Source organism: Theobroma cacao, chromosome 10, assembly GCF_053813885.1.
Source record: "Theobroma cacao isolate CCN51 chromosome 10, ASM5381388v1, whole genome shotgun sequence".
In the NCBI taxonomy this organism is placed as follows: domain Eukaryota; kingdom Viridiplantae; phylum Streptophyta; class Magnoliopsida; order Malvales; family Malvaceae; genus Theobroma; species Theobroma cacao.
In genome coordinates this window covers 26,217,610-26,278,412 of record NC_142648.1, presented here as the reverse complement: position 1 = coordinate 26,278,412, position 60,803 = coordinate 26,217,610, and the positions used below count along the sequence as shown (strand labels likewise).

Sequence of the window (60,803 nt, the reverse complement as noted above, 5' to 3'; positions counted from 1 at the left end):
ATTTTCCAAGCACCGAAAGGGGCTATCAACAAGCTTAAACAAGGAAAGCTTTTCTATGGGAAAGATCAGCTGAAAAAAAGGAAATTTTCGAAAGTTAAATGGAGTACGATATGTAAGCCCAAAAGATATAGTGGCTTGGAAATTTCTTGTCTTTCACATAAAAATTTGGCACTCGTTGCTAAATGGTGGTGGCAATATCGTACATACGATAAAGCACTATGGAGGTGTTTAGTTGCTAAAAAGTATGGGAATGGTACCCCTCACTAAATCCCCTCAACGACAAATATTGGGAGGATGTCAATGGTTTGGAGGTCCATTGTCAAACTACCATCTGAAAAGCATGTTAATAACCTAATTGGGGAGAGGGCTTGCTATTGGATGGTTGGGAATGGTGCTACTACCTTTTTTTGGCTCTACAAATGGCTTGGTGTTGTTCCACTTTCTATCCCTTATCCTCGTCTCTTCTCCATTGCTGTCTCAAAGGAATTGAAGCTTAAAGAGGCTTGAAACAATGGTGCTTAGTTTATTAATTTCAGGAGAAACCTTTACTCTTGGGAGGAGTCATATGAAGAGTTACTTCAAAAACTCTTGTAAGTATTTCTAGTTAATGGTAAGGGTGACAAACTTATTTGGTGCCATGACTCCAAAGGAATGTTCTCGGTCTATTATCAAAGGAATACGAGTTGTTTATTCTACTCCTTTGTTTAATGATTTTAATTGCTTGATCACCAATTGGATTTATTTGGATATCTAAATACAACTTGGTGAAAGAAGTTTAAATCAGGCCATGGATGAAATAGCATGTGTTCAAATTCACTTAGTTGATTAAATGATTTGATTTGCATATAGGATAGACATATACTTATGTGTCACATGTAGCCAAAGTTATAGTACAAACTTAATGAATCTTTCTTCAGTTGAATTTACATAAATATATAGTAAATTAATTGAGAGAGATATATTTATAAGAACCTCGATAGAGACTTATAAATAAATTGAGATTCTAAGTTAGTAACTCAATCCATTGAAGTAGGTTTAGAAAGACAAAAAGGATTCAGATGAAGTGTTGAGTGATATTGTAATCCTAAGCTTTTTATTAATTAAATTTCGCTAACAAAATTTTGCCCATTATCTTTTTAGATTTAATTTAGTTATTATTTAGTTTTAGTTTTGCTTTTATTTAATCACTTTAATTCAGTTGTTTGAATAAGATTAGATTGTGTTAATTTTAGTATTTAGCAAAAGTTGATATAATTCTCTATGGCATTTGACACATATACTTACTATTATATTGCTTGTTATGATATGTCAACTTGCATGATAAAATCGAAAACAAGCTTTTAGCATCGTTGTCAGGGAATTGTTTTCCTACTTTCTTGCTAAAATTAATACCAAGCAAACTAGTCTTTCTTTAAGCTTTGTTTTTTTTTTCTATTTCAAGTACTTTTGGTCATTGTATGTGAAGAGTGAGAAGTTTCGAGATTGTCCCTTATGATTCGAAAATTGAAAAGACCTTTTGAAGACTTCAAAGAGAAAATTCACAAGACTCTACTCATCTTGAAACAATGGCTAAATAACAAAGAGAGTAGCATATTCAAGGACAATTAGTGGAAGAAAAATAGGTCTTTGAAAGATTATGTTGTTACTTTGGTGCAAGGTCTTCACTCTAGCATTCGAAGGTCAACAATTCAAGTTAATATCTTTGAGATAAAGCTAGCGATTATTCAAATGATTCAGACCTCAGTCAAATTTGGAGGTTTACCAAATGATGATCTTAATGCTCACATCTCAAATTTTCTAGAGATTTGTGATGCATTCAAGCACAATGGAGTCACTAATGATGCAATTAGACTAAGACTTTTTCCTTTATCATTACGAGATAAGGCAAGAATTGATTGAATTCACTTCCCACTAGCTCTATTTGTCACGACCCGGAACTCCCATCGAGCCAGTGACAACAGCCGCGACGTCCCGATAAACACTCATTACCCCGAATGCCGATCGAAACCCCACAAGGCTTAGCATCAACTTCCGCATCTCCCCGGTGAGCGACAGTTATTAAATCTCGCATTTCAAGAAAACATAAGTTGGTTCCAACTCAAAACAATAAAATATTATTTTCTAGCTCACAGGGGCATTTTCGTCAATTTTTTTTTGAAATTTCAAAATCCGAAAAAATGTAATATGTAAGTGGAAACACATATTTCATGATTTAAATTAAATTTTGAAGTCTAAAACATTCGTTTAAAGTAAAATTATAGCTATTTGAATATAATAAAAACATTAAATAAAATATTCTATTTTCTTAAAACACAATATTTTCAAAGTCTTCCTAAAATAACTTTTGTAGCGTAAGAGTAAAATAAATTTATTCATATAGTAATAAAGATAATTAAAGTATGAAATTTTGTTTACAGTGACACGTGGGCCCCCAACTAACCAAGAAAGTGTAGAGCTACGAACCCTTACTTCCTATGATGCACCTTCGAGATTAATTCTCATCTTAATCAACTATCAACAAACTGTCCTGAGCCTAAAAAATGGATAGGAAGAGGGGTGAGATTAAATAATCCCAGTGAGTAAACAATTACCATCAAAAGCATATAAAGCCGAGTAGATGGAGATAATATAAAAACGTTATATCTCAATAATTTTCATAACACAAAATTCGTTTCAATCTATACCAAATAATTTATTTTCATCAAAATTTCCTGGCTTGTGAATTTCTTAAACTTGGCCCCTGCCAAAATCATTCTCGCGGGTACCTTCGTCAAGGTATCCCACTGAGACTGCCAAGGCTGTTCAATGACCCATACCCATAAACATGTTTTCACATCTGACACACAGCCGTTCCTTGGCGTTGGCTGAGTCTCACTCTCACGTGGTGGCCCGAACGTGAGGTGCACTCAAATCATACCTCAGGAGATACTTCACCCAACATCTCCCCCCGGAGGTAAGTATATAATTGAGTTACCGTGCCCTTCTCATAGGCAGTCCACGGAAACCCCCACCACTACAGTGACCGTGAAGTGCATTCAAATCTTACCTCAGGAGATACTTCATCCAACATCTCCCCCCGGAGGTAAATATATAATTGGGTTATCGTGCCCCTCTCATAGGCAGTCCACGGAAACCCCCACCACTGCAGTGACCGTTTAATATACCACCAGACCCATAAAAATTTCAGTAGCATAATATGGCGAATAAAATGTAATCCAGTCTACTGAGACCAATCCAAAACTATTCATATATTTCATGCCAACCTCAAAAATTTAGCCATCATGCTACCATAGTGTCATAAGCCCCAATTTCAATAACATATAAAATCATAAATTTCAACACAGTCTCCATATACTCAATTTTCCCAAAACAATATTTGATTTAAAAATCAGTATAAATCTCATTTTTATTAAAAAATATTTTAATTGGAAAACATAATATTTTATAATTTAAACTCACCATTCAATAAAAGCATCAAACAAGTATAATAACTCTAGATATTTAAGATGATAAGTTGTCCACTCATAGTTCTAGGAGTCGATGTACTCCTAATCCCAGTCTTCAAGCACAATTTTGGTACTTTTACCAATGTAATTTGCTCACCACCTATCCACAATGTACAATACATAATTCACCACATCAATGCTTGACCATTATAAAATCAATTCAGGCTCGGTATATATGCATGATATGACATGCAACTTATCCGACTACCGCTTAAATGCGGTGCTGACCTAATTCGGCCTATTACCCGATTAAATTACTAACGCGTCCAATTTAATCTCAAATTAATTTTTTTCAGTTTCTATACCTCAATTGCACCCAAATTGACTTAATGTCCCTCAGTGTGGTGCAAATTATCAGTCCCGATAGCAAATTACGAAAATACCCCTAATGGGTAAAAATTCATATTTTTTACTTCGAAAATTCCCATTATTTTTCTAGACTCATAATTCATCATTATTCATCATAATTCCTCAAATAAACATCAAGATCATCAGCCAATATTCCCCTAGAAAATTCGGCCAATAATGGTAATGGAGGAAAATAAATTCTTTTCTTGTTGTTTTGTTCCTAAATATGCTAAACTAACTTAAAACACTAACATAACTTAAAATCAAATTAATCTAACAAGTTTCTCTCTCCTAACCCATTTTTTCAGAATTGAATTCATCCTCAAATCACATGATTCAACCATGAAAAATGATGGGAAATGCATGGAAATGATAAATCTTAAGCTAAGCTTGAAAAATCATACCTTTAAACACTTGATTCCTTGAAAAATCACACTTTTTCTTTGAATTTTCTCACTCTAGGGTTTGTTCTTATTTCTCTCTCTCTCCTGCTGGTTTTGGCTGACCATCCCAATGAAGAATTCTGGAATTTTCAAGCCTTTTAATAAGCTTAATAAAATATTATTATTTTATTTACCTTTTGAATATTTTATTATTTTATTTTTTTCTAGCCATCTTTTTGACTTTCTTTTTCTACCACTCAATCGTCTTCACTTATCCATGTCTTCCATGAAATTTCTAGACTTTTTCAAAGTTTTGGTAGAGTAAATTTTTAAAAATTACACTTTTGCCCCCGTAAAGTGAAAAATTCTATTTTTACCCCAAAAACTGAAAAATTGACCATAGACATATTTTTCATCCCTTATACTCATACCATTCTGTAATTTGTCAAATGTGATCTAAATTCTCTCAAAATCTCAAATTTTATCCGCGAGTGGAAAAATTACAAATTTGCCCTTAGATAGTGAAAATTTCGGTTTGACTCTAAATTGATCCTCGAACTCCTAATTACCGTTTTGAGTCATCCCTAAACTGTGAAACTCTTAATTTCACCTTAAAATTCCTATTTGAACTAGTTCGAGGCTTAATCGACTTAATGATACCATTAGGGGCAATATCATCTTTTAACGATTTCTCGAACTTCCTAAATATACAAACATTCTATCGAGCATGTGAATGACATTATAATTATTTTACAAAGTAGGGTTTGACACTATTACTACTTGGGATGATCTAGCTCAAAAGTTTTTGCTAAGTTCTTTCCATTAGCCAAGACAGCAAAGATGAGGAATGACATCACATCATTCATGCAATTAGATTCAGAGTTACTATATGAGGCTTGGGAAAGGTACAAAGATTTACTCAAACACTGTCCTCATCATGAGTTATCTAAGTGCCTGTAGGTGCAAGCATTTTATAATGGGTTAATGAGTCCAATTAAAACAACCATTGATGCTATAACTGAAAGAGCACTCATGGCAAAATCTATTGATAAGGCATATGACTTATTGAAGAGATGACATCTAACAACTACCAATGGCCATCTAAGAGATCGGTGCCTAAGAGAGTAGTTGGTATTCATAAGATTGATGCTATCAATGCCTTGACTGCACAGGTAGTTGCTTTAACTAGGAAATTTGATATTCTGGGGTCATTTTATTCAAAGCCCATTTGTTACTTGTGAACTATGTGGAGAAAGACATTCTAGTTTTCTAGGTCTATCACTTTTAGGTGCCCTCTTCACTCTTGGGAAATGGAATCTTATCAAGAGATTCTTACCAAATTATCTTCGAGTGTTCTTATGGAAGAAAAATTAGATAAACTCATTTCGCATTTTGACCTGAAAGGTAAATTTTCAATCAAAACATTTTGCTCTATTCCTGACTCAAAATCATTTGAACAAGCTGTGTGGTTTCGCTGCATTTGGAAATTTTCTATTACGCCCAAAGTTCAACGTTTTTTATGGCTAACCATCCTTGACTCAATTCCTTCCAAATGATTTCTTGCCACTATAGGGGTTTTTTTATGAGCAGAAACTTTGTGCTTGGTGCGCTTTCACTGAAGAATCTCGTTATCATCTGTTCGTTTCTTATCCTTTCTCTTGGAAAATTTGGGGACTAGTTTTGTAATTGTGGGGACTTGTTTGGTGTGCACCTTGTATGGTTTCTCTTTTTATTCCATCTTGGGTGGAATGTCCATTCTAGGGTTCAGTTCGTAAACGATGGCTCTATGTTAGTGCTTCCATGCTTTGGTCCCCTTAGCTTGCTCATAATGAGATAATTTTTTCTAACAAATCTTAAGAAACTAACGAGATTTTTTATCTTATTAAAATGCACACTCTTCTTTAGATTTGAGTTAATGGGAGCAATTCTACTGTTAAGGACTTCATTTGGTGGATTGATCCTTGTGCCCTTATCTCTAAGAGTTTTTCTATCTTTTAATCTAATGTCTCGTGGCAACCTTTATTGGAAGGATTTCTTAAGTTCAACGTTGATGGATTAGCTTAAGGTAAACTAGGTCCTTCTAGTTGTGGTGGAGTTTTAAGAAGCTAAAAAAATTATGTGTTAAGTATTTTTTTTGGTCCCCTAAGCTGTCATGATTCCAATTTTGCTGAACGTATGGCTATCCTACATGTTTTGCCTTTTCTCATCTTCACATTTTATTGGCATGAAACTTATTATTGAATTCGTTTCTAAAGTTGCTCTTTCATGGGTTTCAGATGCCTCTCAAACGCCATGGACACTATGGCAGGTTTTCAACGAAATGGACTACCTTTCTCACTCTTTACCAAATATTTTGTTCGCTCATGTCTTATGAAAAGGTAATCCTTTTGCTAATTCTCTTGCCAAACTTGGAGTTGATCGAAGTTCTATGGTCATTGCATTGTGGTAATGATTTACCTTGTGGATTTATGTTTTGCATTGTTTTGATTATGTTACTGCCTCTTTTGCTATGATTCATGGCTTTGGTTTTCATCTCCTTTCGATATTTATGAGGCCTATTTTTTAACATAGATGTTACTTCCTCTAGTTCCTGGTGTTACTCTCCTCCTTCTATGCTCTCCAATTCAATCAGTCTCTAGATGACTTTCTTTTTTTTTTTTCCCTTTGAAAGATAATCCCAGTTTCTTGTTTATGACCCATATCTCCTCTGCATCCTTCTTCAACACACTTTATCTTTTTCTCATATCAACGTCATAAATAGAATCCTTTCCTTGGCCAATCTGCTCGGTAACCTTAACACCCATAACCTCTACCTCATGAAATTCACTCATCTTTTTTCTACCATTCATGCCACCCAACCTTGAAATGGACCTATCAGTATTCATTCTCCCTTTTCCTTGCTTAACTCTAACTTTCCCCTTTCCTTTGTCACTCAGGTTGGTTTTAGTTTTCTGAGAAAAGCTTTTCCTTGAACTTTTCCCCCCTTTTACTCCTTCGCAATATAGTTCCTCCCCACTACTTCGTCATTCTTCTCCTTTCTCTATGACATGCACACATTTTTTTACTGACCCATCTCTGTCTTTCCTCGCCTTTTTTTACCAAACCAACTTTTACCTTTATCGCTCTCTCTTGACCTCTGCAATTTATATACAATCTAGTTAGAAAAGACTCGTTTACTATTTTGTTGCAAGTGAGTTTTCCACCCTTCATTGCCTTTAATTCAAATTCTTCTACTCTATCAGACTTTTCTGTCACCCTGTCTTGTCGTTTGATGCCATATGTTGCTTCACTCTTCCCTCTTGATGGTTCTGTCATTCTTTCAGTTTTTGACGTAGAACGTCTAGCAGATACTTTCTTGGAGCAGGCTGAACGTCAAAAGCCAAAACGAAAAGCCCAAAAATCATAAATAGGCATATTTATAATTTTAATATTTTCATTATTTAATTAGGAGTCTTACGTAGGAATTATAGGTATAATAGAATTTTTTTTTATTTAATTTACTTGTATCAGGACTTTAGGATAGTCATGATATAATTAGGAATAGAACATTTATTTTATTTAAATCTCTGGTTAATTATTCTAGTTATTCTAGACAATCAGAGGTAGAATTCTATTAGGATTTGGGCCTAATACTATAAATAGAACCCTTAGACATAGTTTTTGAATCATCGAATAATATTCTAAGTTCTTTCCTAAACACTTGAGTTTAAAGTTTCAATATTTGAAACTTGGTTATTAACTTTAAAGGCATAATCAGGTGCTAGCCTTTACTTTCATGCTAACTCGCTGCGTCAGTTGGTATCAGAATGGGAAAAAGCTCGTCTAATCTAATGGCAAGTGACCCAGTTATGGTCGACAGCAGTTTTCATGGCGAAGATCGAGGAACTGAGATGCTGCGATCTACAATGCAAGATCAAGGGGTGGCATTGAGGGCTTTTGAGCAACGAATGGATCTCAAATTCTAACATTTGGAATGACGCTTTGAAGAAATTGCAGATCGACTTGACACTCTAGGCGTAAATGCCAACAGAAACTGGAATGACGAGAGGCCACGTAACGGAGATGATGTAGCTCTCAGACAACTTGTTGGCAAACCTGTTCTTACAAACGGGCATAGACAACAAGTCCACAAGGAAGATTTAGAAGAGGAAGATGATTATGTTGCAGAAAGATATGCTGGATAAGGAAAGAATAATTATGGTGACAGAGATACTCGCGATTTCAGATTAAAGGTAGATATTCCTTCCTTTAATGGGAGTTTGAATATTGAAGATTTTTTAGATTGGATTGCGGAAATAGAAAGATTTTTCGAATATATGGAAATTCCAGAAAGAAAAAGGGTAAAACTTGTCGCTTGTAGATTGAAAAGTGGGGCTTCTACATGGTGGGAAAGGTTGCAATCTAGAAGGAATTATGAGGGAAAAGTACTGGTTAGAACTTGGTATAGGATGAAACAATTGTTACAGAAAGATTTTCTTCCTCCTGGTTATGAGCAGATTTTATTCCAGCAATACCAAAGGTGCCATCGAGGTCAGAAAACTGTACATGAATATGTTGTAGAATTTATGAGACTAGCAGAGCAGAATGATCTGAGAGAGATTGAAGGACAATAGGTTGCCAAGTATCTAGATAGGTTAAAGCCAGTTATCAGGGACAAGATAGGGGTACAGGTATTACGAAATTTATCTGAAGCATGAAATATTGCTTTAAAGGTTGAATTGATGTTGCGAAAAAAAATAGACTTGATTATTCTCACAAAAGTTATAGAGGGGATAATTATAGAGCATCCAATGACAAGAATAAATTAGTTCATGATAGTTCGACACGCAATGACTGGTACAAGGAAGAGAAGGCAGATGGAAAGCAGAAAGTGACAGATGCTAAAGAAGGGCATAGAGCTGCAAATTCCTATGCTAAACCAAATATAGGGAAGTGTTTCAAATGCAATCAACCTGGTCTTAGATCTACTGACTGTCCTCTCAGGAAAGTAGTCCATGTGGTGGAACAAGAAGAAGAAGATGATGAAATTTGTTGTGGTCCAAATAGGGATAATGATGAGTATGGGGATGATGACGATGATGGCCAAAACTATGTGGTGAAAAGAATGATGTTGTCTCCAAAACAAGAGGATAATGCTCAACGACATCAATTATTTCGAACCAAGTGCACCATCACCAACCGTTTATTTGACGTGATAATTAATAGTGGTAGTTGCGAAAATATTATTGGTAAGAATGCTGTGGAAAGTTTGGGATTTAAAGCAGAGAAACACCTTAATCCATACACCATTGTTGGATTAAGACAGCAGAAAAGATTCATGTAACAGAACGGTGTAAGGTGCCTTTTTCCATTGGTAAATACATGGATGAGGTATATTTTGATATTGTAGATATGGATGCTTGTCACTTATTACTTGGTAGACCTTGGCAATTTGATGTTGCAGTGTATCATGATGGAAGAGAAAACACCTATAAATTGGAAAAAGATGGCATAAAGTTTACTTTATTCCCAATGAAAGGAATTGCCAAAACCAAAGCTTTTAAAGTGGAGGGGCGTACTTTCTTTACCCTTACTTATTTGGACAATGAGACAGAGACTGCTTTGAAGGAGTCAAAAGAGGTGCACGCTCTGATTGTGAAACATGTGTTGTCAATTGAAGAGGATCAGAAAATAGTAGAGCATCCAAACGCAGTCAAACCATTACTAGCAGAATTTATTGAGGTGATGCCAGAAGATTTACCGGATGGTTTACTGCCCATAAGATATATTCAGCACCATATTGATTTGATTCCTGGTGCTAGTTTGCCAAACTTGCCTCATTATCGGATGAGCCCAAAAGAGAGCGAGATTCTCAAGGAAAAAGTAGAGGAATTATTATTCAAAGGATATATCCAAGAGAGTATGAGTCCATGTGCAGTTCCCGCCTTATTAACCCCAAAAAAAGATAAGAGTTGGAGGATGTGTGTGGATAGCCAAGCCATCAACAAAATTACTATTGGATACAAGTTCCCAATTCTTAGGCTAGATGACATACTTGATAGGTTACATAGGGCTAAGGTGTTCACAAAAATTGATCTTCGTAGTGGATGCCACCAGATTCAAATTAGACTTGGGGATGAGTGGAAAATAGCTTTTAAGACAAATGAAAGGTTGTATAAGTGGCTCGTGATGCCATTTGGGTTGACCAACGCTCCTAGTACCTTTATGCGATTGATGAATCAAGTACTGCAACCTTTTATTGGAAAATTCGTGGTGGTTTATTTTGTTGATTTCCTGATTTATAGTGGATCAGAAGATGAGCACTTTTTGCACTTACGCGAAGTATTAACGATTTTACAGAAAAATAAGTTGTATGTGAACTTGAAGAAGTGCAGCTTTATCACAAATAAGTTATTATTCCTAGGCTATGTAATTAGTGCAAATGGAATTCAAATGGATGAAGAGAAGATTCAAGTTATTAGAAAATGGCCTACCCCAAAGACAATAAGAAAAGTCAAAAGTTTTCATGGGTTAGCAACATTCTATAGACGTTTTATCAAAAATTTCAATAGTATTGCAGCACCTATTATGGAATGCCTGAAGAAAGGGAAGTTTCAGTGGGGAGAAGAAGCAGTAACCAATTTTGATGTGCTAAAGGAAAAACTATGTACCGTTCCTGTTTTAGCATTACTAGATTTTGATGCATTATTTGAAGTTAAATGTAATGCTAGTGGTGTGAGAATAGGAGCTGTTCTTTCACAAAAAAAGAAACCAGTAGCTTATTTCAGTGAAAAGCTCAGTGATGCAAGGCGCAAGTGGATCACGTATAACAAAGAATTATATTTTATTGTGCATGCTTTGAAAAATTGGGAGCATTACTTCGTTGGGCGAGAGTTTGTTTTATACTCAGATCATGAGGCATTGAAGTACTTGAATAGTCAGAAACAGATCAGTAAAGACATACATGCCAGGTGGTTTTAGTTTTTGCAGAAGTTTCCTTTCAAGCTAAAGCACAAGGTTAGAGTACAGAATAAAGTAGCATATGCATTGAGTAGACATGCAGATCTGTTGGTGACAATGAGACAAGAAGTTGTGGGTTTTGACACAATCAAAGAATTATATCATTCAGATGAGGATTTTCGTGATACGTGGGAAAAGTGTATCACAAATCAACCTGTTGGGGATTTTACATTCATGATGGTTTTTTAATGAGAGGCAACCAACTTTGCATTCCTAGATCTTCACTTAGAGAAAAGTTGATTAAAGACTTGCATAGTGGAGGTCTTGCTGGTCATTTAGGCCGTGATAAAACGATTGTTGCTGTTGGAGAGAGATATTATTGGCCACATCGAGAAGAGATGTAACAAGATTTGTGCAGCGATGTTACATATGCCAAACTGCAAAGGGACAATCCCAAAATACTGGTTTGTATATGCCTTTACTTGTTCCAAAAAATATTTGGGAGGATTTATCTATGGATTTTGTGCTTGGATTACCTATAACACAAAAGGGCATGGATTCTGTTTTTGTTATTGAGGATAGATTTTCTAAAATTGCCCACTGTATTCCTTGTAAGAAGACTTCAGATGCAAGTGGAATGGCCAAATTGTTTTTCAAGGAGGTTGTTCGTTGACATGGTGTGCCTAAAACCATCACTTCAGATCGAGACAGTAAGTTTCTTGGTCATTTTTGGAGGACTTTATGGAAGATGTTTGATTCATCCTTCAATTACAGTAGCACAGCTTATCCACAAATTGATGGTCAAACTGAATTAGTGAACAAAACCCTTGGTAATCTAATTCATAGTATTTGTGGTGATAGACCTAAGCAATGGGACTTCGCATTGGCACAAGTAGAGTTTGCTTATAGTAGTGCTGTTCATAGTGCTACAGGAAAATCTCCATTTTCTATTGTGTACACAAAGTCACCACGGCATGGTCTTGACTTGGTTAAGTTGCCTAAAGTTCCTAGATTTAATGTCGCTATAGAAAATATGGCTAATCAGTTGCAAGATGTTCAAGCAGAGGTGAAACAGAAATTAGAGCAAGCGAATGCCAAGTACAAGAAAGTCGTAGATCTACACCGTAGGAAGCAGATTTTTGAAGTAGGAGATCAGGTGATGGTTTTTCTGCAAAAAGAAAGGTTTTCAGTAGGGACTTATGATAAGTTACAACCTAAGAAGTACAGACCATACCAGATTTTGAAGAAGATCAATGATAATGCATATGTTGTGGATATACCAGATACAATGGGAATTTCCAAAACATTCAACGTGGCGGATATTTACCCATTTCATTCATCAGATGAACCCTTGTATCTAGATATACAAGTTAACTTGAGGTCGAGTTTTTCTCAAGTGGAGGGGACTGAAGCAGAAAGTCTTGCAGATACTTTCTTGGAGCATGCTGAACATCAAAAGCCAAAACGAAAAGCCCAAAAATCATAAATAGGCATATTTATAATTTTAATATTTTCCTTATTTAATTAGGAGTCTTATATAGGAATTATAGGTATAATAGAATTTCTTTTTATTTAATTTACTTGTATTAGGACTTTAGGAAAGTCATGATCTAATTAGGAATAAAACATTTATTTTATTTAAATCTCTTGTTAATTATTCTAGCTATACTAGACAACAAGAGGTAGAATTCTATTAGAATTTACGCCTATAATACTATAAATAGGACCTTTAGACTTAGTTTTTGAATCATCGAATAATATTCTAAGTTTTTTCCTAAACACTTGAGTTTAAAGTTTCAATATTTGAAACTTGGTTATTAATTTTAAAGGCATAGTCAGGTGCTAGCCTTTATTTTCACGCTAACTTGCTGCGTCACTTTTATCACCGTCAACTTCCTAATGACGACCTTTAGTTTCCACAGCCTCTAGCGTTACCTGGAGTCTCTCCTTATGTCAAGCCCGACCTTATAAAATAATTTCCATGTCATTCATATGATTGACAATATGCTTGCATACTTGGAAAGCCTTGAAAGAAAAATCGTTAAAAGACGACAATGTACCAAATGGTACAATTAAGTTAATTTAAGTCTCGAACTAGATCAAATAGAGAATTTAAAATGAAATTAAGAATATTAAAGTCCCAGAATGGTTTAATATGGTGATTTGGAGTTCGAGGATCAATTTGGAGTCAAACCGAAATTTTTACTATCTAGGGGCAAAATGGTCATTTGCCACCCAAGGACACAATGGGAATTTTTAGAAAAGAAATTTTTTAGCCCCATTTGACTTATTGGAGTATGATTTGAGTATTGGAGTATAATTTGAGGGTTTGGCAGTGAAAAAGTTTAATTCCAGTTATTTCTAGAGTGTAGGGGCAAAATCGTAATTTTGCCACCCGCGAACAAAATTTGAGATTTTGAGAGAATTTAGATCAAATTTGACAAATTGGAGAATGGTATGAGTATAAGGGATGAAAAATATGTCTATGGGCAATTTTTCAATTTTTGGGGCAAAAATGTAATTTTTGACTTTTACGGGGGTAAAAGTGTAAATTTCAAAAATTACTCCACCAAGACTTTGGATAAGTCTGAGAATTTTACCTAAGCTATGGATATGTGGGACAAGTGTATGGTAAAAATTTGGAAACAAATGGATGGCTAGAATTTAAGGAATTAATAAAACATTAAAAAAATGAATAAAATAATATTATATTATTTTAGCCTTTAAAAAGGTAAAAATTCCGGAATTCTCATCTTCTTCAGCTGTCCAAACCAGGGGAGAAAAGGGAAAAAAAAAAACAAGAATCCTACCTGAAAAATTTGGAGAAAATCAAGAGAAATCAAGAAATCAAGCATTAAAAAGGTAAATTTCATTGATTTTCCTTGTGATTTTCACTACCCATGCATTTTTTTCTCATTTCCATGCAAAATTAGAAAGTGGGTATGGACACCCATGCTGGCCAAACCTCCATGGATGAGTTTTGAGCTTGATTTTTGGTTGATTTTAATTGAATTAAGTGATTTTAGTTAAGTTATATTGAAATATAGCAAAAATAAGCTAGAAATATAAATTTTTCCCATTGAAACCCATTATGCTGAATTTTCTAGGGGAATATTGGCTGTTGATCTTGATGGTTATTTGAGGAATTATGATGAATAATGATGAATTATGAGCCTAGAAAAATAATGGAAATTTTCGGAGCAAAAATACAAATTTTTACCCACTAGGGGTATTTTCGTAATTTGTTATCGGGACTGATAATTTGCACCACACTGAGGGACATTAAGTCAATTTGGGTGCAATTGAGGTATAGAAACTGAAAAAAATTAATTTGGAGTTTAAACGGACGCGTATATCAATTTATCGGGTAAAAGACCGAAATAGGCTAACACCGCATTTAGGCAAAAATTTAGACATTTTTGCATTCCATATCAAGCATTAGTAGTCTAAATTAGTTTAATTTCAATTTAGTACCAATGTGGTGAATTTCTCGATTTTGTACTGTGTCAAGGTGGTGAGTCCTCTGATAAAGGCAAGAGAATTGCACCCGAGGACCAATAGTCTGAGTATTTCGAAAATCCTCACTCTAGACACGGTGAGTAACCTTACCATCATTTTAATTATCTAAAGTATGTTTTTATTCGGTTTTGGTGAATTTTATGAAAATGAGTTCAAATGGTAAATTTTTATGTTTTGTAAACAAAATGAGTTTAAATGAAAATATTTTATAAATTGTCTTGAAACGAAATAACGATTTTGAAAATAGAGTAATTGGAGACCACTGATATGTTGTAAATTTAAAATTGAATTAATGGCTTATGTTATTGTATTGGCATGACTGGCTGGGCTGTGTTTTTATGAATTATATGAATTGCTTTATTTTACCCTGCAGGTTGGGTAGTAATATATTAGCCCTGTCATGCTGTCAAAATTTTATTGTATGGTGGGTTTGACCTGCTGCAGTGGGCTGGATTCTGTGGACTAGCCTATTAGAGGGGCACGGAATCCTGTTATATTTTTACCTCGGTTGGAGAGGCGAGTAGGGTAACTCCTGAGGTATAACTTTTAGAGTTCACTTCACGCCAAACCACCTCGTGAAGGGGAACTCGGCCAACGTCAAGGAATGGCTATGTTTTCAAAATAAAAACATGACTTTCTAATAGCCTTGGCGGACTCAGTTGGGATAGCCCTCGGCCAAGGTATCCCAAATAACTGAGTATGATAATAATTTTTGGCATGAGCCAAGCTTTTTAAGAAATTCATAAGCCATATTGATTACTTGCTTTAAATAAATTGATTTCATTTGGTTGAAATAAGTTGAAAGATGATAAATTACAGTTTGATGAAATGTTTTAATAGTCTCCTTTTACTCGACTTTAGATATTTTGAGTGATGTTTGTTTACTCACTGGGATTTTATAATCTCACCACCCTCATTTCCACCCATTTCAGGTTCAGAATAGATTGTAGATAACTGATATCGGCAAGGATTACAGTTGAACTTGCCACATCCAAAGACTGTAGGTTCATTTCTTTTTATACTTTTGGTCATTCGTGGGCCCACGTGTCACTGTAAATTAAATTCTATACTTTGGTTATCTGTATTACGGTATGTAAGAATTTATTTTGCTTTTACGCTATAAAAATTATTTATGCAGTGTTCTTAAAATATCGTTTTATGTGAAAATTGAATATTTTATTGAATATTTTTATTTTATTATAACAGTCATAATTCCATTTTAAACGAATGTTTTAGACATCCAAAATTATTTTTGATTAAGAAATATGTGTTTTCCACTTACATACTATATTTTTAGATGATTTTTGAGATTTTTGGGATAAATGACAAAAATACCCCTGTGAGACGGAAATTATTATTTCATTTGTTTAAGTTGGAAACAGTTTAAAATCTTTTAAAATGTGGTATTTGGAAACAGTTACCCACAGGGGAAATGAGAAGCTGATATTAAAGCCTTGCGGGGTCTCGGTTGACATTCCGGGTAATGAATGTAAATTGAGACGTCGCGGCGGTTGTCACGGGCTCGATGGGAGTTCCGGGTCGTGACAATTAAGTTGGTATCAGAGCTGTTGGTTTGAAAGATTAGAGTTTTGGGTTTAAAGTTATTTTAAAGCTGTTTTAAAAATTTACAGTGTCAGTGTGGCCCCGAGTTAAGTTAGGTTAGGTTGAATAAAATACATGCATAAGCATATAGAGCCTGAGGTTGCCTAAACTCACTTTGTTCCCTCTTATAGATTATTATGTCTCATCGACGCAAACAACCACCTTTCACTAGATCAGTTGGGAGGGGAAGAGGTTGTTTTCAACGTCGTCAGTTAGGTGCAATAGAGGAGGAATCGACTGCATCCACCATTCGGGCAGCACCTGCTGCTGAACAAACCGAGACTCCTCCACATCCCCCACCTCCTCTGCCACTTACTAGTATTCTTGCTATGCCTCTTGAGGCAGTTCAGGCATTAGCAGCCTTCTTTACTGCTGTTGCTGGCCAGGCTCAGGCTAGTCAAGCTCTTCCTACAGTTCCTCTGGCTGCTCCTTCAGTACCACCATCCCCACCTCCTATCCCACCACCAGTGCTGGATGTTTCTGATTCTAAGAAGCTTAAAGAGGCTAGGCAACATAGTTGTGTTTCTTTTATGGGTGAGTCGGACGCAACCGTGGCTAAAGAGGTGGTGCGAATGGCTTTAAGAGCTGAGAAGCTTGCGAATGAAAATAGGAGTTTGCGAGCTGAGTTAGCAAAAAGGAGAAATCTGAGTGTATCTTCTAGTCAGCCACCAAAAAGGGGCAAAAACTCTTCTGTTTCAGGAAGTTCACGTAGATGCAGAAATTGTGGGAATTATCATGTTGGGCCGTGCAGAGGGCCTGCACGATGTTTTCATTGTGATCAACTGGGTCACATTAGGAGAGATTGTCCACAGTTAGGACGGGCTACGGTAGCTGCTCCATCTCCACCAGCTCATACGGATATATAGAGGAGAGATTCCTCTGGATTGCAACCGAGACAGGGATGATTTTGACATACCACCAAGGGTAGATTAAATAAGTTGAAATTAGTGCTCTAATAAAGTATGTATGATAGAAAGCTAGTTTGTAAGTTGTAGTTTTCATGATCATGAAATATATGAAGATTATCAATATATGGACATACATTTGGAGTTGTAATTTACAAGTTTGAAGTATTTAAGATATGATTAAATGGAATTAGCATTAGTTAGGGTACGTAAATCTTTTAATTAATTTCTATGGAGTATCCATGATAGTAGAATGGAGGAACATCGTGCAGTGATGCTATATGGTGAAATCACTATACAATATGGAAAGGGTATTTTCGAGTGGGATTTATTGACTGATGATAAGTGATGAGCAATTTGAGATACATGTAGCTATGAATAAATTTGGAGATCTTTGCTTAAGCAAACTCGTATTAAATGTTATGGTAAAGATATATGAATGCTAGTGGCAAAAAAAAAAATACGTTAAATCAATGTTTTGATTTCACACTTGTGATAGAAAGTTAGTCTTGCTAATTGTGGTATAGACTCGAAGGGAAGCCACACGATTGTGAATAATTGAGGTAGTAGCTTTAAAGGTGGAAGAGTTGCTAAGATAAAGTGAATTCAAACCGTTGCAACGCCACAGTACTGACTATCAAACGCTGTCACGTTAAGAACCCCTAATGGCTAGAAAGCAGAGCAAATTGAGAGTGGCATGAAGATGAAACACACGAGTTGAAGAATGGTCATTGGTTTTCATGCTAAGCTTTGTTGTTTGGAGTCTTAAGTGCATTGGGAGGTATTAAGATAAAGATGATGAGTGAAATTGCAAAGTTTTTTTTTTTTATTATTGCCTTATATATATTGGCATGTAAGAGAAAGAAAAGTTAGAGAATTTTTGAGATGGCTACATAAAAATAAATTAACATGTGGAGTGTTAAGATGAATAATATGATGATTGAAGTCAAATCTTAAGAAATAAAGAAGACAAGAGATTAAGTCTTGTTAAAGACTAAAGAGGAAGCGAGCGAAAGGTTAGATGAATGTATGAGATACTGATAAGAGATGTCAATAGCAAGTGAGGAAAATGTAAATAAAGATTTCAATAATGATATAGCAAATGAGTTTATATAGAATATTGTTATGAGAATATACTGATCTTGTCTTGACCTTGTTGAAAGGAAAGGATTAGTAACAACACAAGTAAACTAGGTGACATGCTAGAAACCCATGGAGATAAATTGAAGCATGAGTAGTTGGGCATGCCTTTATGGAAATGATATACTTGGTGTATAAAAGAGTAAATAAGTGATTAAGTGTTTCAAGAATGTTTACACGCCCTTGAGAAAGAATTATAAGTTATACATGATGGGCATAAGATGCGTGACTTTGAAACTTGATAAGGAGCCAAATGGCTAAGTTACGGGTTAAATGATCATATGTTGTGAGACATAAATTTAAAATAAATATCCCTAAGGAAATACTCAAGAGAAGTTCTGCCATGGATCTTGTGAAAGCAAGCACTAAGTTATGTAGTTATAAAAAGGAAGCTATAAGCTGAGAGTGGTATAAGTATTAACATTAAAAAGTACTTGAGGAGAATTTAGTTTCAAGTCTTGTAATTTCAAGTACAATTTGTAAATTAGTTAAGGAAGAATGATGTTATATTCATATGAAAGAGTGGAATAAAGGATGATAGAAGTTAACCTTGATAATGAAGTCAGATAATGAAACTTTCTTAATATATTATGGGAATTGGAATTCGAAAATGCGTGAGGCATACATGATTCAAATGAATCTGAGTTTTAAGTGACAAATCAATATCGAAATGCAATAAGGATACAATATATAGGAGACATGAAGGATAATCGAGGAATAAGGATGACTTTTAGGAATTGTAGTATTGCATAAGATGCAATGATCAAGTCAAGATAAATTTTTGAGATACCAATGGGATTATAAAACATACACGCATAATAGATTATAATTCAATGGAGATGACATTGTGATGCAATGATATACAGTACAAGGAAACTTAAGCATATAATTGGAAACGATAAGAAGAGAATATAAGTATATAAATGATGAGGAACTATACACAGGCATGATGAGAATTTGTATGAATTATGAAGCTTATTCTATTGAATCTTGATTGTGGATGGGAATGAATTAAGAGAAATTAGTCTGAAGGCATTTGAAAATAGAGACTCGTATACATAATGAGGAATATAGACATTTGAATGTATATGTATATGTATGTGTGGAGTAGTGATGTACCCAACTAAATGAATAATGGTTTTAGTGGTTCAAGATTTGAACTCAATATATTTGATGAGTTGTATAGATAATGTAACGATTAAGAATCTTATCAGAAGACGATTTATGGTGACCTAAGGAATTTTGGAGAAATAGTTAAGGGAATATAATCTATAGTACGATTAAGCCATATGAGATGGATTAATAGGATTAAGAAGATTGAAATTTCCTAAATGCAAAGTAAACATGAAATAAGTAAAAATAATTAAAGCCATTAATTTTCCTGAACGCTGAGTATATGTACAGGAATGAGTATGGCGTGTTAATGATGTTGTAAACTACACAATAGTGTATGAGGATAGGATGAATGAATGAAAGTCGAGAAGTTTGATATGGAATGAAGTAATAAGATAGTGATTGGTATACCTAAATAAGAATAAAATGCGATCGAAATTGGTATGATTGAGATGGAGTTATGGTTCAAGCTTAATGATAGTAATAGAAGCATGCTTAATGTCTCAATATAAGAGATCATAATTGTGAAGGTTATTATGATATGATTTTAAAGGATAATAATAGACATAAGCGACGTACTTGAGTTGAATTGGAGGTAAATGAGGTGAACAAATCGAAATTCCCTCTAAAGGGGAGGACATAAGAAGTCGAGCATTAGATGAGAAAACAATACCCCCACATTTTCTCTGAGTTCAGTACATGAAATTTTGAGGTCAAAATTTTATTTTAAGGGGGGTAGTGTTGTCAAGCCCGACCTTATAAAATACTTTCCATGTCATTCATATGATTGACAATATGCTTGCATACTTGGAAAGCCTTGAAAGAAAAATCGTTAAAAGACGACAATGTACCAAATGGTACAATTAAGTTAATTTAAGTCTCGAACTAGATCAAATAGAGAATTTAAAATGAAATTAAGAATATTAAAGTCCCAGAATGGTTTAATATGGTGATTTGGAGTTCGAGGATCAATTTGGAGTCAAACCGAAATTTTTACTATCTAGGGGCAAAATGGTCATTTGCCACCCAAGGACACAATGGGAATTTTTAGAAAAGAAATTTTTTAGCCCCATTTGACTTATTGGAGTATGATTTGAGTATTGGAGTATAATTTGAGGGTTTGGCAGTGAAAAAGTTTAATTCCAGTGATTTCTAGAGTGTAGGGGCAAAATCGTAATTTTGCCATCCGCGAACAAAATTTGAGATTTTGAGAGAATTTAGATCAAATTTGACAAATTGGAGAATGGTATGAGTATAAGGGATGAAAAATATGTCTATGGGCAATTTTTCAATTTTTGGGGCAAAAATGTAATTTTTGACTTTTACGGGGGTAAAAGTGTAAATTTCAAAAATTACTCCACCAAGACTTTGGATAAGTCTGAGAATTTTACCTAAGCTATGGATATGTGGGAAAAGTGTATGGTGAAAATTTGGAAACAAATGGATGGCTAGAATTTAAGGAATTAATAAAACATTAAAAAAATGAATAAAATAATATTATATTATTTTAGCCTTTAAAAAGGTAAAAATTCCGGAATTCTCATCTTCTTCAGCTGTCCAACCAGGGGAGAAAAGGGAAAAAAAAAAACAAGAATCCTACCTGAAAAATTTGGAGAAAATCAAGAGAAATCAAGAAATCAAGCATTAAAAAGGTAAATTTCATTGATTTTCCTTGTGATTTTCACTACCCATGCATTTTTTTCTCATTTCCATGCAAAATTAGAAAGTGGGTATGGACACCCATGCTGGCCAAACCTCCATGGATGAGTTTTGAGCTTGATTTTTGGTTGATTTTAATTGAATTAAGTGATTTTAGTTAAGTTATATTGAAATATAGCAAAAATAAGCTAGAAATATAAATTTTTCCCATTGAAACCCATTATGCTGAATTTTCTAGGGGAATATTGGCTGTTGATCTTGATGGTTATTTGAGGAATTATGATGAATAATGATGAATTATGAGCCTAGAAAAATAATGGAAATTTTCGGAGCAAAAATACAAATTTTTACCCACTAGGGGTATTTTCGTAATTTGTTATCGGGACTGATAATTTGCACCACACTGAGGGACATTAAGTCAATTTGGGTGCAATTGAGGTATAGAAACTGAAAAAAATTAATTTGGAGTTTAAACGGACGCGTATATCAATTTATCGGGTAAAAGACCGAAATAGGCTAACACCGCATTTAGGCAAAAATTTAGACATTTTTGCATTCCATATCAAGCATTAGTAGTCTAAATTAGTTTAATTTCAATTTAGTACCAATGTGGTGAATTTCTCGATTTTGTACTGTGTCAAGGTGGTGAGTCCTCTGATAAAGGCAAGAGAATTGCACCCGAGGACCAATAGTCTGAGTATTTCGAAAATCCTCACTCTAGACACGGTGAGTAACCTTACCATCATTTTAATTATCTAAAGTATGTTTTTATTCGGTTTTGGTGAATTTTATGAAAATGAGTTCAAATGGTAAATTTTTATGTTTTGTAAACAAAATGAGTTTAAATGAAAATATTTTATAAATTGTCTTGAAACGAAATAACGATTTTGAAAATAGAGTAATTGGAGACCACTGATATGTTGTAAATTTAAAATTGAATTAATGGCTTATGTTATTGTATTGGCATGACTGGCTGGGCTGTGTTTTTATGAATTATATGAATTGCTTTATTTTACCCTGCAGGTTGGGTAGTAATATATTAGCCCTGTCATGCTGTCAAAATTTTATTGTATGGTGGGTTTGACCTGCTGCAGTGGGCTGGATTCTGTGGACTAGCCTATTAGAGGGGCACGGAATCCTGTTATATTTTTACCTCGGTTGGAGAGGCGAGTAGGGTAACTCCTGAGGTATAACTTTTAGAGTTCACTTCACGCCAAACCACCTCGTGAAGGGGAACTCGGCCAACGTCAAGGAATGGCTATGTTTTCAAAATAAAAACATGACTTTCTAATAGCCTTGGCGGACTCAGTTGGGATAGCCCTCGGCCAAGGTATCCCAAATAACTGAGTATGATAATAATTTTTGGCATGAGCCAAGCTTTTTAAGAAATTCATAAGCCATATTGATTACTTGCTTTAAATAAATTGATTTCATTTGGTTGAAATAAGTTGAAAGATGATAAATTACAGTTTGATGAAATGTTTTAATAGTCTCCTTTTACTCGACTTTAGATATTTTGAGTGATGTTTGTTTACTCACTGGGATTTTATAATCTCACCACCCTCATTTCCACCCATTTCAGGTTCAGAATAGATTGTAGATAACTGATATCGGCAAGGATTACAGTTGAACTTGCCACATCCAAAGACTGTAGGTTCATTTCTTTTTATACTTTTGGTCATTCGTGGGCCCACGTGTCACTGTAAATTAAATTCTATACTTTGGTTATCTGTATTACGGTATGTAAGAATTTATTTTGCTTTTACGCTATAAAAATTATTTATGCAGTGTTCTTAAAATATCGTTTTATGTGAAAATTGAATATTTTATTGAATATTTTTATTTTATTATAACAGTCATAATTCCATTTTAAACGAATGTTTTAGACATCCAAAATTATTTTTGATTAAGAAATATGTGTTTTCCACTTACATACTATATTTTTAGATGATTTTTGAGATTTTTGGGATAAATGACAAAAATACCCCTGTGAGACGGAAATTATTATTTCATTTGTTTAAGTTGGAAACAGTTTAAAATCTTTTAAAATGTGGTATTTGGAAACAGTTACCCACAGGGGAAATGAGAAGCTGATATTAAAGCCTTGCGGGGTCTCGGTTGACATTTCGGGTAATGAATGTAAATTGAGACGTCGCGGCGGTTGTCACGGGCTCGATGGGAGTTCCGGGTCGTGACACCTTACCCGTCACATAACCCTCGAGACAACGAATTTCATTTGTCCCTAATACATTTACAAAGATATTGTGAACTTTGCCGTCTGCTTCAATGTTGACTTGACTTTGGATATTAGCTCGACTGTTGACACAGACTAAAACATACCTTTGTCCATTGCTAAGAACTCCCACCAACACTTTGTAATGGCTTTGGAAGTGTTTACATGCCACAACCGAACTGATACCTCAGTTAAGCGAACCCGAAGTCTTAAATCCTTATCTGGATTATCAAGTGAAAAGAGGATAATGGACTTAAACTACACTCCAAGCAGGTCTGTATAAACTTCCAACAAATATTCCATTACTTCTTAATCATTAAAGCTAATGAGAATCAATCCACCCTTAATGACCTTCACTTGGACTTTGATCCTTTCACAAAGCAAACCCGTTCGTAAAGCTCCACAAGTTATTTTGGTTTTAAGTTTCCCCATAGCATTACTTTTAATCCATGTCATCTATTCATCAGGGATGTTACTGTTGATCGAAATCACTCCCTTACCATTTGGTTGATGTCTTTCTTTATCTCCTTTGGTCACCTTTTCAGCTCTATTGAGGATTCATCTTCTTTTCCTATGCTCTTGAAACATTGTTCCTTTTTTCTGTCCATGCCACCTCTAGCTAGGGCCAGTTCTTGCGTAAAGCCACCCAAGCAAGGGTTTAGGGTCCAAAATTAAAAAAGTCCCATACTTTTATAATAATAATATAATTAATTATATTAAAAATATATAAAAATTAAAATAATTAATAAAATATTTTCATATTTTCTTTTATTTAATACATACTTATATTCTTTCATTTCGACATTCCTATTAATTGTGAACTAATTACCTCATTTCTTATTAAAAATGACGTATTCTGTCACTTTTCTAATTATGTACCTAATAAATCTCAAATTTTTATCACTTTCCAATTCCTACCATACTATTAATTTTCAAATATTTTTTCTATTTCTAATCAATGAACAATAATATGTAGTTAATGATCTCTATCAGCTATTTTTTTCTCACTTATATCTTTTATTTCCAATTAACTAATGGTAAGATATGTTTAATGATTTCCAATAGGAATTTTATTTCTTATAGATAAAATCAATTATTTTTTTTCAATTTATAATATCCACTGTTAAATTCTTCTTCCCTCATTTGCTCTTCCTTTCTTTTAATTTTAATTTTCCTCCAATGAATACGCAGGAAGTCTGCTATGCTATTATCTTTATAAAGCAGTGAGCCTCATTTACGATTTGCAATAAACATTCAACAATTAGGTATTATTGTTCTAATTTTTGCAAACTTTTTTACTTTAATTTAAAGTTTATATTATATTGTTATACTATTTTTATTTTATGTGATAGTTATATTATTTGAATTAGAAATTTTGATTGTTGATTTTGTATTACCCATTTACAAAATATAAAATAATTAAAATAGTTAAATATTTTTAATAATTCCTAATACATATTTGAATATGTCAAATCAAAAATATGAATTTGGTTATTCAAAACTCAATATTTTTTTCTTAATTTCAATAAAAAGGCCTCATTAAATATTTTGCTTTAGGCTTTTGATGTTATTGAGTTGCCCTTGCCTCTAGCTAAGAATACCTCTCTAAATGACCTGCTATCAACCTTTCTTCCCTTTCTCAGAATTTGTTTCATTGGTTCTGCCGTTCGAACCATTACTCTTCTCCCTTCAAGCCACTTTGACCTCCCCATTTTAGAGCTTTTTCCATCTCAGCTCTTTCTCCATATCTTACAAACGCAAACCCTGAGGCTCTCCCTTGATCTTGATAATTTCTTCTCGGAATGAATGCATCAACCACCCTACTGTACTCCTCGAGGCACCTTTGATCACCAACCAAGTCACCTTCTTGCTTAGGTTGTAGACATTCACCAAGAACAAACTGTCGACCCACCGTCTCTCTCCCATCACCACTTTCCTTAAACTTGCTTACATAGTAGGATGACTTACCTTTGCATATGCCTATCACATCTGTAGAAACTGATCTCCACTATTGGCCATCACTCTTATAAATATTTTATTAGTTATTTTAATTTTTATATATTTTTAATATAGTTAATTATATTATAATTAATATAAAATTATGAACCTTTCCAAATTTGGAGCCTAAAGCCCTTGCTTGGTTGGTTTTACTCAAGGGCCGGTCCTGTGTCTCGGTTTGGTCATTGATGCTTTGCCATATGCTTCCAACAGCACTAGTCTTCTTGACTTTTATTTTGTGTCATTTTGCTTATTTCCAGCCTGCTGTTGTTTCTTGGTTTCTCATGATTTTTGAGCTTGTAAGCTTCGTGCAAATTTGCTCATTTTCTCACTCATCTTGTACTCTAAATTCTATTAATATATTCTCTTTCTTTGGATGAGAAAAAAATTATTAGGTTGTCATAAGTCATAAATATTCTTTTTAACAAAAGATACTATATTATGGTTTATATAATAATTAAACACATTCGTTTGATTTGTTCACAAAAATAAATAAATAAAACAAGAGTCAAGGTGTATTCTCACCATGTTTTAGGCGTGTAATAATTATAAATTTTGACAGCTTTCATCCTCGAAACACATTCATTCTATATGTAGAGTTGAAACTTTCATCCTCGAAAGAACAAATTCTTGTAGCCTTGATTTCAGAAGTTGGGACAAAAGTCGTCCTATGTACAATTACGTAGGTTTTAATAATACCCAATGTCTTCCAAAGGAATCAAGATTTAGCAACAATTGGCTGAAGATAAGAATCAACACTCTTGCAATATTTTATTAATATCTTACTCATGGGTTAGGTAGTATACCAACAAAAGTCCAAAATCAAAGTAGAGTTAACTCTTAAAATGATAATTTTTTATATAGTACTTCTAGGCCTATCTCCTTGCAAGCAACAATGGAGAAATAATAAAAACTATCTAAACCTTCTCTTTGTCTTCTAGGGTGTTTTCTTTCTTACAAATCTCATTAGATCCCGTTACAAGGTTAGAATGTAGGATTTTTATATTAGAGTCTAAACTTCAAACCGTTGGGATGTTTCCTTAATTGAAAACATCTACCAAACACTTATCAACATTTGGATTAATATTAAACAATTTTACATATATCAAAGTTTCGGTGAAAAATGCATAATAGAGGATTACTTTTTACTTTGGTAATCTTGAATAAATTCTCTAATTTCCTCTTATAACAATATAGAGTAGGATAGGATGCAGTATTATGCAAATATAAAACCTTGTTGTCGGATTTAGTACACGTAAATATACATATCAAACAAGTATTATAGACAGTAAGTTTAGAATTGTATCCTATAGAAATTTGCTCATAAAATCTTCTCTAAGTACTAAAATTATAAAAATTTAATCTTATTTAAGTAACTAAATTCCTTAGAAGACTAATTAAAACTAAATTAAAGCAAACACAAAATTAATTAATAGAGCATAAAATTCACTTGAGAAAGGCAATAGAACAAAACCTAGGATTATGGGTTCATTTAATACTTTATCTTATACCAACTTCTCCTATTATTTACATACATGGGAGGTTTTACTAACCTAGAATTCAAAGATGTGTACAACCCTCCATCAAGATGCTTGCATAAATACATAACTTAACTGAGTCACTATATGTATATAGTAAACAATTAAATAAGGTTCATTAAACTAGTGTTCTAATTTGGTTATATATGGCAATAGGAATATGTGTACCCAAATCACAAATCAGATCACCTAAATGACGTGAACATACACTATTCAAACCTTAGTTTAATATAAGATCTTTCTGTCAAGTCTCAATTAGATTCACAAATCAGTTAATTGTTGGTCAGACAATCAAAAGCGAATTTGAATAAGCAAAACCATACCCATTCATGGTAAATGAAAGAGAAACAAATATTCAAACTACATGTTGAAATCCACCACTATCCTAGAAAAATAGTTTAGCTCATAATATTTAATAAAAACTTTATCTAAAGAAAATTAGCCATTAATCAACATAAAAAAAAAAAGAGAAAACTAATAGTTGAAGATTTGTGATATTGATTCTACCTCCTCCCTTAAACCTTTAAAAAAAGCCCCTTAAGTAGCCTTCAAAAGCCCTAATTGCCAAAATCATGTAAGATGCCTATTTTTTGAGAATTCCTTGAGGGCCATGGCTCTCATTGAAAATTTTATTTTATAGAATCATTTAAGTGTCATTTTATTCTTAAACGTTAGCTAAGTCCTTAAATTTTAAGTAGAATTTTGATATTCATTGTTGTTTTTTCTAATTAGTATATTTTTATCAATTGTTTTTTAATTTTATCTTTATTTACTTTAATTTGGCTATTATTTATTAGTTGTTATGCTTTTGAAGGATTTAAAAGGATAAGGCTTAATTTGGGAAAGAAAGGTGTTTGAAAGATCCAAAATCCTACTTGTACATGCTTCAGTATTTTGATCATAACTCTCACTCGACATGTCCAAATGATGTGATTCTAAGCCATTGGAAAGCTAAGAGATAGAGCTACAACGTTCATGTAGACCACTTGGTCCAGTTCTACTTCGAAGATAGAGAAAATCGCGTCAGAAAATGGTTGAGTGTAATGCTGCGGGAAAGGCAATTTGAAGGATGATATTTGATGTTTGGGCTTCATAACACTTGCCAGCTCTCAAGTTGAGTCCTTAGGTTAAACTATGTTTAATTTAGGGAATTTTAGGTCAAAATTATTAGTATTTAAAGAGTACTTGGGGAGAAGTTAAAGACACAACCCTAAGAGATTCAATAAACTAAAAATTGAGGTTGAAACTTGGAAAGCAATGCTGTAAATGTTTGTTTTGTCTTTTTCTTTAGCTTTTATTTTTCATATTACTCCTAATGGTTAAACTTTACATATTTTTATTTATCTTCGCAATTATAAGTAACTAATTTTATTTTTCTAAGATTGCAATTGAACTTACATGTAATTTGATTTTTTAATCTTTTTCGTACTTATTTTCAATGGAATTGAATTGTTTATTCCAATTTATTCTTAATGCTTTTAATTGCTTAGTTATTAGTTAAATTGATTTAAAAACCTCAACATAACTTGAGAGAGGGAGTTTAGGCTAAGATTTGAATAACATATGATCATATTAATTAATTTCTGTATAGGATAGGGATATACATATATGTTATATGTAGCCAAAATTAGAGCTTGAACTTAATGAGTCTGTTTTAATTTCAATTCACATAAGGATATAGTATTTTTTAAAAAATATATATTTTTATAAGACGAGTCGGGAAACTCTTATAAATAATTGAAGACTCTACGTTAGTAATTTAACCAATTGAAATAAGTTAAGAAAGAGAGGTAAAATTTAGATGAAGTGTGAGGGATGTGGTAATCCTATACTTAATTTTATTGATTTTTATCAGATTTTATTTCTGTTTTGATTTTTATTCTTATTAATTATTTTTGTTAATTTTAATCTAAATAATTATTTGCTTTTTAAACATTTAGATAAAATTAAATTGTGCAATTTTTTCGTCGGGGGAAACTTCTACATGTACAGTTGAAACTTTCATCCTCGAAAAACCAAATTCTTGTAGCCTTGATGTCGGAAGTTGGGACAAAGTTTTCCTGTGTACAATTACGTAGGATTTAATATAAATACCCAATGTCTGCCAAAGGAAGCAAGATTTAGAAACAATTGGCTGAAGATAAGAATCAAGAATCTTGCAATATTTTATTAGCATCTTACTCATTGGTTAGGTAGTAGATCAATAAAATTCCAAAATCAAAGAAGAGCTAACTCTCAAAATAATAATTTTTTATATAGTATTTGCAGGCCTATCTCCTTGCAAGCAACAATGGAGAAATAATTAAAACTATCTCTTTGTCTTTTATAAGGTTATAGAATGTAGGATTTTTATTTTAGAGTCTAAAAGCCTAAATGTCCGAATGGTTCCTTAATTGAAAACATATATCGAATTCTTATCAACATTTGGATTAATTTTGAACAATTTTACATATATCAAAGTTTTGGTGAAAAATGCATAATAGAGAATTACTTTTTTCTTTGATAATCTTGAATAAATTCTCTAATTTCCCCTTTTAATAATTTATACGTAGGATAGGATGCTCGTATTATGCAAATACAAAAGTAGTTACAAGTTGATGTAAGATATCTCATGGAAAATAACAATCAAGTTATTAAACACTGTCTTATGTAGATACACAAATTTAACAAATTAAAATATAAAATGCAATTGGAAAATATTGTTTTGCGGTATTATGAGTTGACAATTTAATATACAAATAAATATAATGTGATAATACATACGATAATTAGAACCAATATAATAATATTTACGTTGATGGAGAGTTTTGGCATTAACTTCATATCCTTGTGTTTATTATTTTTATATATATTTCAGCATTATAATAGATTATCCTAGATTTCATCTTGTGGCAACCACGTCAATGGTTATAATTAAAAACAACAATTTGCCTACAATCATTTACATCCTTCGACTTGCTCGAAAAAAAAGTGAGAAGTGCCCTCCAATCTCACCAATAATTAAATCACTATATAAACATTGACTTTAACAAAATTATCATGAGGGCTTAAGATTTCTACTAGAAGAAGTTACATGATAATTCTGTTTATTGAATAACTTTAAGATAATGCAAGTGTGCCTCCCCCATGTACGCTCTTCTCTATTGCAATTCGTCATTTTCAAATAGGACAAATTGAACATGTTGAAAGTCATGACTTACTGCATTGAAACAAAAGATTTATGAAACCAACTTGTTGACAATTTCTTGGTTGAAGGGATAGCTACATACCTATACACAGCAAAAAAATAACCCACCAAATAAACTCAAGAATGATCACAATGTGAAAGTTTTCCTATTGTGCAGCTGTACCTTGGTCATTAGTCATCCACAATCACATGTGTGATGAACTTTCACATGTGCAGAAAACAAAAACATTATAATGAAAATCATATCGACGAGAATTGTAGAGAAGAAAATGAATTTAATTTATTTGTTAAGTGCTACATATGTCTTGTGTTTTACTCTATTATATTTGATTAGTTTTTTAAAATAAATGAGATATTCAACGTCAAGACATCTTTATATATTACATTTATTCACACATATTAAGTGAAGAGAACTTGGAACTTCTACCTCCATAAATTTCAAGGTGTTAAGGTAAAATTAGGGTATTACCACTTGCTAACGAGAGAGACGAGGGTCTAACTACAGTGTGCGACAATGCCAAGGAATGATGTGCTCAGCGAAAGGGAACTGGAGTTCGTAAGACTTATGGACACGAGAGGGTACTCTTTACCAGCCGGAGAGGTATCCACCTCTATTCTATTGTTTCTGTACATATATCCCTTTCTCCTTTGGCTCATATGTATATTTTTTGCAATGCTTTAACATAAAACCAACAACAAACAAACGTCAAAGTTACGTTTTGAAGATTTAAATAGAAGCTCAAAATTCATATGGAAGAGAAAATTTTGAAAATATGTCAAGTAGAGATGGTTTGGTTTGTTTGATTTTATATATATATATATATTTTTTAAAAAAAGGTTGGCTCTAGATATGAAGCACTAATTTGAGTTTGATATTCTGCTCGAAATCTGCCATTATATAACATTAAATTAATCGATACCCTTTGCACTTTTGTTGATATATAACATGATATATGTGTCTATTATCTTGGATATCCTGTTGATGCTGTCGGTATTTATTTGTAGTGGCTGATGCTGATGAATCTTTATGCTTTATTTTAAGTGTGGTAATTTTAATCAAAAGTAAAGCTTATATAATTTATTTCCACAGATAGCTTATCAAACAGTTTTATTTTAATTTTAAAGGTTATTATTTTTCATAAAAGTTTCATAATAGCTTTTAAGTTAAAAAAAAAAGATTAGGCTAAATAGGCTTTTAATCTGATTTTGGTGCTGTTATGTGTAGCTTAAGTTTGATTCTGATGCTAAATGCTTTTTTTTTTTGCTTTGTTTATTTTGTAAGGTGTTGAAACAGTTTTTTTTTTTTTTGGATGTTGGTCAACTTATTTTCGCTCTACTTAAGGTCCGTTTGGTAATCAAAAAATAACTTGCTGGAGGAAAATTTTGAAAATATGTCAAGCAAAGATAGTTTTTTTGTTTGATTTCGATTTTTTTTCAAAACAATAAAAGGTTGGCTCTAGATATGAGGCACTCATTTGAGTTTGATATTCTGCTCGAAATCAACACCCTTTACATTTTTGTTGATATAAAACATGATTATTATGCAAGTATTACTCTTCCGATGGTGTAAGCCATTTTACGTGATCAATAGGTGTTTTTCTTATTGACCCATAAAATGTTTTACATCTGAAAATATTTTCCATCTTCCAAATAAGCATAACTCCTGAAACCATTTTTCAAAAAATATTTTACTGCACATCGTTTGGTAACCAGAAAATAACTTACTAGGGAAAATTTTTTTATGTAAAATATTTAACAAGAAAATTTAATATTTTTTATTGTTTGGATAAACTGTCAAATACATTTTCTATTATTTGGATCATCCATTGGAAAATATTTTCCAATATCAGTGGTGCAGTTATCTAGGTATTAAAAGGATAAATAGGAGTTTATTACAAAATAACTATGTCATTTGGTTTTCACTTTAAAATTAAGAATGAAAATGAAAATGGGAGATATCAATGATGATATTTTCCAAATATTTAACCACATATTGTAACGAAAGTAAACTCTAATTTTCAAAAAGATTTCCATCTTATCATTTTGTTACCATAACACTGTAAAAATATCAATATTCATCAATTTGAGTAAAACATCCAAAACCTATATTTGTAAATGTGTATTCATCAAACACTGATCATTGAAAATTTTCTTGTTATAATTATTATTAGGATTTATTCAATTTATAAATAAAAATATTAAATAGCATTGGATGATTTTATTAAAAATTATTATTTTTTATTTTAATAGTATTGAATAATTTAAATATTAATAATTAAAGTTAAATATTAATATTTTTAATTTTTTAATATTTTAAATTAAATATTAATATTCATCAAATCTATATTGCTAGGTTTAATATAATAGTATTTTTTTTCTATTCTCTACAAAATGTCTTATACTTCTCAAAGGCGTAGGACATTTTTCGTGATCAATGGGTGTTTTTTTTGTTGATCCATACAATGTTTGACATCTGGAAAAAATTTTCGATATCCCAAACAAGTATAACTCATGAAAACGTTTTCTAGAAAATATTATACAAAAGTTTGTTTGGTAATTAAAAAATAATTTGCTGGGGGAAAATATTTTCTATGAAAAATTTTTTACAAGAAAATTTAATATTTTCTATTGTTTGATAAAATATCAAAAACATTTTCTATTATTTGGATCATCTCGTGAAAAATTTTTTCCACCATTAGTGGTGGAGTTATTTGGATATTAAAATGATAAATAGGAGTTTGTTACAAAACAATGGTGCCATTTGATTTTCACATTAAAATTAAGAATGGAAATGAAATGGGGAAAATCAATAATAATATTTTTGAAACATTTATATACATATTGTAATGAAAATAAGCTCTAATTTTTTAACAGATTTCCATGTAATCATTTTTTTTATCATCACACTATTAAAATATCAATATTCATCAATTAGAGTAAAACATACAAAACCTATATTTGTAAATGTATATTTATTAAATGACGATAATTGAAATATTTTTTATTATAATTATTAGTAAGATTTATTTAATTTATAAATAAAAATTATTAAATTGCATTGGATGATTTTTTTTAAAATATTGTTTTAATTGTAATAGTATTGAATAATTTAAATATTAATATTTTAAATTAAAGAATTTTTAAATTTAAATATTAATATTATTTATTTTTTAATAATTTAAGTTAAATATTAATATTTATCAATTTTAAAAATATATTAATATTCATCAAACCTACATTGCTAGGTTTAATACAAGAGCATTTTTTCTATTCTCCTGAAATTGTCTTACCCTTCTCAAAGGCATAAGACATTTTATGTGGTCAATGGATGTTTTTTTTATTGACCTATAAAATGTTTTACATCTAGAAAAAATTTCCCGTCTTCCAAAAAAGCATAACTTTTGAAAACCTTTTTCGGAAAATATTTTACTTAAATTCAAATTCTAAATCACGTGGTACCATTTTATAGCCAATTAATTAAAAGATTTACATGTTTGGTTGCTTCAAAAATTTTTTTATCAATTTGAGTTATGCAGAACTTCTTGTCACATATGGATTCCTATTCTACTGAGGCTTCTGGTTACAAAAGTTATTTTAAGTTTTGGAAGAGTATGGTACTTTTGGAATCTCTATGGAGTTAAACACCTCTCGACTCTGTATTTTACTCTGGAAAATATTAAGGTTTGCTGAAGTGTGTGGGTGTGTAAGTATTATTCGGAGGATATTGAGAAAGAATGGAAAATTTAAAATAGATTTTATCTTACTTTAATTTTTCAATAGTAAACTTGTTTCATTTCATGTACAATGACAAATAGCCGAACCACTTCAATTTTCTGTTTGTTTCTTATTTTTATTTTCTAATTTTTTCTTGTTTTTAAATGATTTTCCATCACATTGTTGATGAACGATCTGCTTCAAAATTGTGGTATAGTGGGCAAAGAATTATTGGGAGATAAAGTTATACCGTTTGAAGATGAAGGAGGATGAAGACCTTAACAAGCACGAGAATGACTTCGACCAGATCATAGACAAGTTGAGGAGTTTGCGTGTTGAGATAGCGGAAGAAGAAAAAACACTGATCTTCCTTGAATCACTTCCCGACTCTTTTGCTGATGCGGTGAAAATTGTGATTCATGCTACAAAGAAGTTAACCCTAGCCAAAGCACGAGAAAAGTTGAAGAGGATCAAGGCAAGGAAGTAGGCAAAAAATTCATCAATTTACAAAAATATATTAATATTCATCAAACTTACACTGCTAAGTTTAATATAAGAGCATTTTTTTCTATTCTCCATAAAATGTCTTACGCTTCTCAAATGCGTAAGACATTTTACGAGATTAATGGATGTTTTTCTTGTTGACCCTTAAAATGTTTTACCTTCAGAAAAAAATTTTCGTATTCCAAACAAGCATAGTTCTTGAAAACGTTTTGTCGATAATATTTTACTTAAATTCAAATTCTAAATCACTTGATACCATTTTAAGGCCAATTAATTAAAAGACTGAGGTCATGTTTGATTGCTTCAAAAATTTTTTTATCATTTTTAGTTATGTAGAACTTTTGTCACATATGGATTCTTATTCTACTTAGGCTTCACGTTACAAAAGTGATTTTAAGTTTTGGAAGACTATGGTACTTTTGGAATCTCTATGGAGTAAAACACCTCTCAACTCTGTATTTTACTCTAGGTTTGCTAAAGTGTGTGGGTGTGTGAGTAAGTATTATTAGGAGGGTATTGAGAAAGAGTGGAAAATCAAAAATAGATTTTATATTAATTTAATTTTTCAATAGTAAACTTGTTTCATTTCATGTACAGTGACAAATAGTTGAGCTACACTTTTTTCCCTGTTTGTTTCTTATTTTCATCTTCCAATTTTTTCTTGCTGTTTGAATGATTTTCCATCATATTATTGTTGAAATATCTGCTTCAAAATTTTTTACGATAAGGCAGGTCACACTGAACTTATACCGTTTGGAGATGAAGGAGACGGAAGGCCTTACTAAGCACGAAGAAAACTTCTACCAGATCATAGAAGAGTTGAAGAAGTTGGGTGTCAAGATGGGGGAAGAACAGATAACACTGATGTTCCTCGCATCACTTCCCAACTCTTTTGCCGATGCGGTGGAATATGTGATTACTGCTAAAGAGATGTTAACACTAGCCGAAGTACTAGCCATAGCACGACAAGAGTGGAAAAGGATCAAGAAAGAGTTGAGGTGGAACGACTCTGGCAATGTTAGGCGTTCGAAGGGCAGGGTAGCTGGCAAAAATCTCTTGAAATGATCCTAGGGATCAAGACTCCGGTACCTCGTCGATCTGGAAGCGCTGTGTCTCCAGCTGGCTGAATTAATTTCAAGTGTTGTGCTCTTAACTTTCAAGTGTTATGCTTTTGAATTTCAAGTGTTAAGTTTTTAATTGTCAAGTGTTGTGCTCTTAACTTTCAAGTGCTATGCTTTTGAATTTCAAGTGTTATGTTTTTAATCGTCAAGTGTTGTGCTCTTAACTTTCGAGTGTTATGCATTTGAATTTCAAGTGTTATGTTTTTAATTGTCAAGTGTTGTGCACTTAACTTTCAAGTGCTTTGGTCTAATTTTCAAGTGTTATGTTTTATTTCCAAGTGTTATGCTTCTAATTTTCATATGTTATGTTTTTATTTTTCAAGTGCTATGCTTTTATTTTTAGTAGTTTTTGTATTTTATTATTCTTTTCTTCTTCTTGTGTTCTCGTACTAATGATTTCATTAGTTTCTCTTAGCAATTAATTTCTATCTCTTACTTTATCTGATCCCAAATTCAGATTCATAAACCTGAACTAAAGTTTGGAATGTTTTTCATTATAAAAGATGTATTAAGATTATTAAGTATATGTATAGTTACGGGAAAATAGAATATTTCATTGATGTAAAACAAGGAAACCAGATGCCTGATCAAGTCTTTAGCCCGAAGGAACAGGCAGAAGGCTGAGTCATGCATACCCTCCCTTGTCCAAAAAACACAAAAACGCTATACAGTGCCAACACCATCCTGCGGCTAGCAGCAGAAGCCTCCGCACTGGTCTCAACCATCCCTGTGTTCTAGTACATTTAATTACACACAGTTCCCAGAAACACAGGTAACAAAAACTACTCAACAAGAAAAATGACAGTTCCAATACATTTTTGCTTTCCAGTTTTTATTTAATTACAATGGTCCTCTCATTCTGGCCATATAGCTTTCTTTGCCTCCCAATCTGACTCAAACCCATTTTAGCTTTTTCCTCCCTCCCCACCCCAATAATTGGATTCTTTTAGTCAAGAAGCAAATATAAATGGATTCCTGTTGATCATAAAAGATCAAATTAATAGTTTATATATAAGAATAATATTGAAATTACTATATATGTATTTCATCAAAGAAAACTATATATATGTGTTTACGAAATATATAATAATATTAATAGATTAATCTTCTATATATAATTGGTCAATTATATTAACTATAAAAAAATTATATTTTATAAAATAATATATTTAGATAATAATAAGTAATAAACAATATATTATGTAAACAACATTTTTTGCAACCGACGTCCTCCTCCATGGATGCTCCAGCCAGTGGTCCACGATCCTCTCCCCAAACGTTAAGCTTTGTTTGAAAATCCACCAAAAGGTCATAACGAACCTACTTGAAATTAAAACTCAAGAGATCCACCAAAAGGCCAAGAAAAGCTCAAAAGAAGGCAGCAAAAAGAACTTGCAGCATGAAGTTAGAACAAGCAGAGGAAAAGTCCTAGTCAAAAGGTCAGGGGTGGATTTAGAAGTTTTTTTTGAGCGGTGTAATAATTAAAATGATTATAATAATAATTAAAAAATATAAATACATTAAAATTCATAAACCAGAAATTTTAATAATAAATTAAAGAAAATGTAAATTCTATACATTCATTTAATATTTTAAAGTAAAAATATCTAAGATGACTATAATTGTTCACAATCTTTTTTCATATTTTGAAAACACCGCATGATATCATTAGTAAAAATTTATCAAATACATATTTTACAATATGTGTCACCAAGCAAACATTCATGCAAAATTACTACTCATTAGTATAAAATAAGATATTAGAATTAAATAAAATATGATCGTATATAGCAAATTATCAGATTCAACAACTAACGATATGACAATTTCTATTTATTAATCAAAACTAAATATAAGCATCCACAAACCACATAAAGTTAAATACAAAAATCAAATAATTAAAAGTTATATCTACAAAACAAATTGAAAAAAGAAAGAATTATAATTTCAATATATTATTTGACATGCAATACTATTTTTATTCCCTAAATTATAATTATGAACCCAAACTATCAAATTAATCAAAAAAATATTTAGACATGAAGTATTTAAAAACTTAATTTTGGTTGAAAACTCCTTTTTTTTCTTTTTATTTTATTTTATTTTATTTTTTATAACATTGGATGAACCCATAGACTTTAAATAAGAAAGCAATTTCGTTGCAACTGGAACATCCTATCCAACATACCTCAATTGCCTTGGGAGGTCTAAGCTCAGAAACCTCACGAAAGACTCTCACGAACCCTTCCCTCCCCCAAGTCAGATCAGACGAACCAAGAAAAAAAGTCCAAAATTGGCATGCCAATCCAATCCCTCACTTTCCCCCTCTCATCCTAAATTAACTCAGCATTTCAAACAAAGAACTTCCACACCACTTAAAAACCAAACAAGGTTCGACACAAGAACAACACAAAAACAGCTAACGAAAACTCAAAAACTCCCACAATATCTTCCCTCACTCGAGACAGATCAAAGGAACTAAAAGAAAAGTCCTAAGTCATCGTGCCAATCCATCCCCTCACTCTCTCCCTCTCACCCAATTCCACGTCACTTTTTGAAACCAAGGAAAGGTTCGACACAAGAGAACAACGCAAAAATTAGCATAGGAACAGCTCATAACAGCATTGAGACCTCTCTCTCCCCCCGAACAGACCTTAACTCCAAGACAATAAACTATAAAAGGAAGTCTTCTTACCCCACCCTTAAATCCTTTCCCCCCCCCCCCCCCAAAATCCAAAATTTGAAACAAGAGCTTTTGGATTCCTTCGTTTGGATCAACGCATTTGTTTTATTTTATTCTGTTCTGTTTTTGTTTTTTTTTTCTTTTCTTCTTCTTCTCTCTTGTTTTTTCTCCTTTTTTCCTTTTTTTTTCTTTTTCTCTCTATTTTCTTTTCATTCCATTTTTTATAATTTTTCTCTCCCTTTGGCCTCCTGTTCATCATCATTTTTCCTCCCTTTTTCTCCTTTTCACTAACCTCAGAGCTCACCATACCTTAAGCATTGTATGAGGCAATAATAGCAAGTAGTGGACCGTCCCTAGCTAGGCAACAGCTCCTAGCAAGGCAGCACCTATCCCTACAAAGAATAAGATCGAGGCTCCCATAGCAATCTGGCCTTGCATCGTCTCAGCACACACATCAGAAGAAAACAGAACTTATGCTATGTTTATGCAACTTTGCCTGAGAAAAACCAAAACCAAAGGCGTATATGAAATCGAAAAGGAAAATCTAGCTTTAAGAGAAACATAAAAACAGTGAATCATAAAAAAGGATCGTAGCAGGGGGAATAGGACAAGACTCTCACCCAGCTTTTGGATCCTTTCACTCACCTCCTACCCCTTCAGTCACGGACGAACAGCAGCTCTTCTTCTCTCATCCCAGATTTTGCCAACTCGTCAACTATGCCGTTGGCTTCCCTATTGATTTTTCTGGCCCTACACTCACATATCCTCCTCTTAATCCCCTTTAGGATCATCACATCTCTTTTAAGCTTCCATAGGGCTCTTTTAGGGTTGCGGATCCAGCTGACTACATTACTTGAATCACTCTTAACCATTAAAGCATGGCTTCTCACTCATCTTGAGGCTCCAAAAATCTTAATAGCCTCCCTAATTGCTAGAATCTCTGCCATGTTTGCACCCACTATCTAAACAGCTTTCGAGAATATTGCTTTGACAGCCCTGATCTCATCTCTAAGGACTCCCTCTATGGCTGCCTGCCTCGACGAACCCCTAATTGTGCTGTCAACATTGAACTTAAGAAAACCCTTCTCTGGAGGTTGCCATGACATCTTTTCTCTCTTGTTCTTATTTCGAATTCTAGGCCTATGAAGAATTAGGTCCCTAAAGAGGTCCGTAATAAATTGGCATTGCTCTGGCCCTTTAGCCTTTGCCCACCAAGCGACTTTGGTATTAACAAGAGCTAAACACTGGTCCCCATCCCAACACTTGCCTTGGAAGACCGTGTCGTTTTTACTTAACCAAATGGTCCGGATGATGACAATGAACGGTAGGTTCCAAATTCTCTTATCCCCGTTTCTAATCAACTCACTCCAGTCGAGAAAGAAACAAGGAGCCTTCAAGTGTGTTACCCATTGGATTCCCCACCTTTTCCCTAATTAATCCAGACTTTCCAACTTTCATTACGCTTAAAGAAAAGTGGATTGACCGTCACTTCCCTTTCTCGACAAAGCATATAGAGTACTAAATTTTCTCTCAATAGCCCTCTCTTAACTAGTTCCATTTGAACTGCAACCCTACCTCTAATGACCCTCCAATAGAAGATCTCAGCTTTCAATGGAGCAAACCCCGTCCATACCTTTTTCCGTATGTTGCTTGAGACTCTGTCTCTAGAGACCATCGTCCAGTAAAATAAGTTGACTAAATACTTCCCACTTGAACTCCATTCCCAAATTACCTTATATTTATACCCATTAACCACTGGGTTCTCCTCTGTGATTGTCAATAATCTTTCCCATTGTTCCATCTCCCACCCAAATAAAGGACGTCTTATCTCAATTTTCCATTGCCACAGTTCTTCTTCCTAAACACCAAACTCTTTCATATTGCCCTATTTATTGTGGCTAATGCAAAAATCCTCGAGAGATCTTCTTTCAGTATCCTCCCCCTATCCAATCCTTCGACCAAAATCAAAGATTCTCACCATTCACTAGAATGAAGCCGGTTCCCTCCTTAACCACTCCTTTGTACTCTCCTTCTTGATGACCTTCATAATGTTTTTCTAGATAAAGTATTGCTTAATTGCATTTCTTCATCTCGGAAGAGGGTTACCTTGATCACCACCCTCTTTATCGACCAACATATTTCTCCAACGACTTTCCTTCTTGTTGTAAAACTTCCAAATCGACTTACTGAGCAAAACCATATTTTTAAGTTGTAGGTTGACCCACCACAACCCTCCAAACTCCCTGTAGGTGCAAATTGACCTCCAATCGATGTAGTCAATTTTCCTAAAATCATGGGTCCCACTTTAGAGGAATCTCCTTTGTATCCTTTCCAACTCATGCCTTACCCCAACTAGCATCTAAAAAAGGGTCATGTAAAAATTAGGAAGGTTGGTAAGCACTAACTTAATAAAGGTAACTTTACCCCCAATCGTGAGCATTTTGCCTTTCCACCCTACAAGTCTTGTCTCAAACTTCTTCACCACCAGCCTCGACATTTCTTTTGAATTATTTTTTATCCTCAACGGAAGACCCAAGTATCTCGAGGGGAATTTCTCCAATTTGCATCCAATTCTACTTGCCCATTCAGCTGCCAAGCTGTCCTCTATACCAACTCCAAATAGACTACTCTTTTGAAAATTGATTCTCAGCCTTAAAATTAACTGAAAGCTCTTCAAAATCCTTTTAACATTGATTACTGATTCCCATGTTGGTCTACACACTATGGTTGTGTCATCAGCGATTTGCAGGTGAGAGATTACCAATCCTCTATTCCCAACCTCAATTCCTTTGCACAATCTTAAGCTCACAGCCTTGCTTATCTTCACACTAAATGCCTCTACGACATAATTGAAAAGAAACAGAGTTAGGGGATAGCCTTGCCTTAAGCCTATTTTCTTCCTAAATTGTTGTGTTGGAACCTATTATCCAACATAAATACCCTAGCAGTAGATATACACGCCCTGATCCACCCTTTCCATTTTTCTCCGAACTTCATCTTGCTTAAAACGAAGTAAAAAAAATCACAACTCACTGTGTCGTAAGCCTTCTCAAAATCCACCTTAAAAAACACACTTCCGTCGTTATCCTCTCTCATGACATCCATAACTTCATTTGCAATAACAGCACAATTCGTTAATTATCTTCCTGCAACAAAGGCAAATTGTTGATTCCCGATCATCTTTCCTATAATTTTCTTCATTCCATTCACCAACACTTTAGCTATAATCTTGTAGATGCTACCAACTAAACTAATAAGCTTGTAATCCCTAATGCTCTCTCTCATCACTTATTATTGAAGGTAATTGGATCGAGGAGATTGCTAGACGTCACCAGGGCTTTCTCATCATAGCAATTGAATTCGCAACCTTCACCATAGCAGCAACTGCAGCCACCCCCACCCTTTTAGTTAGATTTGTATTTATATTGGATGTTTACATTTGAATTATTATCAAATGTGTTTACATTGAAATTTTTTTATTAATAATGATTTGTATTAGATTTTTGTATTTTCTATATGCATATATATGTTTGCTACATTACTTTATCAATAACAGCATCATATAATAATTTATTACAAACAAGACAAAATTAAATGCCTAAACATAAAAAATGCTCTGTAGATATTATCAACAAAATTGCCAACAGATTTCATCCATTAACGATAAAAATCATTAATTACCGATGAAATCGTTGACAAAGTTCATACCAAATACCAATGAAATTATTGCCATTATCGACGAAAACTACCTGTAAGCTTCAAAACTGGCTCCGTCGATTATCTGTGGTAAATCCGTTGATAACTATTGATGAAATTACCAACAAACTGATTCTAACGAGAATCACAGATGGAACTTAGTTCATCAGCAATTATATTGATGAAATTTATTAATGAATTTTAATCAATACCAACAACTATCTCGTTGATGGATCCGAGTCTTTACCCATAGAATTATTAACGAAAAACTTGATTGGTAAGTTACTAACGGAATAATCCATCACTAATGAATTTACCATTATCAACAATGACATTTTTGACCGACTACCAACGAAATTTTCCGTTGTTATTTTTGTTAGTAATGTAACATATCAATGAAATCTTGTCTTTTATCAAGGAAAATTCCGTTTGTGGTACCATGATTTTTTGTAGCGTAAAGAACTAATAAAAACTTAACAACTCCTAAAATTGAGAAACAATTAATATTTAGTAAATTGTCAAAATATTATGTGGTGCTACACGTCAAATAATCAAGACTTGAAGAACTTTCCAATCTCTAATAGCTTCTTCTTCAATATATCATAGCAACTTTTGGCTTTGGGGGGCCTTCTACTTCAATTTTTTTTTTTTTTAGTTTTTGAAAAGGAAAGGCTTAATTTCATTAAAGAAATTATGCACTACATCAGTCTTATTTGTTGTACTTATAGCAACAAAAACTCAACCTCTCAACCCAATAAGGACAAAAAAGTAACTGGGCAAACTGAAGCATTCAAAAAAACAAAACTTATCATCACAACCAATCAATGTTAGTGCTTCCAACATCAAGAAAAACAAAATAGACAAATATCTAAAGAAACAATCAAAATACCCATATCATATACGAATTGAAAGAGACTTAAATAACAAACAGCCAGAAGATATTACCACTTTTCATTATCTGAGTTTTTTTCAGATTTTGAAAAATGGAAAAAAAATAGGAGTTGGTTCTATTTAAGTGACGATGGAAACCAAATAGAAGAAAACTTTTATTTTCCAAATTACATTTCATGGATATCAACATAATTTCATTTTGGGTTTCGAAATTTTTTTTATGAAGAGTTGGGGAAGCATGCAAAGATTGAAGAGATCACGTATGGTTACTTTAAGAACCATAGAAATATATATACACTCTCCCTTTGCACCTTCTCACACCATTAAAGCTGGGTTAGGGAAGAACAAAGCTATTTATATTTTTGCTCTCACACCCTCAACAAAAAAACTATAACACTATGTATTAAATAAATATACAAATAATTGTAAATAAAAATAAAAATTATTTTACAGAAGATACAAAGATAGAGAGCAGAGTGACACATAAGACACTAACACCGTTTAAGGTTTGAGGTGTAAGAGGTTTTTTTTTTTAATTTTTTAAGAAGTTTTTTATTTGAGAGGTATTTTAGTCATTTTATAAAATCCATTAACACCATTTAAGGTTTTGAGATGGAATGTCTAATTTCAATATTAATAGATCCAAAGTGAATTACAATCAAACTTGAAGGGTATAAGTGTATTTGACCTTATGATAAATTATAACATGGTAATATGAGTCGTAAATATTCTTTTTAAATTGCTCAGCTGTGGAGTGCTACATGAAACAATGCGAGGTACCAGAGTAAGAGGCATACAACGAGTTCGACAAGCAAATCAAGAATGCTTGGATGGTTATAAATGAAGAGTTCTTGAAGCCAACAGTAGTGCCAGAGCTAGCTTTTGATCGAATTCTCAACCTGACATGCGTAATCGAAAGCAACTAAAAGGGTTTAAGGTGAAAGATCATCGTTATGAGGAATCGAAGCAATAGTTGATGGAAGGGTAAGCAAAGTGTTCGAGATTTAGGCAAGCAATGGAAAAACAGACTTTACACTATGTACATTGGCAACCTTAGTCCTCAAGTCACCTAGAAACAACTAACCGAAGCTTTTCAAGAATATGAGGCAGTGGTTGATTCCTTCATTTGAAAACTTCGCTCAATTGATCATAACAATAAGTCAGTTTTTGGGTTGGTTAAATACCATTCTGTTGATGAAATGAAGAAGGTCATCTTGATGGGCGTTAGGAAAACTCTTGATGGACGTAAGCTTGTGGTGAATAAGGCTATTTCACTAAAACTAGGGGAATGATTTAAAAGTTCCAAACCTAAAGCTCAATTCATCAGCATGATGACCTTTAGGGATATATTGACTCATGGGAAAAATGGGGAAAACCTTCCCCAAGGTCAACCTCCCTTGCCTCCTCTCAAAGACAAATCACCCTTTGGAAGCTTTAAGCCCCCAACTGAGGCTATGGATATTAATGTTGACATTTTAGCTCATGACACAGAATGGTTAAAGAGGATCACCATTACTAAATTGAACAATGAGGCCCTTTTTCAGAGTATACAATCTAAGCTTTGCCAAGAATGGATTCTTATTACAATCCGTCTTTTGGATTTTCTTAAACCCTTGATCACAAATAGGGAAGCTGAGGAAATGAAAATCATTTTAAGTGATTTCCATGATTTATTCGTTCACCGATTTAAGTCTGTTACTCCTTATCACCTTATGTAAGAGAAAGGTAAGAAACCTATTTAGTCAATCATTGAAAATCTTTCCTTTCATCTTTGGTGTGGAACAACATTTCAACGACTTGGTGGAATTTAAGGCAGTGTCATTAAAGTCAACAACACTATTTGGTGGGGGTTCAATAGTGCAAGAGTTTTAATCTTGATTGATGAGAAGAGACAAATCTCGTAACAGAGAGAATTCTCTATTAATAAATGTCAAATGGTGCTAAGATTCAAAGTTGATAACCAAGTTTTCAATCCCTTAGCTGATTCGCACCCAACTATTTCATGTGCACCTTTACTGGCACCTCTCCTGCTTGAAAACGTCAACGTGGATTTTATAGAGCCAGTAGGGGTGGAATCAGTGGAGACTGTGAATTAAAATTTTGAATTCCAATTTAGCCCTGCAAGTTGTGTTGAGGAAGCCCATAGTGCCCCATAGGCCCCTAGCCAGTAGTTAAGGAGTTTGACTCCTTTCAATCAACACTTCGATGGTATTTAAGTGTTGGCTGAACCATTACTTGGGCCTAAGACTTATAATTGGACAACTTCAGGGTCAGCCGCTAATGACAGGCCACAAGGTGTTACGGATGAGTCGGTGCATGCTATCTAACAAAACCTAAGGCGCTTGAGTGAATCAAAACCCCTGGAAACCCGTTTTAAAGGCAGTATGGGGCTAAGGCTTTTTTTATTTGAACAAACCAGAGGTAAAGGGATTGCATTTGTAGAGTTTAGGGGATGTGGCAAGGACGATTTTGAGTTTGGGAATGACTTAATTGAAAACATGACTCGTAAAGATGATAGAGATCGACTATCCATCTCTTATTCCACTAGTTTTGTTATAATCCCTGAAAGTTATGAGCATAAAAAGGCTGCTGTTAATGAAAAAAGGAATGATATGGGTAATGAAGCTAATGAGATTGAGACAGAGCAAGTTTTAAATACTATTGGGTTAAACTCCAAAAGAGTAGCGGTGTGCTCAGAAGGTGAAGGTTCTCAAGTTAAACAAGTCAAAAAACGGAACCCACGTCGTGGTACATGTAAAAGAGTAACTAGAAATATGGCAAATGACTCCAACTCTTTGGAGGTGGATATTGAACCTCTTACAAATAGTGATATTGCATGGCAAAATTCGGCTATCATTAAAGAAGTTGTCAATACTTTTAAAATTGAGAAAGAATTTAGGCTGGTGTTTGCTAAATGTGATAGCGATCTGATTAGTGTCTTTGTGGCTCTAGAAGAGGAGGCTCAATATGAGGCCAATCTAAAAGGCCATATCAGGTACCGTGGTCTCTACTTTGTTCCTTTGTTATGTGTTCATTTTCAATTATGATTGCTATTTCATGGAATATACATGGATTGGGGAGACTTGAAAAGAACAAGGCTGTGAAACGCTTGTCAATCTGTCTCAAACTAAAAATCTTCTTCTTGCAAGAGCTAAGATGAATAGCATCGATGATAATATAGTTAGACGTTTGTAGGGTAGAGATAATAGCAAATGGCTTGTGACTGATTTTGTTGGTTTGTCAGGGGGACTGGTTACTACCTTGTGTCAGAACTACTTCATGGCTAAACATTCAATTATCAAAAAGCATTTTATCCTTGATGGGGAAGATACAAGGCCTCAGTGGTACTTTTGGTTTGGGAATATCTATGAGCCAAATGGTAAGGGCGAAGGGATTATCTTTTGGGCAGAACTCCTTACTCAACCGCAAGCCTGGGAAGTTACCTAGTGGCTTAGCGGAGACTTTAATGCCATTTGAAACACTAATGAAAGAACAAGATGTAACAGTATAGACAATTCAATGATTCATTTTTGTGGCTTTATTGAAGACATTGGTTTAATCGATATTCCTTTGACAAGGTGCCAATTCACATGGTGTAGTAATCAAGAAAATGCTACATTTAGCAGGTTGGATCGTTTCTTGGTGTCGGTTGAGATTTTGGAACTCTTCTTGAAATTTGTCCAAAAATGCCTCCTTGCTTTGATCTCAGATCACAACCCTATTTTGATTAGCTTGAATAATTACAACTAAGGGCCAAAACCTTTTTCGATTTTATAACCATTGGCTTGATGAGAAAAATTTTGCCATTAGGTTCGTGGATGCATGAAAAGACACTGAAGCACTCGACAGTAAAAAGGCTACAATATGGCATCGACCTAGAGGCACTAAGCCTTGTATTAAGAAGTGGTAGCAAGTTGTGTTTGGAAACATTAATTGTAAAATTAATAAACTTGAGTAGGATATCCAAGCTTTGTTGGAAGAAGGACAAGTTGATGGATTGAATGATAGGAAAAGGAGCGATTTGAGACATCTTAAAGGATAATTATGGAAACTGCTTAAAGTTAAGGAGCACGCTTGGTCTAAAAAATCACACGTAAAATGGTTTCTCAAAGGTGATAGCAACACTTAGTTTTTTCATAATTCTGCTGCGGCAAAACAATGAGCTGTATTAGTAAGCTTTCCTACCTTGGTAGAGAATTTGAGCCTTGATGATATTAAGGAAATGGTTGTCAACTATTTTAAGGATGTTTATGGGCATAAACCCAGTTGTGCCATTAGAGAATTCGATTGTGGGCTCGAAAAATTATTGAATCAGTTAGCTACTGTTTTAGAGCTCCCCTTCACTAAACAAAAGATTTGGGATGTGGTTAATAACTGCAACGGGAACAAGGCCCCAGTACCTGATGGCTTTAATTTCTCCTTTCTAAAAATGTAATGGAGTGTCATCAAAGAAAAAGTTATGAAGTACGTACGAGAATTCCAAAATTCTAAATCTTTAGATAAAAGGGTTAATGCTTTTTTTATCACCTTAGTGCCCAAATGCGAGTCCTTGATCTCCCTTAACGATTTCCTACCCATTAGCTTGGTTGGATGCCTTTATAAGATTGCTGCAAAAGCTTTTGTGGTGTGGCTTCAATCAGTGATTGTTGAGGTAGTAGGTGCCAATCAATTTGTCTTCATCAAAGGTAGACAACTTTTAGATTGTGCCTTTATAACAAATGGAATGATTGACTGGATGCGGAAATGTAGGAGTGAAGGTCTTTTCCTTAGGGTGGATTTTCAAAAAGCCTTTGACAGTGTCTCTTGGGAGTTCTTGAACTTTACTATGCAGAAAATGGGTTTCCAAAATAAATGGAGGTCGTGGGTAATGGCCTGTATCTCATCCGCCATTGTTTCTATTTTGATTAATGGTTCACCCACAAAGGAAATTAAAATGGGGACAAGCCTTAAACAGGGGTGTTTGCTTTCCCCTTTGCTTATCAATTTGGTTGCTGAAACTTTTAGTGCTCTTATGTGAAATTCATTTGGAGTGGTCTTGCGTTGCTAAAGATTGAGATTTTGAACTGGCAGCTTGTCCATGGTAGACCGGCAGCCAAAAGTACATTCATGAGCAAAAGGATTCTTAGCGCTGACGCGAACACATGTTTTCTCTGTAGACAACAAGTGGAAACGGTAAGTCATTTATTTTTCAGCTGTGTTAAAACGTGGGCTGTGTGGTAGCACTGGAGTGCTCTATGGAATGTTTGTTGGGTAGTGAATGATAAGCCTACTGATTGTGTAACGACCCCTCCTCGATCGCTACCGGCGTCCAAGATCTTCGGGAGATCCCGTTCAGTCCCGAACAAGCCTGAAGAAATTTCTCAATAACTCATTGTACACTTTTACTAAACCGTATTAATGTTTGATCCATATATATTTATAACATGAATTTAATAATAAGCATAGCCATTAAATTTTGACTTTAAGTCATGACATCACAATTAAATACATTGAGTTCAAAAATCTCAAATCTTCGTTTATATCAAAACTAATATTTGTTTACATAGTAAAACCAAAGTACTACAACTCAACCTTTAACAGCGGAGCGACTCAGGATAAAATGATATGAGATGCCTTTACTTATCTGCGGTGGACGTACGCGCCGATGATTACGCACTAGGCTGATCACTGTCTGCAAAAAGGGAAATAAAAAGGGGTGTGAGTCTCACAGACTCAGTGATCATCGGTTCTGTGAGTAAGGCATAGATGAGAAACAAGCAAACAACAGATCAATTGATATTAAAAATGCAAGATTATAAAAACAATTTATTTCAAACGGACGTTTGTGCCTTATATGAAAAACAAAAAATTTCTTAGGCATTGTAATCATTTCAAGTGGTAAATCAACCAAGTAAATAAAAGTTTCCCCTCAGAAACAAATCAATAACCTTTTTCAAGACAATCATTTGAAATATTGTTTTAAAACAATCATACATAAAAGGATTTCCGCCATCAAAATCAATTGACATTTTACTCAAATCAAACCAATAAAGTTGGGCAAGCTCCCGCGAAACCAGATAGTAACCAGATTTATACACAGTTCGCAAATAGCCTCACACGCGAGTGTAAAATTCATGTAATAATAAATGCGAGGGAACTACAGGAAACTGTATAATTTTGTTTCACCATGCCAGAAATAAGAGTCTAAAAACCCAAAGAGATTTTTGTCTCAAGTAGGAAATCAAATAAAATCCGTGGTCCCGCTACCACGTAATAACCTCCAAGAGCCTCGCTCCACCGGATCCCACATGTCATGGCAGTCTCACGATGTTGGTCGACATCGGAGAATCAAACGGTCACAACCGCGTAATCATCTGGTGGCCTAGCCACTTATACATATATCACAGGCCGTGGCCTCAACCACGCCTAACCGTCAGTCGACGACCCAATGGTTCTCTAGCTAGAGCTCACTCGTGCACGAGAGTCACACTTAACCGAAGTGACAACCGACCTACTCTTGAATCTCTCGGTTTGTAAAACCATTTTGAAATTGTGTTATGTCCTTAAAAGCTCGTCTCAAAATTATTTTCAAAGTATTCAACACAAGGTATGATAAAATCTATTATCATTTTCATAAAATAAAATTTGTGCATGAATTTGGAAACAATAACTCGCATGGTGAATAACCATTATAATCATGGATGCACACTGCACAACTATAAAGCACAGATTTTGAGGCAAAATAGTGCGAAGAGCTTGTTTCCCAATTTTCAAAACTCTTTACATATAATTTATACATATACATATTCAAAACGATTTCTAAACATAATTTGCAACCACAATTTCCTACGATTGCTACCAGCACATGCTATACACAATTTTCACATTTAAAATAAATCATACATATAAGTATATATTTACGAAAATTTTAAAATGAACACCCCTACTCACCTCATAATAGCGAGATGTTACGTCGTTATTAATTCGTAAACGTATCTAGTTATTTCTTCCTGCCGACCGTTCGTTATTTTTCTTTGGCTTGCCACCACAGTGTTCTACCGTTACTTATTTCTCCTATACATTGAAACCCATTAATATATATATATATATACTTTATTTTACTTTATTTTATTTTATTTTTTAGTCTTATCATCTTATTCTATTATTATTATTTTAATAGATATATATTATTATATCTGTATTTTTATATTTAATATATATATATTTTTACCTTTCTTTCCCGATTCTTTGTCTCTCTTTTTCCTCCTGAATCTGGCAGCAAGACTGTTTCTTTTTCCCTCTCAAAACTGGCAGCAAGTCTCTTTCTTTTTCCCTCTCAAAACCAATAGCAATTTCCCTCATTTCTCCCTCTCAAAACCGACAGCAAGTTCTCTTCCTTTTTCCCTCACAAACCAGCAGCCACACTTTTTCTTTCCTCTCTCAAAAAAATCAGCTTATTTCTCCCTTTTATTTGCCCCTTAAGTGGTTGTCGGCAGCAGCCATGAGAAAATAAATTTTTCTCCTTCTCACCAGCTGTCTCTCCCTTTTTCTTTTCTTTTTACCCGGCTGATACAAGGCAAATAAAAGAACATTAAATTGTGTTTATATGTGCTGCAAATTTTGGGGAAGAAAGTCGGACATGACAAGCTTCTTGTCATGTCCCCCCCTTTCTTTATTTTATTTCTTTTCTCCCTCTTTCTTTTGTTTTGGTCGGCCCCCTACATTTCTTCTTCCTTTCTTCTCTCTTTTTTTTTTGTTCAATCACCACTTAGGTTGTCACGACCCGGAACCTACCTCAGGCCCATGACAATCGCCGCGACGTCCCGATTGACACTCATTATTCGGAATGCCAATCGGAACCCCGCAAGGCTTACATATCAGTTTCTTTCCTTTCCTGTGAGCAATCATTGTTAAATATCGAGTTTTTAGAGAATATATACTATTTTAGATAAAAAACAATCAAAATAAAATTTTCGCCACACAAGGGTATTTTGGTCATTTTTTTTCAAAAATTTTGAAACTGGCTAAAACGTAATATACAAGTACAAAACACATAATTCATATTCAAAATGAGTTTAAAAGTCTAAAATCTTCATTTAAAACGAAATTACGGTTATTTGAATATAATAAGAAAATAAAAGAAATATTAAGGAAAATATTCTATTTTTTTATAAAACAATATTTATAGAGTTATACGTGAATAATTTTTTATAGCGTAAAAGCTAAATAAATTTATACATACTGAAATACAGTAAGCCAAAATATTTAATTTAATTTACAATAATAAGAGGGCCCCCGAATAAACAAAAGTAAAGAGGACTGTGAACCTACGGTTTGGAAAATGCAAATCCAATAGTAATCCTCGATGAGATCAGCTATCTACAGTCTATACTGAACCTGAAATGGGTGGAAAGGAGGGTGGTGAGATTATAAAATCTCAATGAGTAAACAAACATTATCATAAATATCTAAAGGCGAGTAAAATGGAGGTAAGTTTAAACAACAAATTTCAACCCATTTCATAATGTTTTCAATTTGTTTCTTAAACCATAAAGTATTTGTAATTTACCAAAACAGTTGTTAAGGCTTATGTCTTTTATTAAAATAAGGCTCAAGCCAAAACTAATCCTCGGGGATACCTTGGCCGAGGCATCTAACCGAGTCCACCAAGGGTGTTAAAATATTCACACGTGAAACACATTTTTATTTTTAAAACCAACCGTTCCTTGGCGTTGGCCGAGTTACACATTCACGTGGGGGTTCGACGTGAAGTGAGCTCTAATACTACCCCAGGAGTTACCCTATTCGCCTCTACAATCGGAGTAACTATATAACTGGGTTTACCGTGCCCCTCTAATAGGCAGTCCACGGAAACCCGTCACTGCAGTGACTAACCCACCAATTTTAATAAAATTTCGACAGTATAACGTGGCTTTTATTTATTTATCCAGCCTGCATAGTAAAATCAACTTACATAAATTTCCCAAATGCACTCACAAAATATAGCCACATATACTCATTTCTCATAAGCCATTCCTAGGAAAATATATATTTTTCAAGTCAATTTGCAGCCTCCAATTACTCAATTTCATAATCAATAAAATATATTTTTATTTGTCACATTTATTCCTAAAACATCAAAAATCTCGTTTTAATCTCATTCTCATTTCATAAAATACATAAAGGGCATTTAAAAATAAACTCTAGATAATTTACAATAATAATAAGTTTACTCACCGTTTGTACAAACTAAAAGCTTTCTAAGCGCCCCGATCACTACTCGTCGGGTACGACTTCTTTGCCTTTTCCGGAAGGCTCTCCTCCTAGACACATTACAAAAATTTACACAATTCATCACATTGATGCTAAATCACTATATAATTAACTTAAATCCTATACTAATGCATGGTATGAAATGCAATAGCCTAAAACGGCTTAAACGCGGTATTAACCTATTTTTGACACTTTGCCCAATAAATTACTAACGCGCTCCATTTTAGTTCTAAATCATCCCATTCTCTCTCCAACATTTCTAACCATTAAATATCAGCCAATAACCTTCTAAAAACAACAAAATCAGCTCACTCCCTTCCTTGAAAAATTCGGCCAAAAATGGGACATTAACTCGGTTAATTTTCTACTTTGTTTTTCTATCACGTTTAATCGTTTTTCATCATTTTCTCTTCATTTCCCTTAGAATAAAATCAATTCGTCATCATTGTACAGCATTGAGCATCCAGCCAAGAGTGGGTATTGTGAAAATTTAATGATTTCTTGCCCAATTTAATTTCTAAACACATTTAACTAACTAAAACTATCAATTTAACTAAAAATCAAAACCTAAAAATTTCAATTTCTCTCCCCTAGAATTTCATCCAGACCTTGATATCACTTTTTGATCTCTCTCCTCAAGCATGCTAAATGGAAATAAAGGCATAGGAAAGGTAGAAATCAAGCTAAAATAAAAAAATATTACCGTTACACGCGTAAACGGTCGAAAACCGTGAATTTCCCTTTGAATTTTCTTGTTTCTCTTTGTTTTTTCTTTTTTTCTTCCTTTCCTCTTTATTTCCTCTCTTGTTCTTCCTTATGGCTGGCCAGCACTTAAAATTTGGGTTTAAATGGGCTGATTTTTCATTAAAATAATATTATATCATTAAAAAATGCCACATGTCACTTTCCCATTGGCCCATTTTTAAAATTTCATCCATTTGTTTCCAAATTTTCACCATACACTTGTCTCATATATTCATAGCTTAGATAAAATTCTCAGACTCATCCAAAGTCTCGGTGGAGTAATTTTTTGAAATTTACACTTTTACCCCCGTAAAAGTCAAAAATTACATTTTTGCCCCAAAAATTGAAAAATTGCCCATAGACATATTTTTCATCCCTTATACTCATACCATTCTCCAATTTATCAAATTTGATCTAAATTCTCTCAAAATCTCAAATTTTGTCTGTGGGTGGTAAAATTACGATTTTGCCCCTACACTCCAAAAATCACCAGAATTAAACTTTTTCACTTCCTATCATTAAATTATACTCCAAATAGTTAATCTTGGTCAAAAATTTCACTCCATGATCAAATTATTATCTTAGGTGGCAAAATGACGATTTTGCCCTTGAATATCAAAATTTCTAATTTTACCCCAAATGAACCCTCGAACTCCGAACAATCATTTTTAGTCATTCCTGGACTATAAAATATTAAATTTCATCCTACAATTCCTATTTGAACTAGTTCGAGGTTAAATCAATTTAAGTGTACCGTTAGGTACAATATCAGGTTTCGTCTATTCTTAGGTACTTTTCTAGCGTAATAACATGCTACTCAATGCATGTATGTAATGACATGTATTTATAGGGTCAGGTTTTACATAGCTGGTCGGCCCCTACCTCATAACTTAAAAATTGTTTGACTCCTTGTTCCTTTATCTTGTCCCTAGAACCAGCTGATGCCAAGGAAATAGAAGACAAATGAATATATATTTTTTTATTATTTATTCCTTCATTGTTTCATTAGCCGGCCCCTACACCTTTCACATGCTTTTAAAAATATATATATTCTAGCTCTTTTATTTCTACATGGACAGCTGCCCAATTATTTCCTTTGTCGCATTTTCTTTTAAACACATATTGCACATAATTCTCAACTTCATTTATTTACAACACAACTCTCTAACTTTTGTATCTTAAAATTTAGTTCTTCTGACATGTGTAAAAATTTTAATTTTCTTTTATCTTCCTTCTCTTATATGTGTATAACCAAAATATCAAAATTACATTTCAACGCGATGTCACCATAATATTTAAATATTTACTTACCGCGCTAACTCGATTTAATAAAATCACGCGGGTACAATTACCGTTGTTTTTCTCCAAAATTCTTTCTTATTTTTTCTCTTCCAGTTAAATTAGTCATATACCCTTTTTTTTTTTAACTAATTTTCGTAATTAATAAAATATTAATATTTTAAATTTTTTTTTCACCCGTAACCGCTTTTTGACCCTTAAATTTACATCAAGTGACCCTTCGTCTTATCGATAGAGTCTTATTGACTGCTAAACGAAGTTACGGGGTGTTACAGTCTCCTTGTCTTGGCTGGAAATGGCTAGCTCTCTTAAAAATGGACAGGTTTGGAAAATGGATTGGTATGCTATCATATGGTCCATATAGAAGGGTAGAAATGAGACAGTCTTTAAAGGGAAATTATGGGATGATTCTTGAGCTTCCTAAAATCATAATTGTCTCGTGGTCAAAGGCTAAGTGGTTGGAGATTAATATCCTGATTTGTGACCTTGCTAGATAACCTAATGAAGTTGTTGTCCCTAAAAAAATTTAGACGCTGAAGAAAAATGTTACATGGGCTATGCCTCCGCAAGGGCAGCTCAAATTCAACACCTGTGGAGCCTCCCGAGGCTGTCCAGGAGACTTGGGAATTAGGGGGATCCTAAGAAATGAGTGTGGTGAGGCCCTCTGCCCTTTCTCTAAAGCTCTGCCTTTTCTCTAAAGCAATTGGAGTGACAGACTCCAACATGGCTGAGCTACTTGTGGTCAAGGAAGCTGTGACCATCTATGCTGCATCCAGGTGGTGTTCTTCCCATTCTCTGCTCCTAGAATGTGATAATTATAATGTTGTTAAATGGCTATCTAATCTGCAAGAGTTTCCTTGGAGATTGAGGAAATTTATCATCAAAATTTGCATAGTCCTAGGCAAAATCAATAGATGGGAAATTACTCATATTCCCCATTCCGCAAATGGAGAGGATGATTTACTGGCCAAGGATAGTGTACTCAGAACTAGTGATTTTCTTTGGCTCTATCATGCAGCTGACTTATTTTTCAATTGCCTAATTCTTCTACTTCTCCCATTGACCGTTTTCTCCTGTAGGCTTCACTTGAACAGGGCTTTGTTTTTCTACATATGTGTTTTATGATTTCTGTGATTTCTGTGTTCTGTGATATCCTTCTTTTGCTGATTCCCTGCTAATTTTTGTAAGGTAGTGAATCTGATTCTGCCCAGGGATTTAATTCTCCCCTTTTTTGATATAGTAATACAACCAGTACTTTGCTTCTAAAAAAAAATACTATACTATGGTAAATATAATCATCAAACACACTCATTTGGTCTGTTCATAAAAATAAATGAATAAAACAAGAGTCAAGACGTATTATCACCATGTTTTAGGTGTATAAGAATTATACAATTTTGACAGCTTGTAGCATTCGATATGAAATCCTCATTTTATTTTTTAATCCTTCTGTCTATTTCCTTACCCAATGCAAGTCTAAGTTGCTTCCCGGTGAAGTTGATTTTGTTTTAGGGAGAAACTTCTATATGTAGAGTTGAAACTTTCATCCTCGAAAAAACAAATTCTTGTAGCCTTGATTTCGGAAGTTGGGACAAAGGTTGTCCTATGTATAATTACGTAGGATTCAATAATACCCAATGTCTCCCAAAGGAATCAAGATTTAGCAACAATTGGCTGAAGATAAGAATGAAGACTCATGCAATATTTTATTAACATGTTACTCATGGGTTAGGTAGTAGACCAATAAAATTCCAAAATCAAAGCAGAGTTAACTCTCAAAATAATAATTTTTTATACAGTATTTGCAGGCCTATCTCCTTGCTAGCAACAATGGAGAAATAATAAAAACTACCTAAAGGTTCTCTTTGTCTTTTTGGTCCTTTTTTTTTTATCTTTTTTTACAAATCTCATTCGATCCCGTTATAAGGTTAGAATGTAGGATTTTTATATTAGAGTCTAACCTTCAAACCGTCGGGATGTTCCCTTAATTGAAAACATCTACCAAATACTTATCAACATTTGGATTTATTTTAAACAATTTTACATATATCAAAGTGTCGGTGAAAAATGCATAATAGAGGATTACTTTTTACTTTGGTAATCTTGAATAAATTCTCTAATTTCCTCTTATAACAATAGATAGTAAGATAGGATGCTCATATTATGCAAATATTAAAACTTGTTGTCGGATTTAGTACACGTTACTATACGTATCGAACAAGTAATATAGATAGTAAGTTCAGAATTGTATCCTATAGAGATTTGTTCTTAAATCTTCATTAAGTACTAAAATTATGAAAAATTAAATCTTATTCAAGTAACTAAATTCTTTAAAAAATTAATTAAAACTAAATTAAAGCAAACACGAAATTAATTAACATCACTAATACTTTACTTGAGAAAGGCAAAAGACTGAAACCTAGAATTATGGGTTCATTAACATTTCATCTGATACCAGCTTCTCTTGTTATTTACATTCATGGGTGGTACTAACCTAGAATCCAAAGTTATGTACAACCCTCCATCAAGATGCTCATATAAATACCTAACTTAATTAGGTCACTATATGTCTATAGTAAGCAATTAAATAAAGTTTATTAAGCTAGTGTTTTAATTTGGCTATATATAGCAATTGATGTATGTCTACCCAAATCACAAATCAGATCACCTAGGTGACGTAAACATATACTATTCAAACCTTAGTCCAATCTAAAATCTCTCTGTCGAATCTTAATAAGATTCACAAATCAGTTAATTGTTAATCAGACAATTAAAAGCAAATTTTAATAAACAAAATTATACCCATTCATAGTAAATAAAAGAGAAACAAATATTCAAACTACATGTTAAAATCCACCACAATCTTAGAAAAATAGTTTAGCTCATAATATCTAGTAAAAACTTCATCTAAAGATAATTAGCCATTAATCAAAGTATTAAAAAATAAAAAACATAAAAGTAGAGAGAGAAAACTAATACTTGAAGCTTTGTGATCTTGATTCTCCCTCAAATTCTCTTGCTTTCTTGCTTTGTTTTTGACTTTTTTGTCTAGAGAAATTGCTTGTTGCCTCCTCCCTTAAACTTCTGAAAGAGGCCCCTTAAATAACCTCTAAAATCCCTAACTGCCAAATCCCGTAAGATACTTGTTTTGGAAAATTCCACAAGGGTCATGACTCTTATTGATATTTCTATTTTATAGAATTAGTTTAGTCTCATTTTGATCTTAAATATTAGCTAAGTCCTTAATATTTAACTAGAATTTATCTATTCTTGTTGTTTTTCTAATTAATATATTGTTATTGAGTTATTTTAATTTATCTTTGTTTAATTTAATTTGGCTATTATTTATTAGTTTTTATGCTTTTGTAGGATTTAAAAAAATAAGGCTTAATTTTGGAAAGAAAGATGTTTGAAAGAAACAAAAAATTCTGCTCATACACACTCCAGTATTTTGACCATAACTCTCACTCTAAATGTCCAGATGCTTTGGTTCTTAATCCATTGGAAAGATAAGAAAAAGAGTTACAACTTTCATGTGGACCACTTGGTCCAATTCTACATTGAAGATAGAGAAAATCACATCTGAAGATGATTGAGTGTAATACTATAGGAAATGCAATTTCGAGGATGATATTTGATGTTTGAGCCTTATAAGACTTCTCAATCCTCAAGTTGAGTCATTAGGTTAAAGTATGTTTAACTTAGCGAATTTTAAATCAAAACTATTAGTATTTGAAGAGTTCTTTGGGAGAAGTTAAAGGTAGCCCTATGAGATTCAAGAAACTAAAAATTGAGGCTGATACTCGGAGAGTAAGGCTACAAATATTTGTTTTGTCATCTTTTATAGTTTTTATTTTTCTTATTATTCTTAATAGTTAAACTTCACATATTTTATTTATCTTTGCAATTATGAGTAGCTAATTTTATTTTTTTAGAATTGCAATTAAACTCACATGTAATTTGAATTTTTAATCTCCTTTTTTTTTTTTGCTTATTTTCAATGAAATTGAATTATTTATTTCAATTAATTTTTAATACTTTTAATTGCTTCACTACCAATTAAATTGATTTAGAAACCTAAACATAACTTGGAAGTGGGAGTTTAGTGTATGCTAAGATTTGAATAGCATTTGACCATATTAATTGATTTGTGTATAAGATAGGAATATATCTATATGCCATATGTTGCCAGAATTAGAGCCTAAACTTAATGAGTGTTTTAATTTCAATTCACACAAAGGTATAGTATTTTAATTAAAATATATATTTTTATAAGACGAGTCGGGAGACCCTTATAAATAATTAAAGACTCTAGGTTAGCAATTCAACCCATTGAAATAAGTTAAGGAAAAGAGGTAAGATTTAGATAAAATGTGAGAGATATTATAATCCTTGACTTAATTCTGTTGATTTTTATCAGATTTTATTTATGCTTTAATTTTTATTCTTATTAATTATTTTTTAATTTTAATTTAAATAGTTATTTAGTTTTTAAATATTTAGATAAAATTAAATTGTGTTGATTTTATCTTTTGGAGAAACTTCTTATGTAGAGTTGAAACTTTCATCCTTGAAAAAACAAATTCTTGTAGCCTTGATTTCGGAAATTGGGACAAAAGCTGTCCTATGTACAATTACGTAGGATTTAATAATACCCAATGTCTGCCAAAGGAATCATGATTTAGCAACAATTGGTTGAAGATAAGAATCAAGACTCTTGCAATATTTTATTAGCATCTTACTCATTGGTTAGGTAGTAGATCAACAAAATTCCAAAATCCAAGTAGAGCTAACTCTCAAAATAATAATTTTTTATATAGTATTTGCAGGCCTATCTCCTTGCAAGCAACAATGGAGAAATAATCAAAACTATCTAAAGGTTCTCCTTGTCTTCTCGGTCGTTTTTTTTTTTCTTACAAGTCTCATTAGATCCCGTTATAAGGTTAGAATGTAGGATTTTCAGATTAGAGTCTAAAATTGTAAATGTCCGAATGTTTCCTTAATTGAAAACATATATCAACATTTGGATTAATGTTAAATTATTTTACATATATCAAAGTTTCAGTGAAAAATGCATAATAGAGGATTACGTTTTTTCTTTGATAATCTTGAATAAATTCTCTAATTTCTTTTTATAACGAAATATATGTAGGATCGTATTATGCAAATACAAAAGCAGTTCCAAGTTGTTGTAGGATATCTCATAAAACTAACAATCAAGTTATTCAACACTATCTTATGTAGATACACAAATTTAACAAATTAAAATCTAAAATATAATTGGAAATTGTTTCGTGGTATTATGAGTTGACAATTTAATATACAAAAAATATAATGTGATAAAATGTGAATTGATACATATGATAATTAGAACCAATATAATAATTTTTACGTTGATAGAGAGTGTTGGCATTATCTTCATATGCTTGTGTTTATTATTTTTATATTTATTTCAGCATTATAATAGATTATCCTAAATTTCATCTTGTGGTAACCACATCAATGGTTATAATTAAAAACAACAGTTTGCCTGCAATCATTAACATCCTTCGACTTGCTCAAAAAAAAAATGACAAGTGCCCTCCAATCTCACCAATAATTAAATCAATAATAAACATTGACATTAACAAAATTATCATGAGGGCTTAAGATTTCTACTCAAATAAGTTACACAATAATTCTATTTATTGAATATCTTTAAGATAATGCAAATGTGCCTGTCCCATGTATGCTCTTCTCTATTGCAATTCGTCATTTTTGAATAGGACGAATTGAACATGTTGAAAGTCATGACTTAATGCATTGAAACAAAAGATTTATGAAACCAACTTGTTGAAAATTTCTTGGTTGAAGGATAGCTACGTACCTATACACAGCAAAAAAATAACCCACCAAATCAACTCAAGAATGATCACAATGTGAAAGTTTTCCTATTGTGCAGCTGTTCCTTGGTCATTAGTCATCAACAATCACATGTGTGATGAACTTTCACATGTACAGAAAACAAAAAAATTATAATGAAAATCATAACCACGATAATTGTGTAAGAGAAGAAAATGAATTTAATTTATTTGTTATGTGCTACATATGTATTGTGTTTTACTCTATTATATTTGATTAGTTTTTCAAAATAAATGAGATATTCGAGGTCAAAACATCTTTATATATTATATTTATTCACACACATTAAATGAAGAGAACTTGGAACTTCTACCTCTATAAATTTCAAGGTGTTAAGGTAAAATTAGGGTATTACCACTTGCTAACGAGAGAAACGAGGGTCTAACTACTGTGTGCGACAATGCCAAGGAATGAGGTGCTCGAAGAAATTGATCCAGAGTTTGTAAGACTTATGAACACGAGAGGGTACGCTTGGGGGTACTCTTTACCAGCCAAAGCGGTATCCACCTCTATTCTATTGTTTCTGTACATATATCCCTCTCTCCTCTGGCTCATATATATATATTTTTTGCAATGCTTTTAACATAAAAACCAACAACAAACAAACGTCAAAGTTATGTTTTGAAGATTTAAATAGGAGCTCAAAATTCATATGGAAGAGAAAATTTTGAAAATATGTTAAACAGAGTTAGTTTGGTTTGTTTGATTTTGTATTTTTTTTTTAAAAAAAAGAAGGTTGGCTCTAGATGTGAAGCACTAATTTGAGTTTGATATTTCACTTGCTTGATATGCTTTACATTATATAACATTAAATTAATCGATACCCTTTGCATTTTTGTTAATATATAACATGATATATGCCTCTATTATCTTGGATATCCTGTTGATGCTGCTTGTGTTTACTTGGAGTGGTGATTGATGTTGATGA

At 33.1% G+C, this 60,803-nt stretch overlaps 4 long non-coding RNA genes and 1 other non-coding gene across 5 annotated transcripts in view; 4 read left to right on the top strand and 1 right to left on the bottom strand.

Moving 5' to 3' along the window:
- Window positions 1-5,074: 5,074 nt before the first annotated feature.
- LOC148760524 (small nucleolar RNA R71) lies at window positions 5,075-5,181 on the bottom strand. The gene has a single exon (XR_016023297.1). It is a non-coding gene; the product is annotated as a small nucleolar RNA R71 (small nucleolar RNA).
- An 8,754-nt stretch (window positions 5,182-13,935) lies between these two features.
- Window positions 13,936-15,825, top strand: LOC148760523 (uncharacterized). Its single transcript, XR_016028775.1, has 3 exons — window positions 13,936-14,038; window positions 14,688-14,771; window positions 15,628-15,825. It is a non-coding gene; the product is annotated as an uncharacterized LOC148760523 (long non-coding RNA).
- Window positions 15,826-21,012: 5,187 nt separating this feature from the next.
- Window positions 21,013-22,894, top strand: LOC148760522 (uncharacterized). Its single transcript, XR_016028783.1, has 3 exons — window positions 21,013-21,107; window positions 21,757-21,840; window positions 22,697-22,894. It is a non-coding gene; the product is annotated as an uncharacterized LOC148760522 (long non-coding RNA).
- Window positions 22,895-30,475: 7,581 nt separating this feature from the next.
- Window positions 30,476-34,243, top strand: LOC148760521 (uncharacterized). The gene is made up of 2 exons (XR_016023174.1): window positions 30,476-30,671; window positions 34,002-34,243. It is a non-coding gene; the product is annotated as an uncharacterized LOC148760521 (long non-coding RNA).
- Window positions 34,244-60,206: 25,963 nt separating this feature from the next.
- The window catches only part of LOC148760520 (uncharacterized), a 3,365-nt gene continuing 2,768 nt past the window's right edge, over window positions 60,207-60,803 (top strand). The window contains exon 1 of the long non-coding RNA XR_016023213.1: window positions 60,207-60,374. This is a non-coding gene — a long non-coding RNA (uncharacterized LOC148760520). The remainder of the gene's footprint in view (window positions 60,375-60,803) is intronic.